This window comes from Netta rufina, assembly GCF_964035555.1.
Source record: "Netta rufina genome assembly, chromosome: Z".
NCBI lineage: Eukaryota > Metazoa > Chordata > Aves > Anseriformes > Anatidae > Netta > Netta rufina.
The window spans coordinates 24,684,347-24,755,778 of NC_140126.1; the positions used below are offsets into that span (position 1 = coordinate 24,684,347).

At 43.1% G+C, this 71,432-nt stretch overlaps 2 protein-coding genes across 3 annotated transcripts in view; both read left to right on the plus strand.

Annotated features, from left to right (window-relative positions):
• The first annotated feature begins 8,565 nt into the window (after positions 1-8,565).
• KANK1 (KN motif and ankyrin repeat domains 1) lies at positions 8,566-35,574 on the plus strand. Of its 2 annotated transcripts, XM_084305008.1 has the most exons (10): positions 8,566-11,215; positions 21,070-21,291; positions 21,853-21,961; positions 23,579-23,791; positions 25,042-25,129; positions 27,787-28,006; positions 30,473-30,615; positions 31,161-31,361; positions 33,870-33,968; positions 34,623-35,574. In XM_084305008.1, the coding sequence occupies exons 1-10, from the start codon at positions 8,992-8,994 to the stop codon at positions 34,683-34,685; spliced, it is 3,582 nt and encodes a 1,193-aa protein (XP_084161134.1). In that variant the 5' UTR covers positions 8,566-8,991; the 3' UTR covers positions 34,686-35,574. The 2 variants fall into 2 exon arrangements, with proteins under 2 accessions (XP_084161134.1, XP_084161135.1); XM_084305009.1 differs by lacking the exon at positions 21,070-21,291 and having other exon boundaries at positions 8,859-11,215.
• Positions 35,575-52,489: 16,915 nt separating this feature from the next.
• DMRT1 (doublesex and mab-3 related transcription factor 1) overlaps positions 52,490-71,432 on the plus strand; it is a gene marked incomplete at both ends in the record, with an annotated part of 60,245 nt that continues 41,302 nt past the window's right edge. Inside the window, 2 exons of the mRNA XM_084305148.1 lie at positions 52,490-52,798; positions 55,502-55,685. Coding sequence (XP_084161274.1) covers positions 52,490-52,798; positions 55,502-55,685 — 493 coding nt within the window. The remainder of the gene's footprint in view (positions 52,799-55,501; positions 55,686-71,432) is intronic.

The following is a 71,432-nucleotide window of genomic DNA, read 5'->3' on the forward strand; positions in this document are numbered from 1 at the left end:
TAGCCCTATCTATCTGTTCTCTGCTCCTCACCTTTCAGAGATCTATAGGCACAGAAAGGCAATGACATTATAAATTTAAATATTTTAGTTCTGTGATTCAGTACTCATTGCTAGTACAGCCTTTGCTTGAGCCGCAGCACGTAACACTGATGCAGCATTGCACTAAGAGATGTCTCCAGGCATAGACACAGGTCTGTCTAGCACCCAACGTTGCTGTATGCATGCCTCAGTCTTTGTCATCCTTTCTTCCAGAGTGATTTTACTTGTGACAAGGAAGTGGTATAAAGTAACATGGGGTGGTACTGTCAGAAAAGTGGGGCAGGTAATGATGCCACATTGTCAAGAATTGGCAAGGGATGTAGGGGATCTTCAGCGTTTCTCCTGTGCAGCAAAGGACAGCATGCTATTTACCTTGTATTCCTCTGCACCACCAGGTGAACCAGTCAGTTATCCTGGATTTACTGGGATGTTTTGTCAGAAAGGAGGGTTATTGTGGTCTGACACTGAGTGCTCTCCTACTGTGGAGAGTACTTTCTCAGTACTTTCTACTAGCTGTAGGGAGCATGTGAATGGTATTTACTGTTTGCCTTAACTTACATCATTTTGCTAGTGAGTCTGATTTGGAAAGCATCTTTTAAATGAACATTTTTCATTTGTCACAAATGTGCCCAGAACCAGTAACTGTGCACATAGTAGAGAGTGAATGAAATCAGTGCTTTTGGGAAAGATGAAGGGCTGTTCTCAAATAGACAAATAGTGCAAGATGAAAAATATGTACACAAAATCAGACACTTGGAAAGCACAGATTCGTACTGTTTTGGATTTGCCTTGAAAGCATCTGGTTTTCAAAACCAAGTAAATGGGATCGAGATGCACCTAGTCTCAAGCCAAGAAGGAAAGGATGACTGTTAACTCATCTCATCATTCTTATCAGGGACACTCAAGAGGCCTGCTAACTTTCCTGTGAGGAAATGAGTGTCCTTATGGGGAGAGCTTTTTTTTTGTGGCTGAGCCATCTAAATCCCTGTCAGTAGTTTGCTTTCAGTGTAAGGCAAGCTGTTTCTTCCCACAGCAGGTGGCCTGAGGTAGCATTGGAGGAGGAGGACTGGGGAAGTGCAGCAGTGCAGCACAACCAAGGATGCAGCCCGCTGCCTGTTGCTGTGTGGTGGACCAGCTGGTCACCCTCAGAGCCACCATGTACCCACAGACCAACCTGTGCCACTGCAGTTCACCCTAGTGGACACTGTTTTAAGGTAGTTTCTAACCAGAAGTGTTAATGCTGTTGACAGCAGCAGCCTCTGCCACGGTTTCTGCTCAGCTCTTCCACACGGCTGGTGGGGCAGTGTGTAAGAAGCTAGCAGCTATATCCCTTCCCCTTCCCACCCATGCCCTGCTTCCTTGCCAGCCTTAGCTTGATTTCCCCTGGGATCTGTGAGTCAGAAGCTGGGATGGGAGCAAAAACAGACTAGTCTCTTAGTTTTGAGTTTTTGTGGCGAGCAGCCTTGAGGTGATACACGTACAAGATGTCCTTGCCACAGAGCTGCCAGAATTAGAGCTGTTCCCAGAAAGTGACAGTGGGTGAAAAGGAGACTTACTATACAGCTCAAATAAGAGAGTTGTCAAGAAAATAAGGCAGATTTTGTGAATTTGGATAAGGGGCCACATTACAGTCAATCACTATTTTTTTTTAGTTTTTGGTCAGGAATAGATTTTTCACAGATAAGCTCAGTCCTTTATTCAGGGTTAATTGATTTGCATTACTTACATCCTGTATTTTATATTTTAAATGAGCTTCTGTTTGACCTGCAAATTTTTAGTTCAGGAATTCTCTAAGGAAAAGGTTTGGACATAAAAAAAAAAAATGGAGGGGGGGATACGTTTGTTTTGAAAGGTGGCTTTTGCTGTCAGGTTGCAGAAATAATTGTTGGTTATGGTTGTATGCTATCCAGATATATACTCTGTAGGTAACGCTTTTTTACCATGTGAAAGAAAACTTATATCCATGTTTTTTAAAAAGTCATGTGACCTTGAAAGGCCTGCCCTAACATCAGAAGGGCTATTCACAATATTCACAGCCTTTGCATAGGAGGCTGGTGAGAGTTCTGAGTATTTTCTATGTTATACCAAACACCCTGTTTTTCATAGCCATGAACAGTAGTCCACAACAGATAGAAAATGTGCAGCAAAGGGAGGAAAGTAAGAAAAGCCAGCCTCCTCAATGAGCTTAAGAAATCGTTTGTGGTTTGGGAATTGAATCTTGAGCCCGTGGCAGTGCAACACCCAGGCTAGAGCATCCATCTGATCACTGGTAGCAAAGTGAGAGCTGCTCATTTTTTTTACTATCATACTATGCAATCAACATTTTATTATGTTTTTATTATGATAATCTTAGTATAACGCTAAATAACTAACATTTCTCACTGGGTTGATCTAAAGTTCAGTCAAGTAAATGGAAAGACTTCAGATGATTTTTAACATATTTTGCATTGTGATTGTGATTTCTTTTGGTTTTGGTGGTTTTTGTTTGTTCGTTTGCTCTATTGCCATAATGGCCCCGCTTCTTCTAGGAACAGTATGGCATTAGGACAGCAGTTCACTTCTTAAATCATGCTCTTTTACCACTGTTCTGTGGTGACAGTGACATCATAGCCCAGTGCCCCAGTCTTTGCTTTCACAGTGCAAACAGAACACAGCAGACTTCTGTATGAACCATCTTTCTTCAACACTGCTGCTGCTAACGTTCATTGCCATTGGTGATGTCCTCAGTTCACTTCTGTGAGGCTTGCCACTATGGACACCTGAGCTGTAGTCTACACAACTGGAGAGAAAAGCGTCTTTATTAGACGGTGTTGTAGTCTCAGCATTTTTCTTTCTATTGCCCAGGAAGTTGCTACCCCAAGTTTTTGATCACAAACCCCAATCCTAAGTACTGAGTATTTAGATGTCAGACTTAAAAGTCAACACACAGTTGGTAGGGACACATAAATTGAAAGCAAACTTAAAACTGATGTTTTACCATTCTTCTGCTCCTCATTTTTCTTCAAGAATAAATTTGAAAAAAAAAAAAAAACACTTTTACAAGGGAGATCTATATCTTTAGTAAAGCGTGCAGTAAATGGAGTTTCTCTGTATGAGAAGAATCCTCCGCACCTGTAACTGTGGGGTTGGTGTCAGGGTCTGCCATCCCTCATCAAGCAGCTTCCCAGCTTGACTGTCCTTTTGGGTCACCTGCAGCCACCTCAGGTGCTCTGTGCTCCACATCTGTGGCATGCTTCACATCAACACAGTATGTTTTAGCTGAAAAGGGAAAAAGCACCTAATGCTCCTGCTGTGCCTTGGGAAACCATAGGAACAAATTCCTATCTCTATAGGTTTTACCCCATCAGTTCTTGGAATAATAATAATAAAACTGATACTTTATTGTATGTTCCCCCTCCACACATACACATACATGTACCTTTGAAAATACTAAAGAGCTAGGTTGAAATATTGGAGAGCTACTAATTTCATGACAAAAGAAACCTGTTATGCAAGGCTAATGCCTATTCTCTGAGTGTGTTTTTTGTTTTAAACTTTAATTGAAACACCAACACCTGAAAAGGAAAATGAAAGAATGTTTGTTAATTCTACAGTTTCTTTTTAAACAAATGCTCAGCCTCATGTGTCTTGGTTCTTTTCTGAAGTCAGGACTGATACTCATCTATGTCTGCTGAAGACCAGAGAGAGAAATGAATAAAAGTAGTATTGGGAGGCTGGGTGGGGGGGAGGGGGAGAGAGAGGAAAGCATCAACTCCTCTTCTTTTGCAGTAAAGAATCATAAGGTCAGAACTCTTTTTTTCCCATCTCTTTTCCTGCTCCAGATAACCTTTAGAACTGAAGCTCAGCACATAAAAATATTGCATCTATTCCATTTACAACAGCTATTGCTTCTTTCTTTTTCTTCTGCAGCATTCTTTATGAATTGGCTTATGCCATAACTCTGGAAGGAGACTGTTATTCATAATGTTATTTCAATGGAGTAGACTTCTTTAATAGCAGTCAGATCCAAGATAAAAATGCCTTAGAGCAGATATCATAACCAGATGGGGAGAGAAGGCTTTAGATGTGATGTCTGTGTTTTTTAAGGCGCCTTAGCCTTTTCAGAAATACATTTTCAGTTGCTTCTCTTTGCTCTTTCTGTATCTTCCAAGGTGGCTTTACAATAAAGCTTTCCTAGCCTGCAGAACCAAAACTCGGTGTCTGCCCTCATTTTTTATTCCCCACTCTTCTCTCTCCCCAAAAGCCTTTAAGCACATCAAATAAAGGTCCTGTTTTTTTCCAGTTCTCCTGGTCTGGGAGCAGGCATGATTAGTGTGGACTTGGGTAGGGCTGACTCAATACTTTAATATACTGATGCTCTTGTGTAGAGCATTGGATAGGATATAACTTTATGGAAGTTGGCAAGACTGGAATGTTTGGACAGAGCCAGTCCCAGCAGTGCAGGAGAGGAGAACAGGAGAGTGCATTTTTAAAATGTTGCTTGTGTCCTGTCCATGATTATCATGCAGTAGGGAGAGGAAAATTAACTCTTGCATACTTCTGGAGAAGTGCATTAATAACGACAGTAACACAATGAGGCCTCTGTGCTTTGTGAAGTATCTTACTTCACAGGTACTTGCCTAAAAGCATAATGTCTTACTGCAATTAAAGACATTTCAGAAGAAAATGGCAATGTCTGCAACATTTTCACAGACAAAAGTGTGTGTGGTGTCTTCACGTACTTTTTCAGTGTAATGCAATGATGTGATTAAAATTTGCCTGAGGTACTACAGAGACTGAGGAACAGTCCTTCTAATTACAGCAGTGCCTCTGATCAGCTGGCTGAGACAAGAAGCCTAACAAGAGCATTTGGCCTGTCCAGCATTTGCTGTTTTACTTTTATGTCTTTTGGGAGGAATGGGGTAGGAATCTCTTGCTCACCTGAGGTCTCTAAGCATAAGACAAGCTTGCCATTCCTCCTGAAGAGCACAGACAAACAGTCTTCTCTGAGATTCATCTGAGGTACTTGCTTGTATAGCGCTTGGTACTCCCCTAACAAGGTCAGAGGGTAAAAGGATCTGTGGTTCATCCAGGACCTAAGGACTGAAAGGAAAAAGGTCTGCACTCTTATCAGGTGTTTGCTCCTTTCCTTTTTATTATATATATATATTTTTTTCCTTTAAAAGCAACAAAACCACTTTTATTGCTTGAAAACAGCCAACCATTTTGCTTTGTTCCCATGCTTAACAGGCACACCCATTTTGGCCCTTTCTCTGAGACAGCAAAATGCACAAAGGCTTGGCGTGGTTCCTGCATGCTGCATCACAGTGTGTTGTTGTTGTTGTTGTCAGATTACATGCCCGACCCTTGTTTGTCTCAACGTACCGAGAAATGTCTCCAAAGATCAACTCATAATACTGGGATTGTGTTGGTGGAGTGTTCATTGTGTTGTTTTAAGGAGAAGTAATATGCAAACTCAGCTCCACAGACAGCCTCGTGCTTCTGGAGTGGCAGATATGAACTGTGTCCTCTTACTGCTGCCAGCTTAAACTGAGGACCAAGTGGATGTATTTAATTGTGAAGACACTTAACTGCCTGCAGGTGTTGTGGAGAGGTTTAGTGAGGGATTTGGTGTCGTTGTGGCTTTTTGATTATTTATTTTTGATGTTTTTTTGTTGAGCAATCTCAACACTATTCCATGAAGGGGAAAAAAACGATCTGAGATTCCAGTTCGGCTCTTATGACTTAACATGCAATTTGCATGTCTTTTTAGAGGTTTTATGAATATTTTTTCCATAGATGCATTAATTCTTAAGTCCTGGGACTTTCCAAAGAGCCTGTTTCTCCCTCCCCCATCCAACACTTATGCATTGTGCCCAGGGACAGCTTACAGGAGCTGCCTGACTTCACCGCTGTAGTGATGGGAGAATCAGGGATGTCGCTGGATAGGAAGACAAGAACTGAGACAAGCAAAGGAAAGAGACTGGGAAGAAAGAGAGAACAGGTAAAGTTAGTATGATGGAGCTTGAATTTACATGGGCTGGGTGATGTGCCTAGCACCAAGCCCAGGATGAGGGTATAACCAGATTTGGAGTTAGAATTGGTGGAACAGGTGTGTGGACATGAACGGAGAAAATGGATGAGAAGCTCAAAGTGCAGGAGAAAGGTAGAAAAAGCCCAGGAAAATACAGGCAATGGGAGAGTGGGGGCAAAGCTTAGTGTGCAGGGGGAGAGGGAAGGGTGACTAGCCTAGGGCCAGGAGCTGTGGGCTGTGGAGAGTTGTTTGTCAGTGGAGAATGTGGAGGCAGAGCCAGGATGAGAATCTGGGAACAGACCACTGAATCCAGGGAGGAAGGGCAACTTGGAGATTGCTCTGTCTCATTCCCTCCTGCCGGTGGGAGTTCTGGAGTCTTTTTCCCTGCCCAACGTTGAAGCAGTCCTGCTGTAAGGGGCCATGTGTGCTTATGTGCTTGGAGTATGTGTGCATACATGTATTTTTGCTTCCACTTCGGTATTTAGATGGCTATTTTGGGTGCATCTATAAGTAAATACCACAGCATACTGAGACTAGCTGTCCAGCAAAAACATGTGGTCCGGGTGGGTTGTTTGTGTCTGCTGGAGGCTCCATCCACATGCTGCCGCTTGCAGGATGGAGACACCGATGTGTTCAGGTCAGCCCCACTTGTGTCGCTGTCGTAGTGCCTGCCTGACTCCAGTCTCCATCCCATTCCCGACTGGGGAAGGTAGGCTTCCCCCGAGCAGCATCCTGCTTCCGTCTCCTGCTCAGGGGTGTCCCCTGCTAGCCGAAAGCATAAAAGATCTCCATGAAAAAAGTTACACTGTCTGTAGACAAAGCTTTTCTTAAGCATGCCAAGGAAACTGGAAAAACAGGAGCCTGTTTTTTTTTTTTTCCTCCCAAACCTTTTCAGCGCAACATTAAGTCACTTCCTGTAGTTGCAGCGAGCAGAGGTTGTTGGTTTCCCCCCCCCCCCCCCCTTTTTTTTTTCTCTCTCTTCTCTCCTCTCCGGAGGCTTGTATTCCTTTAAGAGGACGCGACTTCCCAAACCCAGCTATTTAAAAACAAAACCCACAGCTAAATTCGCTGTCGGACACAGCTGCCTGCAGCACGCCCTACCCTGCTCTGCCCTGCCCTGCCCGGGGGGATCGGACACGCGTGGGGCCTCTGTGGCCGCGCAGAAAAATCACGGCGACGGAGCCGGGGGCGCAGGCGGTGGCCTCAGGGTCCCGTGCACGGCACTCAGCAGCGGGGGCGCGCAGCAGCGGGGGCGCGCAGCGCAGGCACAGCGTCCTGCGCCTTTAAGCCCTTAACCCTTCCCTGCCCGCGGAGATAAGCCGGCGTGGAGCTGGGAAAGGCGCTGCTGCTCTTCCATCAAGCTCGGGCTGGGACCAGACGCCGCGGTGAGAGCACAGCCCTTAAAAGCTGCCTGGCCGTCTTTGTGCTAATGCGGGATTTCCTATTTTATTTTTATTTTTTTCCTTATGGGGTGAAGAATGAGTGAGTCGAGAGGCAGGGCTGTGGTGGACAGGGAGCTTGTTGGTGACACATGCAGCCGGGACAGCGAGGAGCCTTACCGGAGGCCTAGCCATGCGTGGCTGGAAAATTTGCAGCGTGGGGGCAGAGGCATGTAGCTAATTCAGGTAACCGGAAAGCTGGCTTTTATTATTCCTCCAGCACCGCTCCTAACTCCCAGCAGCTGTTTTTCTTTTTCTCAAGTGGGACAGGAGAAGCGGGTTGTGTAGCAGCGCCGTGTATAAATATGCCGCCCGCAGAAGCCCGGCAGACCTGGTGAAGTTGTATTTAGATTTCTGTGGGGACGGACGAGTCCTGTGTCCAGAGGGCGGGCGAGTTTTCCTGACCACAAGACAGATGCCGGTTTCTCTTACAGTGGTGGAAGTTGAGACCCTGCTGGAAACGGGTCCAGCTGCCTGTCCTGTTGCTGGGGGGGGCTCTGTGTAGACTGGAAGTGAAGGGGGCAGAGATGCTGCTGGAATTAACCTGAGCTCAGGAGAGAGTGAACAGGTATTGCTGCTCTTGCGGCAGCAGTTCTCCAAGCAATGAAACAGCTGCGGATCAGCCTAATGGCACCGGTTGCATAAGGAGGGGGTTGGAGTTCCTGTTCCGTAGCCTTTTTGAATGTACCCTCCAGACAAGTTGGGCTCCAGATGATTCATGCAGTACAGCGTAGCATGTGTGAAAACCTGATGTTACATGGGAGAACCAGGGGGATTTGTGGAGGGACCACTCTGAGCTAATAAGCTGTGCCACTTCTCTACCACTTTGTTAACAGAAGTTGTCAGCATGTGTGTACGTGTATACACTTCTCAACACTTGAAAACCTGCTGATCAACACCTAGGAAGTTAACTGAAGTTCAGTGTTGAGGGTAAATCTGCTCTGAGCTGCCATTTCGGCCACTGGTGGGCGTGCTATGAGCACCCACCCTTGTGCGCTTGTGTTTCAGCACCCAGTTTGCTCAGACATAGTTTCTTTTCCACTTGCTGATTGTGTTTCTTCTTTTCCAGAAAAAGAGGAAGTTGCTATAAATGGAGGAGATGAAAAAGAACGGAAAGACCCCTATTTTGTGGAAACGCCTTATGGTTATCAGCTAGACCTGGATTTCCTCAAGTACGTGGATGATATACAAAAGGGGAACACGATTAAGAAACTAAACATCCAAAAGAAGAGGAAAGCAATACCAGCCTCTACGGGTACTAAGAACTCTGGTGGCCATTGCAGTGGCTGGACCTCCACAGAGTCTCTCTCTTCATCAAACAGTGATGAGAACAAGCAGTCTTTTTTGGCAGCAAGGAGTCAAGTATCCTCATCTGTCACTGTGAGACCACTGGTGTCATTTGAAGCATCTCCCTCCTACTTAACCGTCCCCGAGAGTAAGCAGCTCCCTCCTCCCTCCCCACAGCTTCCTCGGCACAACCTCCATGTGACAAAAACCCTCATGGAAACGCGGAGGCGACTTGAACAGGAGAGAATGATGCAAGTCACGCCAGGAGATGTCCGCAGGCCCAGACTTTCCAGCTTCGGGGGCATGGGCTCAACGAGCTCCCTCCCCTCTTTTGTGGGGTCCGGTGGGTACAGTCATTTGTCTCAGCAGCTCCAGAATGGGTATCAGGGGAATGGAGACTACGGCGCCTGCTTCAGCTCCTCCTTGGGCAGTTCCATCCGGCACAGCCCCATGAGTTCGGGAATTTCCACCCCAGTCACCAATGTGAGCCCAGTGCATCTGCAGCACATCAGGGAACAAATGGCGGTTGCTCTCAAGCGCCTCAAGGAGCTCGAGGAGCAAGTCAAGACCATTCCTGTGCTGCAGGTCAAAATTTCAGTGTTACAGGAAGAGAAGAGGCACATGATGGCAGAACTCAAAACCCAAAGGAAACCCAGTCAAAACGAGACATACGGTTTCAGAAAACGATCTTACAGTGCGGGAAATGCAGAGCAGTGGGAACACCTGTCTCAGGGCCGAAGAGGCGGAGAACTTTACATAGACTGTGAGGATGAGATGGACAGCGGGGAGCAGAGCTCTCAGAGGATAGAGGAGTTCAGGCAGCTGACTGCTGAAATGCAGGCGCTGGAGAAAAAAATCCAGGACAGCAACTATGAGATCCCGTCTAACCTTCGGGCAAATAGAGAAAGCCTAACAAAAGAGAGCCGATCTGTTGCTGTTGGCAGTGATGAAAACATCAACGATGTGGTTATATACAACAGATCTTCAAGGCAACGCAGAGAAGTAGCTGTGGGGACAGAGAAAGAAATGAGAGAGTCTGGGGTTGGTGTGACAGAGGCCATGCTTGGCTTGTCTACAGAAGTTGAGAAAGAAATAGAGCTTCAGCAGCAGACCATCGAAGCCCTTAAGGAGAAGATTTATAGACTGGAGGTTCAGTTAAAAGAAACGACCCATGACAGGGAAATGACCAAATTAAAACAGGAGCTGCAGGCGGCTGGGTCTAGGAAAAAAGTAGACAAAGCCACGATGGCTCAGCCCCTTGTCGTCAGCAGAACAGTGGAAGCCGTGGTGCCAACGAGAGACCAAATGGTGGGAGACCACGTCAGCGTCACTGATTCGTCTGTGGGGAACCACCTGCAGATGAGCAGCATCGGCACCTCCTGCCGGCCCACGGTACGGAGCACAGCGGTGGGCCCCGAGGTGTTGATGACCCGCTGGCTCGTGAGGGAGAGAGCCGAGGTGCGGGACCAGTGCACGGGGAGGCGCGTGGAGCTGTACGACAAGCAGGTGGGCGTGGAGACAAGCGTCTGCGAGACGGGCGTCAACACAGAGGAGTCGGTGGGTGACCTGAGTCTCTGCAGGACAGCACAGGAGGTCAGAGAGACGAGGTCAGTGGGCTGTGGGGACTGCTCGGTGAATGTGATCGTCCATGCCCCGAAGGAGTGCGTGTCCCGCGAGACGCTCACAGAGGCAGTGAGCAGGGCAGAGGCTATGGTCATGGCCATGCCATCTACGGCCAGCCAGCACACCAGCACTGCCTTGGAAACGGTGAGCCGGTGCACCAGTACGGAGGCACTGGTGCTGGCGGACTGCGGCACCAACACCGTCCCTAGCAGCCACGATAAGCAGACCAACACGGTGAGTGTGGAGACACGGACTGTGGCCGTCGGGGACGGGCGGGTGAAGGACATACACGCGTCTGCCAAAACGCGCTCGGTTGGAGTGGGGACCTTGTATTCGAGTCACCCGGGCTTCGAAAAGCCCTCTGCGATCAAAACCAAAGACTGTGGCATTGGGCAGATAAACATTAACGAGAACTACCTAGTTGGGCTTAAAATGAGAAGCATTGCCTGTGGATCCCCGCCGCTTGTGGTTGTGCCGGCTGGCACCAGGAGCATCGGTGTTGGGGGTGAACCGGTGTGCGAGTCTGTGAGCGGCCTCCTGGAGAGCCCTCTTCCTCCTCCAGAGCTGAGGACAGGCTTGGACCACTATATCGAGCGCGTGCAGAAGCTGCTGCAGGAGCAGCAGATGCTGCTTGCTGAAAATTACAGTGAATTGGCTGAAGCCTTTGGAGAGCCACACTCCCAGATTGGCTCTCTCAATTCGCAGCTGATCAGCACCCTCACATCCATCAACTCTGTCATGAAATATGCCAGCACGGAGGAGCTGCGGAGTCTGGACCTTCAGAAACAGTGCGTGGAGAGAAGCACTGCATCAGGTAAGCCAAGTTCCCAACATATGTTTGTGCCACCCCTTGGTAGTGTGGTGGGTCTGTCACCTGGAAGCTTGTTACACAGTGTGGAAGCAAGTGTGTAGTTCTCTCTCATGAAATACAGAGCGTGGTGGTGGTAGTGGTGGTGGTGCTAGTGGATGAGCCCATTCGTTATTCCCTCCAGCCCACCACTGGTAACTGGAACTCAAAAGCTGGTGGTGGTTTTACCTGTCCCAGCCCAGCAGGCTCTAAAAGGCCTAATGCTGATGAGTCTGAATGATTAAGTGTGGGATATACAAGAGAGGCACCTAACAGTGTGCTGAATTTGACTGCCATCCAAGGTGCTGACTCCATTTTATAACTCTAAGGCAATCTAGGTTAATGTCTGTGGAACTGGAATGTCGTCCTTCCTTTAAATTTGGCCTGCAGTTTTCAAAAATTTAAAATGACAGATTTGATGTCTATAAGTCACATTCAATGCCTGTATCAAGTTGCCTTGTTTCCACAGACATATCCCCAGGTTTTGTACTGTTTCTTCCATTTCCTCCATTCCTTGTTCTTTCCAGTCAGAGAGAGAACTGTGGGGTGCTTTCCCCATTTCAGCAGTGTTGATTTCTTTTTAATGGGCAAATCCAGAGTGCCTCACAGAAACCACATCTTGCATCTTCTCTTTTTGTCCTAATCCCTAATTAGAGCCTCAAATTTGAAAGGCCTAAACTGTAATTACAGTTGGAGGTTTTGGTGACACTCAGGAGAGGCAAGAATTGAGATTTAAATACTCCTTCCATTTTATGTATTAACTGTAAAATCCATACAATTAATTTGAGGGATTTCTTTATTCCCTGGGGTGAAGTTGTGTATTGTTTTTTTTTTTGTTGTTGCTGTTGGGGAGTGGAGGGTCTAATAGTCAAAAAAGAAAAAACACAGCGACAGCAACAAAAACTTTTTTTTTGTAATACCCTGTTTTGAATCCAGCTACAGTACTATTACATTCATAAATGTTGGCTTACTAGACACCAGAAGGTAATGACTAACACTGATTTGGGTAGTGTCTTGTTGGTCTCACCGTACAGTAACTGAAACGAGGTTAGGGAAATGGGAAAAATGTGTGCCAATGCATCTGTATCATGGGTGCTGAACTGGAAAAAAAGTTTTAGTAAATACTGCATAATGTGAGCATAATATTATTAGCTAATGCACTGCTATCACTGCTATATAAAGTTCTTCTGGCTTATTTACTGTCTTAAAAGTTACCTATTTTTGTTAAAAGGCAGCTTGGCAAATCTGGTAATTTTCAAGGTTCACGTGTTAAATGGAACCATCCATTAAATGTACTGAAGTAAAATTTTTAGCTTCCCATAGAAAAGCAATAAGCAACATTTACGTAGCAGTAAAGAAAATGTATGATATCCTGTCTGCATACATTCAATGTTATACTATATATGCAATATTATTATCGTTCTGGTATGTATTTTATATTTTGGGCTTTTGCAAGTAATGATACTCTAATAATAAGTGTATCCACCAAGCACCAAGAGTGTCCTTAAAAACAGTGAACCAGACTTTTTACTAGCTGTAAATCCTCAATTCCTTTCCCTACTTTTACTGCACAGTATCAAATGTGCAGTCTAGAGACTCAAAAGCATTTAGACACAGGTGGAGTAATGGATCATATTTTACTAAAGATGTTCTTACTTGGATTCAGATTTCACATTCTTGACAAACTTATTTTGGAATATTTTTATTTTAATGTGTAATGCCATTATCTTTGGCGGTGGATGCTAAGTGTAAAATCTATTTATTTTTAGTCCCCTGTGAGAACTAAATGCTATGACTGCGTGCATAAATCAGGCTCTAGGTTGTAACAGTTTAGATGCATGAAGAATAAGAATAGGAAGAGATCATAAGCCTGAAATGTTTCCTGTTCTCTTTCTGTTAGTTCTGAAAATGTTCTTTTTATTACAGTTATCTGCTAGTCCTGCTGCCTGTTTCTGTGGTTTTACAAGTCACGTGTTCCTTTTTCGGTGAAAAGCATTTTGCTGAATGAAGTGTACTATCTTAAGTAATTTTCTAAGCAGTGGAACTAATAAAGCCTCTTTATGTTCATAGATTGATATCTTACAGAAGCTTTTGAGCTCTTGTTATGTCTTTCTTCACATTTAGTCTCTTGGATATAGCTTGTCGGGTGTCTTGTGTGTGAACTCAACCAGCACAGCTCACCTTTCTCCAGTCCTGTCATCTCAGCCTGGTTTCTCTGAATCTTGTATAAATACAAAAACTAAGTTTGAGTTACTGAAAGAGGCATGACCTCATAAACCTCGTTTGTTACAAAAGCAGGCTGAACACAGAGACAGAAGCTGCTGGCTCCAGATGAGCAGCAGCAAGTGTTGTAGGTAATGTTTTGTTCAAAGAGCTTCCTTAGGAAGCACCTGTTAGAGACAGGTCCATTTAGGGAAAAAACAAACAAACAAACAAAACACCTAGGCTAGCTCTGAGGTGTGTAATTTGGGTACCAGAAGCAGCATCAGGCCAGTTTGCTGTGTTAAAAAGGTTAAAAAGTCATTGATACGTACTGCTACCAATACCTGAGCTAGCACGTCAGTCAAATTCTGTCAGTTTTATAGATTTTTCTCCATCAGCCCTGTGGGATAGGGGACATGCTGCAGAGGTGTCTGCAGTTTCACAGCAGGTGCAAGCGGTGGGGAGGTAGATGAGAGAGCTGGACCTTGAGGAGGGAGGTATGGTCTGCATCCACAGCTGCCCTGCTTAGAGGCAATCCGAGCAGACCTGTGAGATTATCTGCAAACTGGGTCTATCAGCAATTAATGTATTGCTTCTTGCAAAATAAACACTTTCATTTCAGTAGCTAAGCAACTCCTATTTATATGGGTGCTGTCTTTCAGGAGTCTGAGTGGTGTCAGGGAAATGAAGTCCGCTGTCCAGACAACTCAGTTCCACTCTGCACCATGGTTTTAGCCAGCGTTGGCATGGTGTCTGTCCAGCTGGATCATACAGGTGTGGGTGACAAATCTAGATGCCTACTAGTCTTTATTCTTAATGTAGCCAGCCTACAGGACTAAAAGAGAGTCAAGTCTGTTTTGTCTCTCCATTTATTACAGAATTTTTGAGAAGTTTCAGAAAAGTACATTTCATTTCATGTGATGTATTTTGCAAAACATCACCCAGAGGCTTAATTTAACTTGGAGGCTTCTCAATTACATAGGCTTTTCACAAAGAAATCTTACAGTTGGATGTCTTTCATAGACAAGGAGTTTGCAAGATTGGCATTTAAAAACAGCTGTTCTTGTCTTGCCCTGAAAAATTACTTCAGCATGTTTGTTCTGAAAATTACTGGTTACTTTGCCTCAGTGGTCTTTGGAGTTGGTTTTGTATTCACTTTTTGGAACAGTCCTTACTGAGCACCCCAGTGAAATCACTACACTGATCATTGCAAGGCAGGAGTTAACTTCCTGAAATAAAGACTTGAGGGAGAGAGTGAATGAAGCGAGAAGCAAGCGGTGTCAGAAAGACTCATGGGGCTTAGGAAAACATGATCTGCCATCTGGTAGGAAGACCTTTCAAGGTTTTCTACTCGAAATTTCACCTGGAGCTGAGGAGGCAGGTTGAGGGACGATGGAAAAACTGGAGGATTGACTATGGTATGAGATGCCTCTAGCTGTCCAGAGCTGGTGTGTAACACCAGCGAGGTATTGTGGCCATGGTTGTCTTGCTTGCTGGTGTCATTCATAATGCAGAAACAGAAGCAAATTGGAGAAAGATGTTGTTACTTTACTTCTCTTCTGTTTGACAACATTTGTAGCCTTTTCTCTTAGAGACTGTGTAGCTTGGTGGTTGATAACCCTTATTATCGTGGCAACATGAAGCATGCTAGTGCAGTTGAAGACTGGAGGCTTGCCTGAGGCTCAGGAGCCTAGGGGTATTCCAGGTCCTGGCATGCCAGTGGGCCTAGTAAGGCTGCAGGCTGCAGCAGATTGCAGTAATTATCTACCTTTAGGCAACTGAATGAACACAGCAGCTTCAACTCTGGCACAGGTGCATGTCTTAATCACCAGGTTTAAGTTTCTGTACAGATGTGCTTGTTTGTGAAACAAACAGGGTCCATCCTTCTCTGCTGGCGAGAGGATGAATGACATACGTTATGTGTTTTTAATATTCCCCGAAAGACAGTGCGTGGTGAAAAGCAGTCATGCAGATGGTCCCCATCTGTATACCAGATGCGTACTGTTTCTTCAAGTGTGTCTGACTGGTTTCTCCAAGAGTACAGTGCCTCTTTTGCATTTTTCACATGGGAGGTGCTATCTACTGACTTGCTGGTTGCAACAGGCTCGAATGCCCATGTCATTTGAAAATGGTAATGACCTCTATATTAGGAGTTGAAGGGTTTATCTGGGTTTTGTTCTGTTTTAAATACCCATCCATTTGTATCAGAAGAGAAGCAGAGATCTGGTCAGTAATCGTCCTGTAAAGATATTATTCAAGTTAATCTCCATAAACCTCTTTAAAGAGGTTTGACATGCCATCCTTGGTCATGTGTTAACACAAGCTTATTGCTGTTATCATTATTATCATCAGGACATTTGCTGTTTTCATTCTGTAGCAGCAGTATGTGGAATGTTTAAATACGAAGGCTGCTCTCTGTCCTCATTTTTGCTGCAGTTAATAAAGAGTAGAATCTGCAAGTGGTTTATTTATTTATTTGTCTTTATTTTGAATATATAGCTGCTTTAGAAAGTGGCAAGCTCTGGTCTATAGCTCACCTGTTAGGGTGGCTGTGGTAAAACCCCAGTTCTCTGCACACGTTGTGGCACAGGAACATGATGTTCAGGTGCTGAGCTTTGTTCAGAGTTCAACTCCCATGGTAACAGGCACACCTATTCTTATTTAATGTAAGGAGATTCCCATTTTTCCAAGGAAATGCTGTAATATTTAAGCAACAACAAAGCATCAGCTGAGAAGGTAAACCCCTCATAGAAGAGGAGGGGGGAAAGAAATACTGGGATGACTCTCTTGCTGTGCCCAGTGTCATGAGATGCTTTGATCAGCCGTTCATCAGGGAAGTTAGGATAATTTTCACTTAGCTTCACATGCATTTGTGCTGGAAAAGAGAGCAAGTCATAAACAAGCTGATCAGCTGTGTCACTGATTGCATTCAGTCTTGTTGAATTAAAGGAATCAGTTTTGAATTCCAGTTTCAACATACTGGCTTCACGGGCTAGTTTGGGGATGGAAAGCAGCTTCTCAACATGAGAAAGAGAGTTGCAGTGAGAGTGATAATGAAATTGAGGTTGTTATTATAATTGGATGGGCCAGAGCTTTCCTGTTAAAAGGAACAGTTTCCCAGGAACCAAGTGTTGGTGGCAGCATTTACCTGGGCCTGGGCCTGATGTGAGTCAGGCTTCTGTCAATTTGTCATATAAAAACATTGCATGTGGCAATTTTTTGTTCTGAAATTTAACATCTACTGACTTTTAACCTGTACTAACTAAAAAATATGTTTTAAAATGAAACTGCATTTAGTCTTCTGAAGATAACACGTTTGTGTCCATAGGTGGGTGGGATAATATCAATCATTGTGAATGTTTAAACACAGCATGTTTGCTCATTGCTGCCTCTTTATTTACCTTAGAATGTTGGTGGTTTGCGGCTTTTTTTTTTTTTTTTTTTTTTTTTTTTTACCATTAGTAGACCAAATGGAAAGTGAATTAAAAATTGTATGAAAAAAATACCTTCTTAAAGAGAAAGAAAACTTGAGTGCTCTTTGGCTGTCATAATTTCGTAGTGAGCTCAGTGCTACCCTGACAAATGTATGCAGTTTGCAAGAGAAGTTTCTTTGCTGTATAATCAGGCATACTGTCTGATTTTTGGGTGGTCCTGTGCAGACCCAGGGGCTGGACTCGATGATCCTTATGGGTCCCTTCCAATTCAGGATATTCTGTGGTTCTGTGATATACTACAAACAACATTTATATACTGTCTTTAGTAGAGAGTGTATACTTTGTGTCATTGTCTTTTATCAGAGTATGGCACAAATAAACGCTTGCCCCATCAACAGTTTAAAAATAAAACTTCTGTGCAGCTATTGCATAGGCAGCAAGCTTGTGCCCTTTTTTTAGATAGGAAGTCTGTGATGTTCCTGCTAGAGTGCTAGGTTCTCATCCCACTGGTATTTAATTCCCCTGGCCTCATTTGCACTCCTCATGACTTCCAGTGGCTTAAGAGTACTGTCAAGCTACATGTTTTTTATAGTATTTTGCCATAGGTTTGCCACAGGTTTGCCTTCATTAGACTAAAAGGAATTTTTCAGAAGTTGGTAAAGGCCAGCCTTCGATTATCATGTGTTCTGCACAAATCCAGGGAAAAAGTACTGTTTCAAACTCAATCCAGTCAGTTCCCTGAGCCTGCTTACTCCATAACTTCATGGCTACTTATGTTGTGATAGATGGAAGGAGAGGTCCGCAGTTAGGAAAGGAAGTAGCATGTTAACAATAAAAACAGATTTTTTAGGTGCCAGGCAAGGCCTGTAGTAATCTGATGCTGACATGTAGTGGTTTTGCTGTCAGTTTGGCTTAAATTGATGAGGTCTTCAAAAAGAGCACAAGTGATTTAGGAGCAGAGATTTCTTCTAGAAAATTAAAAACAGGCGTTCTTGTTCCCTCAAACTGCTAGGACTAAGCCACCAAAGAGGCTTTGGCCATTTCTTTCCCTCTGAAATTGATGAGAGTAGCTTTCTGCATGTGGGTTTATGAATGGCTCAAGTCCATAAGTTTTCTTTTTTTTTATTGTTGTTTTATCGTACTTTAAATTACCCATGAATTTTAGAATGATCCTTTGCTGTATTACAAAATACACTTAGCAATTCCTGGCAGCTACCTGCTGTGGTTAACTACACTATGCCAATACTTAGAGTCTTGTGTCAAGTTTGTTATTTGCCCACAACAATAAACAAACAAAAATCAGCATGGAAAGTGTACCTGGATGGCTGTCTGGAGGTGGGAATAGCTAAGTGATGAATCTGTTGGCAGCTGGGGAGGGTTCTGTGCAAGCAGTTCACATCTTCGCTCCACAGTTTCCTTGGGAATATGGTGGGGAAGATGAGGGGCAGCTGTATGGCTTTGCTGCCTCACTGAGCCCCTTGAAGGCTGAATGAGTGCGGGCATGCTTGAGATCTGTGTGAGGTGAAATGAAGAGCCTATTTTAAGGTTGGAGTGGACTGGTGGTAATCTTGGTGAGGGATTCATTTCTGCCCTGGAGGAGCTTGTAGCACGTCCAGCCCTGACAGCAGCCCTACAGCCTTACTGAGGAAGAGGGGACTTGGCTCGTTACACTTTCCAATTTGAGCAGCAGTTGATTTAACCCTTGAGGCATTGACGGTCATGCTGGGGAGTACAGTTGCTTCCTTAATCCCTTTTCCCAGTGATTTCACCAGGCTGCTGCTGTCCAAGCATCTTTTTAACATCGTAGGCCATTTTGCAGAGGGGAACACCTGAGAGCCAATTTTAAATGCCAGTCAATGTCTTACAGTGTGAATGCTCTGCTGGGCCCAAAGCTGTCTTTTCCTGGGCCTTGGGTGCTGTAGACACAAGTGCCAGCATCTAACATCAGTGGTGGGAGAAAGGGTGTGTTGGCCAGTTTTTCTAATGTGGAGTTGTTTTTGTATGCTTGTCCTCAAACCTGTGTGACAATCTCTTCTGTCAGGTGCAGGAGGCCGAGCAGGGCTCCTTTCTTCTTCATTTAAACTCCAGATAACATCCTGAGTTTACTTTGTTCAGATATCATTCCATCACTGGCAGGTTTAGCTAGGTGAGAGACTGTGACACTGTCTGCTTACTGTCCTTCCCCTTTCTCTGTGTCCCAGCCCACATCTTCCTCCTTCCCCAGCATTGTCCCAGGGCAGGAGAAGGCAGACACCTGGGGAAGTCCCAGCTCCACCTGAAGCAGTGTGGCCTTGGAATGATGCTCCCTCAGGACCAGCACTGTATTTGTAACCTACCTGGTATGGCTGGCTGAGACGGTGGCAATTGGAAGCAGTTACTCAGTTTGGTAATCTTTAATTACAACTGTCACTGCTCCAAACAAATGTAGAGAGAGAGGTGATTTCCTTGTTTTTCAGCTAAGGGAGTTTAAAAATCTTTGTTTTTTGGCTCCGTGTTCCACGCTTTGGCAGCTCTCTCTCCCATGACTGGCTGATAAGTGGTGATGCTAACAGCCAGGAGGAGACCGGATCTAAATTAATCACCTCTATAAAGTGAGGAGGGGCCGGAGGAGTGAAGTTAGGGCTTGGCCATATGGTGTGCTTTTTATTTGTGTAGGGATGGACACTTCAGCATTGGTATGCAGCAGCATCGCTGGAGGGGCTGCTCCTGCATGTGGGGCACTGAGGTTGCTTCCACAGGACATTAGCTTTTCGGTGTCAGGTCCATGGGCCAGCCTGTAGTGAGATGTTTGCCAATACCCTGTCATGTTTCTTTATCATCAGACAGCTTCCCTGTCTCTGCTAGCAGGGTGAAGGCTGACTCGTGCTTTACGCAGTGCTTTACCAGCGCTGGTCATTGCTGTGCGCTGGCAGCAGTGGAGGTGCATCAGAGGTCAGTTTCCTGTAGATTGGAGAAGGTATAAGCGGTAGTGGAAGTGGGCAATAGATCTGGTTAGAGGAGAAGGTGCCTTAGAAATGTGTGTTGGCTGAGATCACAGAGATGTGGATGGGAATGGGAGCAGAGGAGGAAGGTGTGGGGAAACCACAACATGCAGAAGAATCAACTACATTATGTCTTGGTGCAGTCTAGCAAGATCAATGGAGATGTCAGATACGCTTCTAAAAGCAAATACTTGGAATTTGCATTACTATAGCATGTTAGCATCCTGTGTTTTGCCACTCATTTATTTGAATGAAGAGGCTGTGGCTTTAATTCTTGATAAATACAAAGAGAAACAGTCACTTCTGCCTCCTTTTTCCTCGAAATACCAGGAAGATTACTTAAGGAAGAATGTATATGTAAACAAACAAACAAAAAAGTGCATTTCACAAACAGAAGTATTTGTGCAGCTTTGCAGAACAGTGATAATAGCACAGCTGGAGAAACTCCAGTGGAATCTATAAAAAGGTCTGTGCGCAATTAGCACTGCCTTTTAAACACTAAGGGGGGGGGGGGGGCGGAAATGAGGAGATGCCAGGAAATAAGGGAAAAAAAAAGCGTTACCCAAATAGCTGGGATTTGATTTAAATGCAACTACTAGGTCAGTACAGTCCTGTCCAAAAGCAAAAACAATTCAGTGGGTGGGAGTTTATTGCAGTTGTCTCAGTAATTGAGTAAAGTATATAACTTCAGAATTAGTGGCATGCTGGCAAAAAGGAAAGTTTCCTGAAAAGTTTTGCTTTCATGGAAAAAGCCATTTCTTGTTTAAAAGAAAATGAAAATAAAAAGGGTAAAGATCTTCCAAGAAGAACCTGCAAAATCCTGCTTGTCAGGAAGGTCAGCAAAGAGCAGCTCAGTAGGTTTCTCCTTGGTCAGGTTGGTAAGAGCTGTGCCCTCTGCATGTACTGAAAGAGAAGGAAAAGGAAGGGGATATTCCTTCCATACCTTTTGAAGCCAATATCTTTATAGTTTTTCCTTGTACTTTATGCTTTCATGGAAAGAAAAACTTGCAGCTATTTTTTTAAGTTTCTGAAAGTGATCACACCCTTTTCCTGCTGGGTTCTTTTAACAGAGTATTAAAAAGCACAGGTGTTACCCCTTTTTTCCTTTTTTTTTTTTGTGTATTCTGTTTTGTTTTCTGGTGACCATAGCATTGCCCTACAGGTTTTGGTCTGACTCCTCCATGATGACTACTGTCTTCTCCAGCAGGTGCTACTTTGGAATACATCCCTCATGGCCAACTTGCAAATGCCCACTTAACTTCAAATTTGCGAGCGCTGAAATTGGAGCAGGACATTGTGCCTGCTCAGGAGGAGAGGAAGACTCCCCTGGTGGAAGCTGCTCGGGGAAGGAAGTCCTTTTCTCCTCAGGACAAAACTCTAGCTGCAATTAATCTGACAGATGACCAGCTTGCCTCAGGCCTCTATGGTAATAACAGGCTCACATTCATTTTTCATCATGCTGATGGAGTCTGAATATGAAACACAGTTAAAGCAGGTCTTCAGGGTTCCCAAAACTGAGAAGGAATTAAAAATTGCAACTATGGAGAAAGTGGTGTTGAAACTCTCTGTCTAATACATTACTTCTGGCAGGGAGCTGCTGTCATTTGACATGAAGAATTAAGATTTTTTTGACAAAGCAGAATAACCCATTTCAATATTGGAAATAAAACATTGGATATATGTCACAGACAGCAAAGCAAAAATATATATTTTCCTAATGTTTTCTAAAACATCAAAGATTGTCAGCATGTTGGAGGATGGGAAAGTTAGGCTATATAAGCCTTCTGTTTCCAGAGTTGTTTTTGGAGGTGTTCTATATTTTCAGTGTGCATGTAACACTGTGACTATATATAAAAGATAACAAAGACAGCTTCAGCTGATAAATTAAGCAGAAAGCTGTTTGTTTTGAAAAACTGTCTAAAGCTGCTGCAGCCAAGGCTGGCTACAGATCTGTACTGATACATATGCTTTGCCTGTCTTTCAACAGTATGTAGTAACAATGAAAACACACTCAAATCTATCATGAAGAAAAGGGATGGAAAAAAGGATTTGAGCAACACCAAGAAGAACCTGCAGTTTGTCGGCATTAATGGCGGGTAAGAGGCCTGTCTTAAAAAAGTCTGTCTGGTCAGGTCTTGTAGTGCTGTCACAGTGGGAAAGAAAGGAAGAACATCTGAGTTTGTGCATAGCCTGTCCTTGGTGCTGAGGTGCATCCACTGAGCTTAAGGGTAGGAGGGCAGAATTAAACACTTCAGCTCATCTTAATGCTCCACAGACCCTTTGTGTATCTGTGTTTGTTGTCTCAAGTGGAAGCTACAAGTCACGCTTGGAGTCAGTCTGAAGTACCTGTACCTTAGGTGACTGCCAAATTTAACAGGGTAAAATAAAGCAGATAAACTCCAAGAACCATGGGAATGTTTCTCAGTAAGTAAAACCTCAATATGTCTTTGGCAGCTGACAAGAGCAGTATTGTGCTGCTAAACAATGCACCAAGGGATGGCATTGCTTAAGAATTAACTTTTCTGGCTTTGGGCTAGATAAATACAGAATCTTGGTAAAAACCATAAGGAAAAAAAATCTTCTTCTAGAACATTACTTAATCTTTGCAGAATGTAGCAAATAACTTTGAAATGGTTTCACCAAATTGTTTTTATATAGCTTTACAAGCCCTTTCTTCAAATTATTTTTCCCTTAGTAAAAATGCTTTGTACAGTATATAGCCTAAATATTGCAATCACTTGATTTCTTACCTATCAACTGAAAGTATTATTACTTCCAGCAGAGGAGTGTTGTCACTCATGAATCAGTGTTGTACATTAGAAGGAAGCCTTAGTACATTAATTCATGAGATGTTGAAGTTGGTGAGTTAAAGCAATTAATTAGAATCAGAATTATAATTACCCCACGCACTAACTATTCACCTAAAATATCAACTGATTTGGATCCTCACAGGAAAAAAAAGACGACAAAATTGTGGCTGTTGTCTTTATATAGCTCCCTTCCTTTCACCTGCCTAGCAAGGCAACAATGCAGTTTGCTCTTTACAAAAGTAATTTAATCTGGGAGATAAGGTCAGGTCCGATATGGTGTTGAAACTTAAAGTTTTTGTTTGTCATTACACATTGTGCACATAATAATCACAATGACAGAATGAAGGGATTTGTGAAGAGACCTCAACTGACAATGACAATTTAATTAGTTGTCACTTAGATTAAAAAAAAAACAAACACAATATTAATAAATACATATTTTAAAAATACAATATTAATAAAAAAGAATTAGAAATTTGTTTTTGAAACTTTCAAGTAAGAAAAAAGCATTATGACAAAAACGATTTTCTTACACTTTCTCAGTACACCATAGCTAACCACAGATGGTGAAGTGCTGTGGGTTTCTGCTGTCCCACTGTGGTGGGACATATGAGCTTTTGAATTGGGGTGACTTACACTGCCTGTACTTTATGTGGATTCCTACCTTCCTAAGTGGTTTTTGCACTGAGAGTCTACTAGACTAAGCTTTGGGACCAGTTGTTGGACTACCTACCAGCATTGAAAACAAAAAGCAAACAAGCAAACAAAATGTCTGAGCTGTCTTGGCATTTCATAAAGAATTATTAAGTGCTTTTAGTTCTCTTAAGCAGAACACAGAAGAGTAACAAAGTCCACTTTGGAGTTACTGACTCCAACTGAACCAATGCTTCGTCCCCCCCACAGGTACGAAACGACATCCAGTGACGACTCCAGCTCGGAGGAGAGCTCCTCCTCGGATTCAGAGGAGGAGAGCGAGGGCCACGCATACCCCCACGGCCATGGTGCAGAGGAGGAGGAGGATCCTGCTCTCGGAGCCCCAGAGACTGGGGCCGTGGGGGCAGAGAAGGACAGGCCCCCACTGGAGTGCGAAGCTGAGGAGGTGGAAATCAGAGAGAGGTAGGGTGGCCCTGCATGTTTTTCCTGATTTGTGCTTGGTTGGTGAATGGGCAGAAGGAAGCACACAGACCACAGTGAAATACCCGGTGAAGGGATATGTTAACAATACTAGGCTTGCCACGTGTTTCCAAGTGTGCTAGCTTGGAAGGTTTTGTAAGTGGAATAATACTAGCATAGGGCAAAGACAAAACCAACCTGTCATGTTTCACTGGAGATATAGCATAGCATCAAACTTATCTCTTGTTATCTGCTAAATAACAGAGATGTGGAAATTCATAATTAGAGGCTATTCATAGACCTTGGAGCTCTGAGTATTAAAGTGCTCTGAGCTTTACTTAGATGGCACTTAAGATGGCCTGATATTTTACAGGTGGCATGAAGAGATAGGCATTGTCTCAAAGGAGTTGTGTAATTTATATTTACCTTAGCAAGGGGTGATGGTGAAGAGGGGCAGGGATGGTTTAGGTAGGCTTGTGTATGTGAGGAGCACAATCTTTGCAAGCTGGTTGCCATGTTGGAGACCTACAAGGAGAAGAGGCAGCGTGCCTGGCCAGATGGGACTGAACATTGCCCATGCAAATGGCTAGCTGGAGCATCTCATTTCCCTGGAAGCACCAGGTGTGAAACCCTGAAGGGTTAAAATGCCACCCCAACACACCAGCATGTTAGCCTCTCAGCTTTTTAGAAGAATTCTTCTGGAAAATTGACGTTATTCTCTCTGTGCGTTCTAGGTAGAGACCTTTTGCTGTGGAGGCATAGCCTGGAATGCCGTGTAGCTGCCTTACTTTCAGCTGTTCGCTGAGTTTTGAAATTTGTGGTGGACAGGGGGCAAAAGGGAGACCGGGGAAACAGTAAACTTCCAAAGTGGACAGGAGGGGTGAATGTTAAAATGCAAGAAGGCAGGGTGGCACCACCTATGCTATTTCCCACCTTTTCATTCATTAGAGCCATTGGTATTTCCACTTTTTAACTGAGTAATGAAAGCACAGAGCATACGGCATGTCTGGTAGTGGTAGGTGAGAATTTCCACTAAAAGGGCTGGGAAGCCCTGAATACAAAAGGGAAGCATCACCAGCCTGCTGTTCCTCCTGTGCTCATCCCATTTATACCTGGGAAGTGCACTTTTGTTCCATGCTCAGCTTGCCCAGAAATGCCCACTGCCATGCAACTATTGAAAAGTTTAAATGTTTTGCTATTAAAACATCAAGGGAAAGATTTGAATATGCCACATGTCCTGCTGTCTTCCTCAGATATGAACTAAGTGAGAAGATGCTTTCTGCTTGTCACCTGCTGAAAAACAACATTGATGACCCCAAGGCATTGACCAACAAAGATGTGGTAAGCACCGCAGTGCAAAATTCTCTTTGAGCAAAACAGGAAAATTTTAGGGAGGGATAACTTCTTGTTTTACAGGGCTGGAATTGCAGTGGCTGGGTAGAAGAGGGTATCATCTTTCCTGGAAGAGTCACAAAATGCTTTTTCTATCAGGAGACGTTTGTCTAGAGAATGTGTTTGTGCTCTTTGTGCTAGGGTGTTGTCGTTCCAAGGCACAGACTTAAAAATAGTAATGTGAAAGCACAGTTTCAACACATCCATGCATTCCCATGTTATTTCTGTATGCGTTGCTTTAGCCCTGCTGTGGCTGGAACTCAGTTGTCACGCTGGGAGGCTGCACGGGGTGAGGATGCTGTTTCTTCCCATTACAAAAGCCCAGGGTCTGCTGAGGACCTGAAAGAACTCAGCCTCCTACTAAAGGCAGGGATGCATGTTCCTTTCTGTCTCACACGGCTGTATTTGCTGCTTATAGGAATTGCCTGTGCCATTTTCTGAGGACAAACTGAAAGCAAACACTGGTCACTACTTAGTGATACAAAACTGCATTTTATGTTTGTTAGAGTGCTGTGATGTAAAATGCAGGAATCCAGTACTAGTCTCCTCTGTAATGGTGCACCTGCAGCTTTGCAGAGAAACTAGCATTGTGTGTGTATAGTTCTGACATCTATAGGCCCAGGAACGTTTTGAAAGGCTGGTTAATACAGGTGTGAAGGGTAATTTATAGTCCTGTGTCAATCCTTCAGGAGTAGTTTAGGCATTTGAAGAACAAGTGTTTCAGGCCCTGTTGGAGTTGAAAGTGTCAAAAATGGCATGATCAGGTGATAATCTCTGTCTTGGAAGTGTGATTTGAATTTACACTTTACTTTCTTATGCTTAAAGTGTTTGCCAGCACAAGCAGTGCGTTGTAGCTGGAAATGTCAGACTGATCAGCTCTGGTTCTCTGCCTAGCTGCTGATAAAGAAATCTTGTCCAAAAAGGGAAAACTTTAGTGCAGTTAGGAACCCATTTAAATTTCCCCAGCCTTTTCCAACACCCTCAGCTCTTGCAGCTACTGTTTATGCCAGAAGGAGCTGCAGACTGCTCCCATTGGGATGTCATGGATTACTTGAATGAAAGTGTACCTTTTTATAATATGTGTGGTACTGTGACTGTAAAGAATAAATTCCTCATGATATTTTGCACTCAAAAATTTATAAAATCAAAAAATATTCATAGTATGTCACTTCATCACCACTTTTGTGTTTTACTCTGTGTTCACACTATGTTTGGTCTTTATTTCAAGTGGATGGGACCTTTAAGTTTTTATAATGGGAGTACTTATGTAGATGCATGTAAAATATTCTCCCTTTACTGGACGTGGTCCCCCTCTAGAGCTGCTGGTACAGAACCTCTCTGCTTTCTGTAGAGGCTAGAGAAGTCTGCTGAGTATCTTCTCTGCAGAATTGTCCTTGAACTCACTGGTCACTGTGCAGGTGGGGGTTTATGAGGAGAGAAGATGGACATGAAAGTCCTTCCATGAATTCCAATTTCTGAGAAACTGTCTCACAAAATGGGAACTGGCAGTCACTGCAGGAGCCCCTTTGGCTCACCCCGAGGCCTGCTTTACCTAGGTTCCCAGCAGACAGTTGTCTGGACTACAAGCATCCTACCCCTCCACCCTCAGCCCATACCATTGGGAAAGTTTATCCTGAATGTCAAACGCGCATCTCTTGTTGCAGCTTAAATCCATTACTACTTCACCCATACATCCTGGAGGTGAAAAACTGATTCTTTTCTCATTGTAACAGCCTTTAGCACTGTAAAAACATTACTGTGTTCCTTTTTCCGAGTGTTCTTTCAGCAAAGCATCTGCAGTCCTTCCTGACTCTACTGTAGATCAGATTTCCTTGTCCTCTAATCATTCTTGATGCTCACCTTTGAAACCATTTTGACTGAATATTTCATGTCATTCAGTATTCAGACAGGACATGGTAGTCCAGAAGTTGCCATCACAGTGTTTGCCAGAGAGAAGGGACTGTATCGCATGCTGTGCAAACTATAAAATTATTTATTCACACCAGAACAGTGTTTACCTGTTACATGGTAGTGTAACGTTGTTTGCTCAGGTTCAGCCTGTGACCCTCTGCAAGGCCCAGTTATTCTCCTGCAGAACTGCTGTCCAGCCAGTTCTCCTGTATTTGGTGCATTTGATAACATATTTGACATAATACTCAACACAGGGCCTAATTGTCTTAGTGTGCTGTTGTTCTGGTCCCTGAGAAATGTGTGTTCCTATTGCTCTTGGTCTTGGGTTCATCACTGATTTATAAACTTGGTTAAGTATTTTATGGAAAGGGTTACTCCCAAGCCTCATCTCTGATGACCAGTATTTGAATTTGATACCCATTAATTCTGGGTGTTACCCCATCCTAAAATGCAGCACCTTCATTGATGTAAAATTCCTGAAAACAAGGTGAATTGAGAGGAGGTGAACAATTAACTTACCTTAAAGAGCGATTTAGTCAGAGGGGAAGCTTTAGCCCATGAATCTTGTTTGTGAGCTGAATACTCTTCCCATGTTGACTAAAAAAGGCCTGGCCTCCTGCATCACTGACTTGTGGGATGGCAAGTCCTTTAAATAGAATGCCCATATGTAAATTTTTCTGTCTTGGTTTTGGCAGAGGTTTTGTTTAAATACCATCCAGCACGAGTGGTTTCGTGTCTCAAGTCAGAAGTCAGCTGTTCCTGAAATGGTTGGAGACTACATAACAGCTTTTGAAGAGATTTCTCCTGCTGTCCTCAGACATGTCATCAACATGGCAGATGGAAATGGAAACACAGCCCTGCACTACAGCGTCTCTCATTCTAACTTTGAAATTGTAAAGCTTCTTCTGGATGCAAGTAGGTTGACTGTTTTTCCAGCAGCAAAAGTTAACATGTTATCTCACTTTGATAGTCTAGAATCCCTGTTTCTACTGCTAGCTTTGGAAGTGGTAGCTTTTGCAGAACTTAATAAAACAAGTAACTAAATTATATACAGTGCTGATCGGGGTTTGGAACAGTTTCATGGATCCCTGACTCAGACTGTAGCCCACCTTCAACAGCACCAGCCTCCAGAAGATTTCTCTGGTAGCCGTGTGGCTGCTCTTTATCAAAAAGTAGAGTGCAGGTGGGAAAAGATGCATTCAGGCATAAACACCCATGTTAAACACTCAGATTAGTCTAGCCTTATCTCACTAGAGCAGCACAGAGCTGTTTCTGGTCACCATTGTGGCCTGTCTACTGCTCTCCTGAGAAGCTGGAATGCTGTGGCAGTCTGCCATTTAGGAGCATTTCCCTAATAGATTGAGCAGTGTGACCATGCCTCGTTTAGTTTTTTGTGTTGTTGCTTCCTCCTTTCAATCCCCCTGCAACCCACATGGTAGTGGCAGAGAGGGGAATTCATTGCATCTGCTCCCCACATGTGCTAAACCAGAAGGCAGTGAACAGAAGGTGAACATTGGAGCTGGTCCCAAGCAGGATGTGATTTGTTTAAGCCCAGTTTTGCTCCCTGATTGAAGTTTCTTTCTGAAAACTAGTTATAAAACCTGTCACAGTTGGTTGTGCAGCTCAGCTAGGTCAGCAACATGGCTGGAATGAAATGCATTGCTTGTAAGCCAGCAACGTTTATAAATCCAAAAGCACAACACCAGATAAACAAGGACCTTCATGATACAGATCTCCAGATCTCAGCTTTAATAATCCAGCACGTCTGTCACACATGCGAAGACCTCCTCAGCAGGAAAGCAAACACTTTGAAATCTCTGGGCCTGTTTGAAGGCAGCCAGATGGGAAGAGTGACTCAGGGCAGGAGAATGTGGGGAATGTCAGGAGGACAGTGCAATGCAGCAGGCTACAGGGCAGGAGGAAACTGCTCCTCTGCTTCCTGGGATCTCTAAACACAAGCACACTGATGTGTTACTGGGAGTCAGGACTGATACAGTTTACAGCAATCACGTGTGTTATTATGAAAATGGAAGTTCTTAACAGTAAAATCCAACAAACATGGCTGGTACCAGGTGATAGTGAGGTGAAGTCTAAATGGTGACTACAGTCAACTTTGCAGCGTGAGTATATCGCAGGTAGTTTCTTGGCCCAAGAGCATGGTGTCCATGTGTTTGGAGGGAAAAGAGGTGAGACAGGAGACTACATCACCAGGCAGCATTACCGACAGGGTAAATAGGAAAATACATTTTCGTCTTTCATTGGTCATATAGAAAATGAGCTGAAATGGGACCTCAGGAAATATATCTCTGCTGTAGTAGTCTAATCAGGGAAGGAGAACATCACTTCCATTACTCATGAAGTAATGTGTGTAGTAGCAGAGTGTCAAATTATGTGGCTTCAATGGCTTCCCAGGAGCCAATAAAAGTAAGTTGTTCAACTGGTTATGAGGTAGGACAGGTGATGGTTATGGAACATGGAAACATATGTACATTTTTGCACCTGAAAATGTATTTTTTCTGCAACATTTTCTCTTGAGAGTAAATATGAAGAAATTCCAGAAACATTTTTGCTTGTTCAGATACCTGCAGTGCAATTTAATACTAAGTCTAGAGATATTGTTTATGTAAGTCTTTGCTTTCCAATACAATGAGCACACTCAAAGCCCTGCTTTCTGGTAAACTAATAAGCCTGGCTGGATGTCTGCAGAAATTCAGATTGGAGATTAGATGTGAATGAGAAGAAGGAATCTGTCAGCTCCTGGCACTAGTCAAGGTATTTGCGTGTATTTGTTCCCAGAGTACCTTTTTTCACAGTCAGATACTTCGTAGAGCTGGAAACAGTCTTTAATTTTAAAGTCTTTTCTACAGCTCCAAAACATCTTGGAGTACACTTGCAGATCCCCAAAATAACACCAGTTACAGGAAAGCATTTGTACTGAGGAGAAATGTCTTTTCCATCGACCGCGTTGCTGGGACATTTTTGTTTTGCAGTGGGGAACACCTTGGGAGAGGAGCTCAAAGACTCTCCCGATTGTGTTCCCAGGATTTGGACCCGTTACCCATTTTGGGTCATGTCAAATTTCAGACCACTTGCTTGTATAACAGAAAACCAAAGTTCTAAATGATGACATACAAAATGTCATTGTGTTCAGCCTTGCATTATACGCATAGTAGAAAGGGATCCTTTTCTTTCTCAGGCTCAAGTGCACCCCTGTTTATTTTATTGAATTGCTTCCATTATGAGAGTAATTGCTTTTTTTTTTTTTTTTTTTTTTTTTTTTTTTTAAATGGGCTGTTCTACTAACAGTTTATTCAGTTCATTTGCACAATTGCTGCTTTTTGGGTTCCTGCTTTCCAAAGAAATTATCTCATCCCTCTGCAGATGTCTGTAACGTAAATCATCAGAACAAGGCCGGCTATACCCCCATTATGCTCGCCGCTCTTGCAGCTGTGGAAGCTGAGAAGGACATGAGGATAGTGGAGGAACTGTTCAGCTGTGGGGATGTGAATGCGAAAGCCAGCCAGGTCAGCCAAGTGGTTCACAACATACCATTCCTGCTCCTGTGGCTTTTTTTACCTTTCCTTTCGTGTTCTCTTCCCGACTCCATTGGTACTGCTTTTGCAGTCATTTGCTCTCACACCATGGTCTCTTGATATTTATATTTTTAATTACTGTGTACGTAATGGATCCATGAAAGAACACTTGAGCATCAGGTCTACATGTCTCCTATTTTTTAAAAAAAAAGTATGATATGAAAGAATCATTACTGGATTTTGGGAGGCATTTACAAATTCTGCAACATTTAGTTCCTTCCAAGGAACTCCAGATGTCTGGAAACTGGTATGATGTCTTTCATTAATGTAATAAATAGCTATGCAAATGTGGGATACATGATGCGTAAAAAGTATTCAAATAATGGCAAGCAGAGACTTGATGGTCCTATATAAAGTAATGTTTCTTTTGCCCCCAGAAAAGGCACAATGCCAACAACAACAACAAAAAAGTGTGCGCGCTTTGCCACTGATTGTCTGTGTGATGATTTATTTTGTTTCCTCTTCTTTTTGTGCAGGCTGGTCAGACCGCACTGATGCTAGCTGTGAGTCATGGGCGGATAGACATGGTTAAAGCTCTGCTGGCCTGTGGTGCAGACGTCAACATCCAGGACGATGAGGGCTCTACAGCTCTGATGTGTGCTAGTGAACACGGACATGTAGAAATAGTCAAACTTCTGTTGGCTCAGCCTGGGTGTAATGGCACCCTGGAGGACAACGTGAGTTGCCTTTCCAGATAGCTTCTCCACTCCAGAATGTTTTTCTAATTTAGTTTTTGGACTCATTGGAGAGCTGCTGAAATCTACTGACATGAATCTCTAACTCACAATGCCAAAGTACCAAATGCATGAATCCTGTTTTGTGGTAGCAGCTGCTGAGATTATGTGCCTTGCTGCCTTTGCTTGTATAACAGACCTACCCAGCAGCAATTTTTGTAGTTAGCTGTATGGGTGTGCAGTGATCAGAAGAGAAACCATTTGAGAGTTCATGGTAAAACATCCTTCTTTCCCTTCCTGTTTCCCAAGAGTCTTCCAGTTTTCAGTTAGGACCTTATCTGGTGAGTTAGTGGCCTTGCTCTATCACTTTTCTGTGTCATGGCAAGCATCAGCCCTACAGTTCTCAGAGGATGTTCGCTCAATAGGTACACCACGACTTTCAGGAGTACAGGTTGGGTCTGCCAGTCATTATGCCACATTGTTCTGACAATAAACAGATGCAGGGTGTGGCCTCAGTGCCAAGTGAGATGCTGACATATTTATTGTTTGCAGAGATCACTGCAGCCTACACTGTCATCAGACAGAGATTTTGGTCTGTAGAGTTCTCAAGCTGGAAAATGTTGACTTGGCTTGTTAACAATGTCACTTTTTGGGTACATTTGAGTTCTTCATGTTGCTTTCACCTCCTGAACACTGAAATGGAGCCTGGCTTTGGGATGTGGGAGGGTTTGTGTGTTTATTGGTTGAAACTGTTGTAGAGAGGCAGAGGCAACATTTCTGTTGACTCGCCTGCTGCAGGAGCCTCTCTCTGCCTCTTGCCAGCACTGCGTAATGCCTGCCTGAGGGGAGATGTAGGAAGGGTGCGGTATAACAAACCCTTTTTAGGGCAACCCAGGTTACTGCAGCCTGGATGCTGTTAGCACTATTAATTGTGTCAATAAGTCTTTATGGAGACATCATATTTAACCGTTCTGGTAGGTAGTTTATAATGTTTCCCAAGCAAAGCTTGTCTGCCACTTACTCATTTTGCAATGGGTCTGTGCTAAGAGAGTCCAAGGTTCTTAGCATTCCCCAAGCTGTACTGAACGCAACTGACACTTCTCCAGACAGCATGGTCAGTAGTGAGCTGAGCTTTGTACTGCTGATGTGTGCCACCCTGGTAGTGGTTCATGTCTCTCTTTAAGAACCTTGTTCATGGTGTTGACTGTGGAGTATTTGGCTTGCAGTTTGTTGTGTTTTATTTTCTATCTCCCTGTCTGCACAGGGCAATTAGATTTCTTTATAGTTGCTCCCTGTATTCTCCTAAGAAGACTTTCCACTTGGATGCTGTTCATTGTTTCCCATGCTGGAGAAAGGGTTTGGAGTTCCCTTAAATTGGCTGTGACCTCTCTAATACCAGTGATACAGCAGTGCCTGAAAACCATGCTCCACTCAGAGAGCAAAGAAGCAATCCCATTAAGAGGACTTCTCAAATGGGGCCAAAAGCCAGGCGGTGGACCAGCAAGCCACTGTGATATTTGTGCTGAGGTTGTAGCCGCCTGCCTTGTAAGTTAAACGCCAACAGAGAGCAGTGCGTTGTAGCTACACGGTGCCTCAATTTCAGGAAGGGGAGGAAGCAAGGAAAGCAGAGTTGGGGATGTGGCAGGTTTCCTGCAGGAGCGCGCTCTGACAGCTCAGAGGTTCACATCACGAATTGTCAGGCATCCCTTCCTCACCCAGGGCTAAAGGGAAAACAGGAGGTTAAAATTTTGGGTTTGAATTTGTTAACGCCAGTTGTAAATAGATTGAAATAATGTGAAATAAATTGGATACATTTATTTCAATAAATAACTGAATTAAATTCAAATAATTGAATGAAACCGGTTTCAATAAATTCAGAAAAAAGACTCATTGCTTTCAGCAAAAGCACTCTTTGCTTCTAGCAGCCTCAACAGCTATGGTTTCTGAAAGAAATAGTATCTCCTGAGAAACTGAGGTGACTATTGGACTGGGAAAGCCCATTTATTGGTAATCAGACTGCCATCAAGGAGCATTTAGAGCTATGAATGGAAGTGTTCTTAGTTTTAATGGGAGTTATAACACAATAATGATCCTCATAACAACAGTTATAATACTTGAAGAGCGTTTAACCCTCCTTTACCTTCTCTTCCACTCCTCACTGACACAGTAGTTTCTCTCAGACCAATCTTCTGAAATCACTGGTCTTTCACAGCTCTGCATGTAACGTGTGATAATGGCGTGCTCATTCTTGCTCAGCAATAATCTAGTCTTCTCATTGAGAGAAATTATGAGGCCTCAGACAACTGGACTGCCTCATAAAACAGCAGCACAAGGCTTGTTGTCACTTAATTATAATAAAAGAAATTGAACAAGACTCTAAATTAACCCAACTGTCTGAGCAGCAGGACCTCCACTTCAGTAACTTCCCTTCTCTGTGAGCTGATGAGGCATTAAGAGACCCGTGAGAGGACACAAGCACTAATTCTCTTATTTCTTCTTTTTCTCTCTCAGGATGGCAGCACAGCACTTTCAATAGCCCTGGAAGCTGGACACAAGGACATAGCAGTTCTCCTTTACGCCCACGTCAACTTTTCCAAAACACAGTCCCCGGTTAGTACGCAACCTCCTAGATATTTTGAACACAGTTTACATTTTAACTTGCGTCAATCCAAGTTAAAACTTGAACGTTTTAGTAAAACATGAACAAAAAGTGAAACCCGTTGACAGATGTACAGCAAATGAAATTTCAAGTTTATTTGTGGGATAATTTTATGCTGGTAAGTGAAACATACATTTTAAAATACAGACTGGCTGCAGTAGCCTGATCCCAGGCTGAAGGATACCTCCTCCTCCTCCCTTGTTGCTGGGGGTGAAGATAGCTTGCTGGCAGGGTTCACACAATATGGCTAGCATGCAGAGGTATTCTTGCATCATTGTAATGCTAATTATTGACCTGGTCACGAAAACAGAGTTGTTTCTGGAGTTACAACTGTCCTAGATATTGAGGTAAATATCCATCTGTTCCTGTGTAGATGAATCAGCCTCCTGATAAACTGCTGATAAATGCTTCACTGTCTAAACAACGCTCTCTTAATCGGTAGGTTGTATGATAGTTTGTACCGCACTTCCCAAAATAAGGAGGGAAAAAAGATTAATTTTTCACTTAAATGGAAGGGATTAAACAGAGAGCTTGTGAGTGCTGTGTTCTCATTTGGCAGACTAAAATAATTTCCCTTTGATTAATTGTTCTTTCCTCTTCTCTAGGGCACTCCTAGGCTTAGCAGAAAGACATCGCCTGGTCCTACCCACAGAGCAACATTTGAATAGTGGTGCATGAATATCTGTAAAAATCTTAATGCCATCTTCAAGCTGCTAAATGTTACTGTTTTATTGAGACAGATACTGAATGTAATTGTCTTGTGCCTGAACTCACCAGCAAAGTGAAAGCAGAGATCTAGTGCTAAAGATAGAAAACTACAAACTTGAAGCAAGCATATAGTGAGATAGCACTCAGCTGAGAGCCTTAGCCAGAACTGTTCTTTTGCTCACCTACACTTCTTTCCATACACTGGCATAAATCATGTTTTTCTTTGCTATAGGTTGTCCTTCCCTATGTCGTATACTGCCTAAAAGGTCTAAAGCTATCCTTGCAGGGGTCCCAGTAGCTTGTTTTTAATCGTTCTAAAATATTTATATTTACTGTGCCTAGACTTTATCACAGTAACATTCTGATAAATTTCATTCCAACACGATTTTGGTGTTTTTAATCATTTTGAAATTCAGAAGTTGCAGTTGCTTAAATAGTGAGCTCCGTGGAGCTTGAGCTGGTGGGTAACTGGGTTAGATACTGGGGATAGGTCCTCTCATGAGGTCAGAAGTTCACTAAGTAAGTTGTTGCTAATTGGGGATAATGTATAACTTTTTATATGAAAGATAATAGTATCTATAAAATTAACTCGCACAGTATTTTCAACATTTTATATTCCTTAATAATTAAAAACTACATGAAGAATTACATGTCATGTTACCATATTTTTATTAACTGTGTCAGTGTATAAGCTCCATACATGTTTATTGGAGAGTAAAATTAGAGGTACCAGCTGTATATTCCCCGTGAGTGGAATTGAGTGTAGTTCTCGGTGCATATTTATGGAATGCTATTACCTTGTCACATTCACTTTAGTCATGTGTATTTAAATGTTTGAAGTGCCTTAGACTCTTGCCATATTTTCAGAATAAAATTTCATTATGCTGTTTTACTCCTCTCCTGTTTTACGTGTGATTTGTCATCATCCAGAAATGCTGCAAGCTACACCTGCAGCAGCGAAACAGGACAGATGGGTAAGTCAAGGCAGGAGGACTGGATCGTTCAACCCTTGGGGGCTGCTCATGCAAACAGCATTGTGGCCTGCATTAACTTCTTCCTGCAGACTGGAAGGAAAAGCTTTGCCCAGGATGGTCTGCCTTCACTGATCTTGAGCTTGTGTTGAAGGCTGGACCCTTTGCTGAACTGGGAGAGAGCTGGCCTCCCTCTCCTGTCTGGGGGAGGCATCACGGGGAGACCCCGAAGGACTGTGCTCAAGTGGTTTGACCTAGCTCTCTGCCAGTTGCCAGCTGCAATGAAAGCCTTTGAGCTTTGTCTTCCAGGGGTAAATGCCTCAGCATAGCAATCCCAAACAAGACCCTTCACTTACGCCCTTTGCTTTGTCAGCTACACTCAGCTGGGGACAGTTAATGCATACTTCACTACGTGTCCATTGTCACCAAGGGAGGAGCCTCGAACCAGCTGCCACAGATCCACAGTGCAGCACTGTCTGCCTGAGAATTGGCCACACATACGAAGTATGTGACATCAGCACAGGCTTCCTAACAAATTTAATGTTCACATAGGAGCTGGGTGGGCTTCTGGTTCAACCCTCCCCTGCTAAAACACACTGCTGGAAGAGCTGGTCCCCTTGGACATACCCAGTTTCCCTACCAAAAACCCCACAACATCATTTGGAGTCAGTGAAGCCTGTGCCTGGGGAAGCAGCACCACTCCACTGACAATTCCCCCAGTGTGTGCTTCAGTGCTGGGAGAGGGAGCTCACGTGCAGCAGCTGCAGCAATAGAAGACATGGGCTGGTTAGACTGGGAAGCTTTTGTGGCTTTCCAACACCCCTACAGCTACATCTTCCCCAACAAGCTCTCAGGAGAACAGACTCGGATGCTCTCACTGCTGTCTGAGGCCAGGTTGGGTCAATGAGGCACAAGTGTCTTTTGTTTTGTTTTTAGAACTGTTATCTGCCAGCTCTTGCCACTATTTGGACTTCAGTTTGCTTTCCAAGAGTTAATTTGTTCTTGTCCTTATGAGTCACATCATGCCGTGATGGTGTTACATCAAGCTGATGAAGTGGGGAAAAAAAAAAAAAAAAGATGGCTGCCTTAATCTCTCTCCAGAACTTGTTCATTTGTTCTAATTAATATATTTTTAATTTCACAGAAAGTCCTTTTTTTCATTATATATATATTTTTTTTTAGGCATACTTGCCTGTATCTAATGGATTAAAATCTTGTTTAATAGAGAAACATTGTGTCACCAGGTCAGAATTTGGACCAGGGACAGGTTTCTACTTTCTGTTACACCAGGAGAGTAACTTTTATTTTGCGCTGATTTTACCAGCAACCACTTAGTTGTGCTTCCTTAAGGAAATAAGTAGACATACCTTTAACGTCGACTTATATCTCATATATAGCTGTTTTAAAGCCTGTAGATTACGCTCCAAAGTCTGACTTTGTTAGAAGAGTATGTTGAGCCACCTGACAAAGTCCTCCCTTATACAAATACAAAATGCAAAAAATACAAAAAAATACAAAGTCTCTGTATCGCTGCTGCAAATACCTTTCACAGTAGCACATCCAACACGTCTTTGCCACCAAAACAGTTTTTCAAACAGTGATTTTCGGTGCTGTACTACTACACTGCTACAGTGGCTCATTTGCATACCTTAACGTTTGTATATATTGTAGCCTGAGGCTAAAAAGGATTTGAAATTGTTAATTTTGATTTCCAATTAGTGGGCCATGATTCTTGTGATCTGGATTGGTGCAAGTCCATGTCTCTTCCACCACAGCTCAGTGTGGGAGTCTTGGGCATGCAATCACCCTAGAAGGGTTTAAAATAACTGATTCCATGATTTGAGTGTGAAATGTCAGAGAGTCACCAAACATAACTTTATATGTCTTTTTACCTGAAGATAAGTGTAAGAACAACTGGGTGGACTATTCAGTGGTAAGGAGTCAGCTAGAAGGTTGCACCCAGAGAGTGGTGGCCAATGGATCTATGTCCAAGTGAAGGCTGGTGGCGAGTGGTGTACCTCAGGGGTCTGTCCTGGGTGGGGCTGGTCCTGCTTAATAGCTTTATTAATGACAGACAGTGGGATTGAGTGCACCCATTTTGGGGGTGGTCCCGTGTAAACCCTGGAGTTGGACTTAATGGTCTTTGTAGATCCCTTCCAACTCAGGATATTCTATGAGTCTATTAGTATTTTGCCAAAGTCAGGGAATGCCTTCTGTCATCTGACCTGAAATTCTGTGAGGGGAGATATAGTGGACTGAGCAATATAAGCAGTTTAAATAAACAAATAAATAACAATAATTACTTAGCATTGTGTTCTCTTTGATGGCTCTCCTGTCTCTAAGAGGTTAACACCTGAAGCAGCTAACACTGTGAGAGTCAGGGCTTTCCCCAGGAAATAGTTAGAAGGATCCTAAAAACATTTAGACCCACCAATGCACTCTGCAAGCCAAGTTGAATTCCACCTGCTAATGCTGGACAGGTGCTGCGATGAAGGGTTTTACCATGCATACCAGCTCTGACTTGAATTCCCCCTACACGCTCTCCCAGGCATTTGTTTTCCAATTCAGATCAGATGATGATTGACTCTGAGTATACCCAAGAATGATATTGTCGTCACCTTTGAACTCCAACTGTCAGTGAATATATAAAAGCTCTGGCACTTTTTCAAGGCCATAAAGAACTTCACTGTCTTTTTTCCAGTTATACTGTTACACATTAAGTCAGGCTGAGTACTGCTTGCAATCACCCTAGCAGATAAGAAGTGACGGTTACCAGAACTGAGTTTTACTGTGATGGAAATTAGCCTACGCACTGTTGATCTAAACGCAATGACTAAAGAAGGCATTTTTGCAGGACATACTTTTGGAGTTTTTATCTTCTTGATGCAACTGGAAGAATTGAAGTTATTCCAGAAATAGCTTTATGTCTGTTTCTCCTGGTGCTTTTGGCTGAGAAGTCTGGCTGCTTGGAGTCCAGTTCAGCCATGGTGTGAGTAATGCAAGCCTTGGCATCAGTCCCTGACACGCAGGACTGGCTCTGTTTGCTGGGATGGAAGAGGCCCAAAGGCTACAGATGTCCTCATACCTTTGAAAGGCAGCAGCAGATCTGGCCAGCTCAGTGCTCACACAATTCAGCTGTGAGCAGCTCTCTTCAGTGGGTTCTTTGGCTGTATGCAGGTCTGTCAACTTTATCTTTGCCTGCATCCAGATTCACCAACAGGAAGCTTAAAGACAAACTTGCCCTGGCAAAAAGGAGAATCATCAAAACAGAGGCTGTGTCCCCAGTGTGTAGGGCTAATGCAGATGCTTTGGTCTGCCCCTGAGAGGCAGCAAGAACCAGAGAAAGGAGGTCAAGGAGCGGTGTCAGAAAATATGCACAGAGGGTTTTGTATTAAACATTCTTAGAAATGATTATAAAGAGATTAGAGGAAAGGGGATCCCAGATTCAGGTTTGTTTTGTAATCCGGTTTGGAATTGCGAAAGTGTTTGACCTCACTACCGACAGCCTAATGCAATGCATGGTGAAGTCAATGAAAAAGTCTCCGCTGATTTCAGTCAAATTTGGCTGCTGTGGCTCTCTGCATACATATGCTGAACTGAAGTGTCCCTTCAGAGTTCAGATAACTGGTTGCTGCCCATTTCTGCCAGCTGCTGCACCTTCTGTTTGGTTGGTGTATCATCCAACATACCAGTACCTCGTTGCTTCTCAATAAGTACAGCAGAGAGTGCTCTCAAGCAGCCACAGAATTGCATGCTATCAGCAAGAATATTTGGGAACCCCTGAATGAGATATTTTGAAGTTATATAATGAAAACTGAATAGCTTTTTTTTTTTTTTTTTTTTTTTTTTTTTTTGGTAAAGATGATTGTAGCAATTTGTTAAAAGTGTTTGTGAAACAGTGTGTCTGTTTTCCTGCCAAGTTTTTAGGCAATGGGAATAAAGCACGTGAGTAAATCATGCTGGAAGCAGTACTGCCTTACAGCTGTATGCATACATTGGTCAACACATCACATGGTTCTTTGTTATAGGTGATTAATGAATTCAATGCCTCAAAAACTCTGCTGTAAGTGTTCTGCTTCCTTAATGATGTGCTCTTCCAGCTTTTCACATTAGAAGAAAAAGATAAGCCTTTTTCCCCCACACACACTCCCACTCCATGTATGATCCATCCTGACACATGTTCATGAATGACCATCAGGAAAACTTGGAGCTTTCAGGCTGTTGCTACCTGTGAGCACCTGCAGCCTTTCAAAGGATGGCAGCAGGCATGGCAGCAAGCTTGATGAGTTTTATTTTTCTGTATTATTTTATCCACCTGCTCCCTTGCCCCGTTCTGCTGCCCTGGTTGAGTGATATTCTTTCCCCTTGGCCACTTCTCGCTGGGAACAAGTACTGTGCATTTTCTGTTTGGTTAGCCAACACAGCCAGCGCCACCAAAGATAAATTGCCTTTTAAATAATTCTTGCTATATAAAACTACCCTTCAGAGACCTCTGCAGTGGAGATCTGTAAATAAAGGCACCGTTATATTCTTAACTGAGGATTATTACACACATTCAGCCATAAATAGAAAAAGTCAATCTCCATGTCTTCTAAACATAACTACAATTATTTCCAGGATTATTGCTTAGATAACACAAGGGGTAACATTTTTTTCAAAGCAGTGCACAGGGTTTTGTATGAGCTGTAAATGCTGATCTGAATGGAATTAGCACAGAGACACTTCTAGGAGATGTACTGGCATTTTTTTCTTCAGCTTTTCACTTAATGGCTTTAGCCATAGATGCAGAAAAACCCTTGCTGCATTTCCCATAGAACTTTGGCTAGGCAGAGTTAGTATAAGTGTAGCTCATGTTCCCTCAGTAACATTGTCATTCCTCATTCAGCCACATTAATTTCCCTGAGATGAACATAAGCCATTTCATTTGCATACCAAGGCAAAGAGGCAGACTACAAAAGATCCTTTTCGACTCCTTAGTCTTTGTATCCCACTGCTCTTTAAGGCATGAAAAGCCACCTGCTCTCCGTGATGGTCAAACTGTGATTCCCTTTGCATTGCTGCTGGACATTTTCTGGGCCAGATAAGCAAATTTTCTCTAGTCCTCGGGGTGAGTGAGACTTGAAGGCCTGCCAGTTACAACCCTGTGGCACTGGGGAAGTGTGAGCAGGCAGAAGCTGGCCCAGGAAATGGATTCCCCACACAGTGCAGTCATTCTTGCAAATTTGTCATGAGAATTTTCCAGTCTAACCACATATATCTGCTCAGAGTCTCTTTATTGTGGTGGTTTAATCTGCAGGAGGTGGTTTAGTAGCAGGAGGAACAAGAAGCCTGTTAACATTTTCCACAGTGGATGTTGATCTGGGAGATATTAGAAATATATCTCTCAACGTAATAAATAATGTTTATTTATCTCATAATAAAATGAGATTTGGTTCAGGAAAATCAGACTGAAACAGCTGAGGAAACATAATGCATGTTTGTAGGAGTGGAAGAAAGTTAGAAAGCAGTAACATGGAAAGAGAACTTGTCTGAGAGTACATTAAAGAAGAGCTGTCAGTGTAACGAGAGCAAAAGCGGTCCGTGCATTATTTTTCAGTTCTCTTCAGGTGGAGCAGAGGGGCACCTGACCCTGAAGGTACGGCGCAGCTTGGCAACATTTCCAGTCACTGTGTCCCAAAGGACACGGCTCCAAAGGCTGTTGCCATCAGTCTGACCAAAAACAGCTGTTAACAAGTTGTAAGTTGAACTTGAGGAAGAAATTTCAAAGGATACTTACATTTTGTTAAGAGATGAGTCCTGAATATAAGGAATGTAAAACACCCCCTGGTATGTGACTGTGGAAATAGTGAGCAGTACAGATGATTTCCAAAGGGGCAAAGAGATAAAACTAAGGGTGAGAAAGCTCTTCAGGTTAGCTATGCAAACATCAGGTTTTAGTTCTTGTAAAGCCTCAGTGAGTTTTTCAATCAATGTGAGCTTGTTGCCACCTCTGTCTATGTGTCATAGGATAATTGTACATTCCAGCCTTCATACAACAATACGAGTTTTGGCAAAATTGGGTCAACAATAGCAGACAGAGCAGACACACACAGATAATGTGAAAATGGGCACGTATGTTTGCACATTTCTGAAAACAGACTACCGATAAGAATGTGCGTCCTGCCTTCAATCCGTGTGAACGAAATCATCCGCTGCCCTTCCATAGTGCCCCTTGTGTCCCCTGGAGAGCCCAGCCGTGCCACCAGGACCAGCAGTGTCTGGCTGTCCCTCGAGGCCGCCTCTCGAGTGAGCTCTCCATGGAGCAGGGAGACCTCTACAGACAGGATAAATCCAACACTGCTGGCATGTGTTCGTAGGAAAATAACAAGTTACTGGCCTTTTTTTTTTTTTTTTTTTTTCCAAAAGAAGGAAAAGAAGAGGGAGTCACAGGTTGGTATAAGGACAGTTTAATAAAAGGGAGGGGGAAAATAAATTTTAAAAAAGCACATTGGGAAGAAAAAAAAAATTCTCTGCTTCCCATTAATGAGCAATGTTCGGTTGCATCCCAGGAAGGAGGGCCTCAATACATGTAGCAGTTGTTTGGGAGGACAGACATCTTCATAAAGACAGCCTTCCCTGCCCCACTCCCTCCCCTTTCCCACCTTTTATTGCTGAATGTGACACCACAAGGTAAGGAGTGTCCGCTGGTGGGTTTAGGTCAGCTGCCCCGGGGATGTCCCCTCCCCACCCCTTGCCTATGCCCTGCTGGCTCTGGGGGGTTTGGAAGGTGTCTAAGAGACACAAGGCTGGTGCCATGGCTGCTCCAGATACAGGTGCAGGCAGAGCAGCTGCAGGGAAAGTTAACTCCATCCCAGCCAAACCCTGTGCAACAGAGGATCTTTTTACTGTTCGGTCATTGTTGCAAGGGACACACAATTGTAATCGAGACCATCTCCTGACATTGCACAGGACCCCCCCCCCAAAAAAAAAAATCTGACCACATGTCAGAGAGCATTGTCCAAACACTCCTTGAACTTGGGCAGGCTCAGTGCCGTGACCACTGCCCAGGGGGAGCCATGGGGAGCCTGTCCCAGTGCCCAACCACCCTCTGGGTACAGAACCTTTCCCTAACCCCCAGCCTGACCCTCCCCTGTCCCAGCTCCATGCCGTCCCCTCGGGTCCTGTCGCTGTCCCCAGAGAGCAGAGCTCAGCGCCTGCCCCTCCGCTCCCCTCCTGAGGGAGCTGCAGGCCGCCATGAGGCCTCCCCTCAGCCTGCTGTGCTCGGGGCTGAGCAAACCAAGGGGCCTCAGCTGCTCCTCATTCTTCTTGTCCTCTAGACCCTTCACCACCTTTGTTGCCCTCTCTAATAGTTTTATGTCCTTCTTATACTGTGGCACCCCAAACTGGGCACAGTGCTCGCGGTGAGGCCGCCCAGCGCAGAGCAGAGCAGGACAATCCCTTCCCCCACCAGCTGGCAGTGCTGGGCCTGATGCACCCCAGGGTAGGGTTGCCCCTCCTGGCTGCCAGGGCACACTGCTGGCTCCTGTTCAGCTTGCTGTTGACCAGAAACCCCAGACCCCCTTCTGTGGGGCTGATCTCCAGCCTCTTGTCCCTCAGTCAACACGTATATCCAAGGTTTCCTTATCCCAGGTGCAGAAGCTGGCAGTTATTTTTGTTAAACTCCATGTGTTTGGTGGTTGCCTAGGCCTCTAGTCTGTCAAGATCTCGCTGCAAGGCCTCTCTACCCTTGAGGGAGTCAACAGCTCCTCTCAATTTACTGTCATCCACAAACTTACTTAGAATACCTTTAAGCTCTGCATCCGTGTAATTTAGGAAAACATAAAGTCTTGGTCTTATTTTTTTTTTTCTAGCTTAACTTTGAGTTGATTGCTTGCTGCTTTCTGCTGGAGTTTTGTACTTACAAAGAGGCCCAGCAATATTCTCCTGAGATCTGGGATCAGGAGCTAGAAAAATGCTGTGGCCTCTGTCCCAGCGTTCCCTTTGGAAGGAGTGACTATCACTGCAAAACAACTGCTAACAGAAAAGTAAGCTCCACAGAAAGACACCATGCCATGTAACCCTGCACTAAACTGCAAAACCCCTAAAGCTCCTCTATCAACTCAGGATGGAAGAATTTTGGGAGCCTGACATTACCTTCCAGAAAATTGTTAGTAGTGGCTTTTTTTTTTTTTTCCCAACTGGTCTACACAAAATGAGGAGGGCTATCCAGGAGACAGGCTCTGTGATCTACCTCTGCTCTAGGAATTAAAATATCCCTCTCATTAAAGGATTATTTTCTGAGGACTCTAATGCCATACCAGCTAGTGAGAGAGACACATTTCTGGTGCCTGGGTGTGCCGTTTCCAGCTGAAGTGTGATAACGACACAAACACATGAGCTTGTCCCTCACCAACCCTTGCCAGCAGCTAGATCAAAAGAGCCACTTGCCATAATTTACAACTGATGAGGATCACAGTCAAAACTTTCTTCCATTTGAATAAAAATTTTTGTATTATTCTCTTATGTCTGCAAGAAAAGGTTCTTCAAAGATGGGTATAAAACAGGAAAATAGACTGTCTACCTTAGGCCTGTCTAAGGAATGCTGTAGTCCACTGCTGGTAAGCATTTCTGAAGGGCAAGACGACAAGCTGCATTGGACATGCTGTTCCAGAACTGAACTATGTGAACTCAGGAACTAGCTATCCTGAAGAATTTTACTCAAAATGGAACACAAACTGCAGATCTGCAAGAAAAACATGTGACTCACTTCCATCTCTGCCTCCTATACTTTTTTCCAGCATTGTAAGTAAACTAACAAGTCCCTCATCATAATGTGGCTGTTTTCCCCCCTGCTTTGATTAAATTAAAACACAACCAAGTGTGTGAAAGTTGTTCCTCCAGTTCCCTGCCAGAAGGAGGCTTGTGTTAACCAGCATTCTGAGGCCAGGCCACTCCTGAATTCGGTTGTTGGAACTCACAGTCTCCCTCTATCACCATCACCTGCATTGACCCACCTATAAACTATGATTACCTTAGCAACCTCATTTGACTTGATCTTGGACGTCACTATTTTCAGTGTCTTTCATTAGTGCTCATTAAATTGGTCAAGTGGTGCCCCTTAGATCTTAACGTTAGTAATATTTAGTGATCTTTTAGAGACCTTTGAATGCAAAGAAAAGGTAAATGCAACATATTCATTGAAACAACATTGCCAGACTCCATTACAACTCTTAACAAATAGGATGTCATGATTGGAACAGGCAAGTCATTTTTTATTTTTTTTTTTAATAATTTTCATTTATCTAAAATTCATCTAAAGGTTTGTTTTGTTTTGTTTTAAATGAAAGAAGTGGTCTCATTGGAGCACATAAGAGTAAACAGCTACTGGAAGTTGGTTAAGTTGGTTAAGGTATGTGTTCTTTACCCAGTGAACCAGAACATCATGAAGCTGATGTGAACATCCAGGCAGTTACTTACAATACATACCATTCAGCTGTTACAATATGGGGATCCTATAGACAGCAGTTATGGTCTGTAGTGTTCATGGATACTTGTGCAATTTTACAGGCATACCCTACCTACATTCAAGTACCCGATAAACTATCTTTGCAGATAGTTCATTATTATGAACTCTGAGAAGCAGATTTTCAGTATTGAAAAGGCAATCTCCAGGCTTTTGTTTCTCAAAAATGGGTAAGAGAAAATAATAGCTTAAACTACCATGCAGCAAAGCTACTTTACTTTACTATGTGTTACCTGTTACAATTTCAAACTCTGAAGGTATTTAAGTAGCTTAAATAGTTTTTATTCAGGCACCATGAATCATTACATGAACTTTGCCAGCATCGCAGAGCTGGGCCCTGAATGGTTTTATTCTGGCATCTGCAAGAGATTGTTTGCATAGGGATGACAGAAAATGAAAATGTCTGATTAATTAGATTCCACACAATGTTCCCATCACCTGACAAGGCAGCTCCATGTCTAGACAAAGCCAGCCTAATTAAAATTAATAGCCTGGCAGTCAAAATCATTTGTAACAATGTGTTAGCTTCCTAGCACCTTCAAGCCAATAGAACTGGAGAAACTCAATTACTCCTAATTAGCCAATGTGCATATAAGATGTACAGAGATCATCAACCCTGACACTGCTGACTGACATACAAGTAATAGAAGAAAAGTGTTACCTAAGGAAGCCAACTATCTAAGCATTCTGATTATCTTTATCTTGATAGCACTGTGCAAAGCTGTCAGTGATGGGTGTAGGTCTTCCAGGGCCCGGATCTCCTGGATCCCTCTTCTATAATGGATTCTCAGCATGAAGGAGGGTAAGCCCTTGAGGATGAGGAGATCTAATGGTCTGCTGGCAGCATTTGTAGACCACCTCTGAAGTGCCTGACTGTTCTGGAGGCTCCAGGGCACCGACAAGAGAGGGAAGAAGCTGCAGGGGAGGAAAGTCAGGCTGACAGGCCAAAGGAAATCCTTTTTCTGAGCCAGGAGGTTAGCAGCTCACTTCAAGTAGTTTCACAGCATGACCAATTAGGTAACAGTCATTTGACTTTGATTAAAATATACAGAAGAGCTCTGCTCTGGTAGGAGGCAATTCTGACACCTCCAGGCCCCCTCGTAGTGCAACTTTGCACAGTGGATTTGAAGACTGCATGCAGGAAGCAGGAGGACATGAGGAAAGAGTGGCACAAAACTGCTCATAGACATGTGTGTGACACCAACTGATTTTGTTGGCCAGTCCCACAGAAGGAAATGTGCTCCCATGAGAGCAGCATGTTACGTGAAAAAGATATTCTCCACTTATTTAGGTTTAAAGAAAAAAGGAGAAAATAAATTCACAGAAAGCTGTTATAACAATACATTTGCTTTTGTTAAGCATGGCAAAAACTGGCCCTTCAGGCTCCTTTGAAAAATAGTTAAATCCCTCAGAAACCTGGGACTCCATCAGTTTTAGGTTATTTAAGATAAAGAATGTATAATAATAATATCTTGCACAATTAAAAAAATGTAGGTAATAAAGCAAGTGCTTTATAATTTGAAATGATCTATTTGTTCCTTTAAATACCAATGGACTTGCTCAATGAAGTGGGAATTTAACTGTATCCATTAAAAGATTAAAGACCATAAATAAAAAAGTAGCAATTAATTGTGTTGCCTATTTTAAGAGGCTGGAGCTGATTTTGTCACACTCTGGCAGTCTATCAAACTCAGCTCCATTACAGATGTCTTAGAGCTGAATTGATGATGATATTCAAAACTAAGGGCATTCCCTGCAGTAGTCGTACCCTGATGAAAAGAGCTCAAACATATAGATGGCTTATGTGATTCTATCATTCTTACAGTGTGAATTACAAATGTTAGAAATGTCAGCTTAATGAGTCATGCAAGAGTCTTCAATGTTCTAAGTCACTGGATCCAATTAATTTTTAAGTGTGCTGAAAATGAACAATGAAGACTGAGAAGAAGCAATCCAGTGGTTTCCCTATACTCACTTTTTTACTTCTATTTTAAAAGTCGCACGTAATAATGTTTCCAAATAGCTACCCAAAGTCAGTTATTAACCACAATTGAAATTTCCAAGGAGCTGACAGCATATTCTCTTCAGCCTTTAAATCTGCAATGAAATGATTCTGACTTCTGTGAAGAAATATGAAAACACAGAATGCAGGTGTTCAATGAAAGGAATTACCATTTTTTTTCCCTTTTCTTTATCCCTGTTACTAGAAGAACTAGTTGCAGAATAGGTATGACAAATGTGCATTGGTCCATGACGTCGTGCATGACATATGTCCATTAGCTTCATTGTGCTTGGAAATTCCTTTGTTTTTGTACCGTGCTTGGCATGATGTAATGGAGTGAGTTTTGTTTCCAGTGAGTTGTGTTTTTATTGAGCGCTGTGGGCCAACATCATTGGCTGGGCTTGCCACAATGAAGGTGAAGGGCCATCTGTTGTTTCAGACAGGCTCTCATCTGTTGTTCTCATCTGTTTGGGGTAGGTTTGATGCTGTTCCTTGTCCCCTGCCAATGTCTCTTCTTGTACCTTTTGGAGAAGGATCTCCTAGGTGGGTCTGGATTTATGCTAAGAAAAGAGAATATGAACTGAGCGTGCTGAAGAGGTCACACACAACAACAACCTGCCAACAACCATCGGTCTCTCCCAGCAGAGCTGGGAACAGCAGCTTTTCAGACTGAAGCAGCAAGATGTCCCTGTACTCACTGATTAAAGGCTGTGTGTGGACCCTCTCCTCAGGGGCTCTCCTAGTAGCACATTGGGGCTCCAGGTACCTGAAAGCTCTATGCCCTAGAAACACAAAAGCAACATCTAACTTGCATTAACCATGGAAAAACTAATCACTGGGTGCACAAATAAGCAATCGTGAGGTACTGCAGGTACACAGAAGCATTTTTCAGGACCAAGGAAGAATGAAGTGCTCAGAAGCTTATGTCTGAATGAAGACAGTTTAATTTAAAAGATTTTTAGCACAAGCTACCAGTGGATCATCAGATTTCAGAGATCTTGAGCAATGCTGCTGGTGCCATAGAGTGCTGGTGCACTCTATTACACTATCACAGAAAAGTGCCTAAGCTGACAACACTTGAGCTGATTTTAAACCCATTAGATATGGGGCATTTCAATGCAAGATATCGGTCTGGATCAGCCTGTTCTCAGAAGAAACCTTTACCTTTTTGTAGTAACCTGTATGAAGAAATTATCAAAGCATGAGTACAGAAAGAGACAAAAATAAATAAATAAATAGCTATATGCTGCCAGAAAGTATCAAGAAAATTATCTGCCTGGAATACATAACTTTACCTATAGGATTGTGTTTTATGAGCCAGAGGGAAAAAATTCAGCTTTTATGTAAGTTAATGGAGGTTTAAAATAAGGAATGAGTGAAATAAAAAGATCTGCACAAGTATACACATAAAACTGCAAAAAGTGAATGGCTTATTTATGCCACCTACTGGATTTTTCCTGAAGTAAAGAACTATGTGAAGTAAACTTTGGATAGTTGTCACAATCCTGCTGGGCTCTGTCACTCCAGCTGATGCTTGCTTCCCTTCACAGAGGGAGCTACATGCACAGGCAGACCAGCCGACCACTCACACAAGTAAATGACACACGTGGACTGTCGGAGCTCCAGGACTGCAGATGGGGATAGTGGTACACCTATTTATTCTGCTAACAGGATGGCTGTGCAGCAGAGCCAAGCCATCCACAGCCCTCCAGCTCTGGATGAAAGCTAGGAGTCAGCACTAGGTGCCAGCTAGCAAGGAGTCTCACGGCTGCTGCCAGTGCCTCGAGGGAACATGCAGGCACCATCTCACTCCCTTGCTTGACTCCCTCTGGCTGTCCCTTGGTATTTCGTTCTAAATGTCCAGAAAGTGTACAGACACACTGATGTTTTCATTGGCAGTGTGAATGCTTTATCTTCTGTCCCTTACCACCTCTGCTGCTGAAGTGCTGTCGGGCAGCCATAACTCCCCCATGGTATGGTCTGCAAAATGGCCATGAAGAGTCGAAAAGATCTGCTGCAAAGAAAGGGCAAAACTGCTCCGGCTTGACCCACTGTCAGGTTAAAAAAAAAAAAAAAAAAAAAAAAAAAAAAGAGAGAGAGAATGAGACCCAGCAGATGCAGGCAATTCATATGCCTGGGATATGGAGAATAACACGGAGGATTGAAGTCACGTGAAGAGAGGTGTGGGTAACTGGGACACTAAATGATGTTGAGTCATTTTGCTTCTGGTGGTGTTCAGCCCTTGCTCAACAGGCTGCTGCAAGGGGGTGACCACAGGGTCTTTGAGTACAATGCCCATGGTGCTTAGGCACAAAGCCAGGGGTCTAAGATAGGGGCATGGAGAAAAGGGGAGAGCTACACTCCTTCATGGCTAATACATTAACTATTGCTTTATTTTTTTTCCCAGTTATTTAAATAATTAATAATTAAGTTTCTTCATTCAGTGCAGAATTCCAGACTATGAATTATATATACATATTATACATATATATATATATATTCAGAATAGCATTAGAAAGAGGAACTCTTGGTTTAGCCACAGAACAGAGGAGCAATGCAATCTCATCCCAGTTTCCTTCACACTCAGAGAGTCCTTTTTGGAAGCTAAGACAATGGTCAGCTTTTATTGGGGAAACATGCCCTGCAAGATACTGAATGGCACTCAGCTCTGCTGACTTTGGTGAAACTAATTTGCTTTGCAGGCAATGGTGTCAGATTTGAGTCCTCTGAATTTGTTGCCTTTCTACTGAGATGGTCAGTCACACCAAATGTAGTGGTGGTGACCTGGCTTGTTCACATCTGTCCCTCCAGACAATGATTTTGTTAGCAAATAGAACTTTTTCTAGGTGCAAAGGATATCAAAAGACATTCATTGGCAATGCTTGAAGACTTCAGCATTTTTGCATTTTTGTCTAAGCTTAAGGATAGCTATCAGCTATCCAGAACACAAAGCAAAAATGTCATTTGATTTTTCTTATGATTTTTCACCAGAAACATTTATTACAATTTCTTACTTCCAAAAATGCCAGGAAATAGCAGTGATATTTAATCACCAATATCATTGTTGGATTCAAATTAGAAGCACCCAGACTTACATTAAATAAATGAATATGGTTTCATGAAGACTTGCAGGGAGATTGTTCTGATATGTGTTTGAACTGTTAACAACCATCTCCTATTCCTGCATGAGTCCAATGGACAGCCAACACAGTAATGGGTTTACATACTCACCAAACACCCATTTAAAAAAAAAAAAGGGGGGGGGCAAACCAGATTACGCACTAAAATCATACTCAAAGTGTGGCTTGAGCTAACTAAAACAAAGGAATTCATAGTTAAAGGACTGGCTGTGTACTTGTATTCAGCAGGCACCTTGCTATTTCAGTGGCATTCATCCAGAACACAAAATACCAGATTAGTACTACTAACAACTTCAATATTTTGTTCCTTACCAATAGGTTTCGTAACATGATGGATAACAGGGATCTGTGCAGTTGTCCTGAAAAGCAGGAGTATGAAATACTACTTACGTGAAAGACAGCTAAAATAATATTCATCTTGGAACTGTTGCTTTATTTGCATCTTGTGATTCACCTTTGAGCGTGGCTGTCCCGCTTAGTTCTTAGTGAAAAGTCATGTATAAGCAGCTGGTGACCACTATTATTTCTCCTTTGTCCGTCTTTGCCTCCTTTACATGCTGTGCTTCTCTTTTCTCATTTTTTCACTCCTTTCAGCTTTTCTCTTCCTCCTCCCATCATTTTTGATGTGTTTTATCTTCTCGTTTTCATACCTTGGTTTTGTTAGTCTTCCTTGTTATGATGATTTAGCCTCCTTTCCATCTCCTTTTCCACTTGAAGTTTCAATTGACTTCAAGACAATTTGCATCTGAGCACCTGGAAACATCCCTGTCAGGGCTCAACCACCTGCAGGAGTTCCACTTTCAAGACTGACTTGCTCATTGTCAACAACTTTGGAGCCTAATCAATGCCCCTACAGGCTAAGAAGATCTCAGCTGGTTTTATGCAGGGATGAATTTCACTTTTCAGCATAGGAAGCTAAGAATGCCTGTTTGCATTTCTCACTTACTTAAACATTAGTGATACACACCATCTGTTGCATTGTGAAATTATATAATTTTTGCTGTTGTAAAGGTTGTGTCCACCTTCCCTTTTTGCAGGAAAATGTGCAGTTGCTGACGTCAGGAGAGGCAGTCCTGGCAGAGTGATGTGAGTCGGGTGACATTAACACCCTCCTGCCAACACTTCCCAGATGCTGCTTCTGCTGCTGGTTGAGGACAGAACCAAGTCCTGGTTGAGGACAGAACCAAGCCCTAGTTGAGGACTATTTGGCTGCTCAAGACTGGGAGTATTTTAATGTGTCTGGAAAGCTCCACAAATATCTCCTATGTTGCGCTGTGAAGTTATAAATATATATATATATATTCTTTAAAATCTATTTAGCAAATGGTAATTCAAAGTACTGAGCAAGAATGAATGGAGGCTTTCTTTGGCTGGGGTTGGCATTGGTTATTTACTGGGAGGGAGGCTCAGCCTGAGCGGAATTAGCAGGGAGATAGCTGATGTAGAAGAGGGAGAAGCTTTCCTTGGCTTCATCCAGCAGAAATAAATTTCTACCTGCTGTAACTTATTACTATCTGATATGCTGAGTCATGAAGCTGGGGTTATAGAAATCTTTATGCAATCTTTATAAATCAGCCTCACATAATCTCAGGCGCCTTCTGCTTCATCTCTGTTGAGTCACTCATCTGACAGTTGTCATTCATCTTAGATTGAGATGTAATTTAATAGTTTCATTTCGGCATGAAGATAGCGTCACCTGAAGCCGAGCCCGGAAAGATTTAAAGGTGTAACAGAGGAAATATTAATACTGTAAATAATATCTGTAGAGCCGCCGGGGTCTGTAAATCACGCACGGAGAAGGGGAGCCCATGCAAAGGAGGAAAGGAAAAAAGCATCTTCCCGGGCAAAGCTCTGCCCGCCTGCACCCGCTCCGCAGCTCCTGCAGCCCGTGTCCCCCACAAGCACCCAGCCCAGCGCCCTGCACCTGCGGCCGGGGGGCGGCAGAGGGGAGCGGGCCGGGCCGGGCCGTGCCCCCGGCGGAGAGGGCTCGGCCCCGGGGGGGCGGAGGGGGCCGCGGCGGGAGGGGCGAGGCCGGGCCGCGAGGGGTGGCGGGGCGGAGCGGGACGGGACGGGACGGGACGGGACGGGACGGGACGGGACGGGAGGGCACCGACGGGACGGGACGGGACGCGACGCGCACGCCGCCGCCATGCCCAATGACTCCCCCGCCTTCGGCGAGCCCCCGGAGGCCCCCGGCCCCGCGGACAAGGCGGGCGGCTTCGCCCAAATGGCGGCCGCCCCGGCACCGGGGGTCGCCTCCTCCTCCTCCTCCTCCTCCTCCTCGGCGGCGGCGGCGGCGGCGGGGAAGAAGCTGCCGCGGCTGCCCAAGTGCGCCCGCTGCCGCAACCACGGGTACTCGTCGCCGCTGAAGGGGCACAAGCGGTTCTGCATGTGGCGGGACTGCCAGTGCAAGAAGTGCAGCCTGATCGCCGAGCGGCAGCGGGTCATGGCAGCGCAGGTGAGGCGCGGGGCGGCCGGGGTGGGGGGGCTGGGGGGGGCTCGGCGGAGCCCGACCCCCAGGGCTGGGGGCATGATGCGGGGCGAAGCTGGGCTCCGTCACGTAACGCCTTTAAAAAAATAAATTAATTAAACTTTTTTTTTTTTTTTTTTTTTTTTTTTTTCTTCACATGGAAACACGTGCAGGAGTTAGGCGGCTGGCAGCGGACTTCTGAGCGCGTCTGAATATGTACTGATTTTAAAACACGAACTCACCAAAACTTAAACACGCTTGCACCCTTCAGGCTTTTACATGACGTTACGTTATTTGTTTTGTCCGTCGAACAGCTTGTTTTTAACTAAACGATTATCCATCCATCTAGCAGCTAGTGGCAGTGTTTTCCACTCCCAGTTTCAGATCCGGTATGTCCATTTGACCTTACATTAGGTGGCTTTTGATGAGTTCGTTTCCAAGAAAACATACTTTTCTTTCTTTCCTTAAAATGCTTATACACAGCTGTTTAAAAACTTTATTAATACTTCATGGAGAGGCTCTGTATATGCAGGGCTGCCTACAGCTTATAACCTTAAATCTAAATTGCAAATCATTGCCATGCCGAGGTAAACCAAACTACATCCATTTCTGCACAGAGGTAACTTCATTCATTGGAGATTCCCTCTGAAGTCACAGCTCTGCCTGATAACGTTTAACGAGGCTCTGTTAGTCCCTGTGAGCCTTGTGTTGAAAACTTCATTAATGAGGAGTTCTGGGAGTGATACGGCTAATGTGCTTGAGCCCTGTGAGTGAGATTGCACATCCCGGTTCACGCAAATAAAGCCCTTCAGACGGATTAATTGGAAGGTGCTAGGACTAACTGGTACAATTAAAGGCAGAGATGCCAGACGCGTGGACCCGCTTCGCAGGTAATGTGCTCTCAGAACTTCACAGTCCCACAGAAAATGAGTGTCCCAATGCCAGACTAAAACTCCTAGTAGCCCTCCTTGAAATCCTCCCCCGTTTTTTAAAAATAATTTTATTTAATTATTTCATGCAGTTAGATTAAATTTCCTTTGAATCCATGGGGAGTTTTGGTTCATTTAAGTAATTCCTCCCAGCTAATACTACAGCGGTCCAGAAATAGTGGATTATGCCAAAGTTGCATGTGCTATCTCTGCCAGGTGTGAACCATGGGATAATAAACATGGGTCCCTTTTTGGAGCCCCTCAGGGAAGAGAAAGCAGTTTTTTGTTTTTTTTTTTTTTTTCTTTCTTTCTTTCTTCTTTTTTTTTTTTTTTTCCCCTGTGAAGCTGTCCCCTTCTGTGCAGGTAGTTCTGCCGCCCAGTAGTTCCTTTCACACCGTGAATTCCTCTCTGCAGCTGGCTCTTGCAGAGGGGGCTGTCTCTTCCCTGCCTAGTATTTGAAAGTGGTTTCGAAAGCCTCCCTCACTGAACCTTATCTGTGTAGGAGCTGCACATTGAAAGTCTGTCTTTACCCCTTTTGATATATTTCTGCAGTAAGCCACTTTGTGCTGGTGGAATTTTGCAGGTCAAGGCTGTTGGTTTGTGAAGTCAAACCAAAAAAAAAGGGACTAAGTCCCATAGTGTTTGCACGTCTATACGCTCTGTTTTGAACATATGTTTTTAACAAGCTGTCATTAATTTCTCTGATAGTATTACATACCCATATTAGGAAAATGTGGCTGTTGAACATGGCCAGGAAACAGAGGCACATCCCGGAGAATTACCCAGGAGAATTTCCTGCAGAAGAAGCCCATGATCATGGTCTGCAATCTAGTACAGATTTCCGTGGTTCAGATGCAGATGCAAAGCAGTTGCTATGTGGCAAGTTGCAGGGTGGATAGCTACAAAGCTGTGCTGCCTGGCAATGTCTCAGGACTTGGCATAGGTGGATGGCTGTGCAAAACCGACCTGCCTGTTCAGGTGAGGCAGAAAGGGTGTGCTTTACCCTCTGAATCTTCAGTAGGCATTGCATGTGGCTTGTTTGCACCTGTGTCCAGAGTTTGCATTGCCTGTGGGCTTTGCTAGTGCAGACTAGGCTCTGGAGCTGCATCAGTGTTGGGAAAGGAGCGGGGAGCTGCTGCTGCACCAGACATGGCCAGCTGCATGCAATGTGTGTGACACTTGCTGAAATGCTTGCAGGGTGGTTCCCTGCCTTCTGTGTGCCTCTGCCAGAAAGCTCTCTGTGTGTACTGACTGTACCATGTATTGAAATTCCCTCGATTTCCAACCAAGAGCAAGCAAGGCAGCCCAGCAGGCTTGGACAGAGCAACAGATTGCAAGTATAAACACTCATAAAGAGTTACCTTATTAAGATGAAGAGGCACAGCAAGCCTGAAAGGTGATTTCTTATCCCCAGGAGCTGTTTATCAGCAGAGAGGAATGGGTCTATGCATTTGTCAATATGCTTCACCCAAGAGCAACTGTATTGCATGAATGCAGTCAGCCTTAATGTGACCTCATTGGAAGAAGATGGCACCGGCATTTCATGGGTTTGTTCACATATGCTTGGATGGAAAAGTGGTTGCTTTTAAATAGCTCAACAATCTCTTTTATATCTTCCTATACCCACTGGCTGGATTATGCCATCAACACTTCAGAGAGTACCAAGAAACAAAAACAGCCTTGAGTTTGAGTCTTGCCTGTTGCCATTACAAATTGTGCTCAAGTCAGAGAACATGCCCTACATCTGTCTTCTTGTTCCCAGGTTGCACTGAGAAGGCAGCAAGCTCAGGAAGAGGAACTGGGAATCAGCCACCCAGTACCCCTGCCCAGTGTCCCAGAGCAGTTCATTAAGAAGAATGGTGGTGGGAGCTCTTGTCTCTTGCTGGAAAGCAGCAGCCCTACACACTCCACGAGTACAGCAACAGCAGCAACTAGCACACCATCAGGTAAAGTGCTGGGAGAGATCAGCTCGCTGCTTGGGGCAGGAGCTGGCATTATTTACACCTGCCTGCTGTTTCACCTCATTCCCCTGTCTACAGTCACAGTGGAGTGGAGTCCCCTCTCCAACAACTCTGTTGTGCTGTTGGTATGGTTAGTAAAAGGGAGGAACCCAGCATCAATCTTTCATATTTTATTTTGTTATTTTTACTTGAAAATCAAAATAAATTGGAATAAGACTAGCACTCTGTTGAATTTCCATGTATGTATACCTGCAAGTAGTGATTTACAGGGAGCTTTTCCCCTTTCTCCCCAAATACTTTTCCTTCCTTGCTTCTGCCATGGTCCTGGCAACTACTTGTTGACTGGCTCTTTATCTTCTTCAAAACTGAAGCTAGGTGTGTAGGTAGTGTCATTAGCTCTGACATCAGAGAGTTGCGTCCTGTCTTGATGTGGTGGTACATCAGTTCTGTGTGGCTGGGTGCAGAGCTTATACCTGATAGATAGAGCAGTTAAAATGAAGCTGACATCTTTGACTTCTGTTGTGTAGACAGGAAAAGGAAGAAAGAAAGAGAAAAAAAAAACATGAAAAAGAAATTTAATTATTTTTTTATCATTTGTACTGATGCCAATAACACAGGTAAATACACATCTGGCTTAAAGAAATGCATGTGAAGTGGACAGTGCCTTGCATTAACTAATAAAAGGACAACACATAGGTGTGTCTGTCATGCAACTCTGTCTTGAAAGCCATTAAAAGCCTTGTCAGATGGATTTGTTGCATCCGTTGCAGACAGGCAGTTTCAGGCCAGTTTCAGGAATTTCTCTGTGAAGCTTTTAGAAGAACTCGTTGATAAAACAATAAATAACTTTTTATTTGCTTTTTTGTTTTCATTATTGCAGTCATGTTACTGTCACCTTTGAATCAACGCAGTCACTGCTTTCGTCTTTGGGTTACTGCATGCTTTATCTATAGTGATGGAAAAAACTGACTAAAGATTAAAGTAGTATATTCAGTAATGTATAGAGATGCCGTGTAACTCAGAACAAGAAAATCCTTGCTTGTTCTGAAGGGCCAAAAAATTAAATTGTCTTACTGTCAACAGAATTTGCATAAGCTTTGATCTTAGCGTTTTCTAAATGTCTGTAGTTATTTACTTTATAAGTTCTACTTTAATGTTTTTTATTAAATTGAATTAAATTATGATTCTTTAATGAAAAGTATTAATTAGACAAGCTTTAGACAACCGCATGCTGGTATAAACACTTGAAAACGTGAAAATCGCTAACTTTAAAATCATTTGAGTTCACTTTTCTCTTTTAGTTTAAGTAATTGTAAATGTTTTGCTGTCATTATTTTCTTACTGTAGATATTTGTTAGCAATCCAAATACATTGTTTCTCAACCATTGTACTGAATAACTGTGTGTAGGTCACAACGTTTAAAATACACAGCTTCATCTCCAGAGAGAAGATTTGATTCCAGGCACGAAGCAAGGCAGGGTCAGCTTTGTTTGCCAGAAATGAATGAATGTGGGAGCGAATACGAAGTTGGGTTCATAATTTTGCTTCTAGGCACCCAAGCAGAAATTGAAAACTGTGCTTAGCCTTTAAGCATCTGCAGTCTGTAAAGTTCTGGCCCAACTAATTTTGGTGGGTTCACCTGAATTTTGTGTAACTACTCATGCATATGAGTTTAATGGCACTAGTGGATGTGTGTGCAGGCTCTGAGGCTGCTTGATGACAGAAGCTGCTGTGTGTTCAACTAGAGCAGCTTTATTGGGTGTCAGAATGCAGACTTTAGAACTTGAAAATTGAATTTTTATGGTGAGGAGTACCACTTGAATTGTGGTGTGCATTTTCTTCCTAACAGTCACAGAGATATATAAATATCTGTGTGTATATTCTGGCCTTTGCTTTCTGTAGAATATAAAGGTCTTCTGAAAGTAGATAAGAAGCTGCAAGGTATGATGTGTCATGAAGCTCTTGTTTTAGGTATCAGGCTGCTTCAGGACCAGGTACTTGAAGGGTTCTTTCATTGCTGTTTTACAGTTTTACAGATACCTTGCACTGCAAGCAAAATGAGAAATCCTGCTTGAGCTGAAGTGGGAAGAAGGACATTGTGGGTTATTAGGATTTAGGAGACTGTGGTACAAAGAAAATGGGAAGTGACTCAGTCATAGCAGGTGTCATACTTCGAGCAGGTGTCAAAGTGTCTCAGTTTGGTAGGCCGAGGTGCAGACTTTGTGAGAATTTACAGAATAATTAATGCAGGCAGAGAGAGTCAAACTCCTACTTGCAGCAGAAATCAGTAGCTCCCCGTGAACCCTAGAGAAGCTGAGAGCCACATTCTTGTACAACACACGTTAGACTGTGCAAGAGATCATTTTGACAGTGGTAATTCTCTTCCTTGGGTAAGTTTTTGGCTTCACCAAAGCCGTTTTTCTTTTGAAGTCTCTCACGCAGGGCATTGTTTGCCACTGGAGGAATAATGTGTGAAGGAGTCACACAAATCAGACACAGTGCCAGGGAGAGAGTCTTTCCTCACTGTATCTATTTTATCGGAAAATCAGAAATATTATGGCACCTGCAGAGTCCCGAGACTGTTTTTCAGATCCCTTTGTGACATGCTATTTTTGAAGAAGGAAAGAATGAATTATCATGGTCAAAGTGTAGGGGTTTATCCATTTACCTTCCCAGGCTTGGAAACCGTATTTGCTTTGGTGGGAGCATATGTTCCCTGAGAAAAAAGTGATCTGGGGGGCTGTAGGGTAGTTGGAAGGGAGCGGAGTGTGCTCACAGCGCATTATCTGAACTTCTGCAAACAAATTTTGTAGTTTCTGTGTATTTTCCCTATTAAAAAAAAAAAAAAAAAGAAAAAAAAAAAGCTGTTCCCTAAAAAAAAAAAAAAAAGTGACCATTTTATTATACACAGCAGTGAAAAGTCATAATAATAGGGCATCTAAAGCAATTGTCTTTCCTTCTGTAGAGCAGGTACATTTTGTTGGATTAACTAGCGTGTGAAGCCTCAGGAAAAGGCTGTGGGGAGGTACTTAAAATGTGCCTTTGAGACATTTCAGTGCAGTGTTTTTAAGCCTGGATCCTTCTCAGTTCCATGCCAGCTTGGTATCGTTGCAATTCTAGTATTTAGAAATCACTGAAAAATAATACAAAGCATGGTCGTGAAAGAACTGTGAGTGAGAGCTGTTCACACCAAGGGAAGGAGACACACAGCATTTCGGCCTTCCTCCATTTTGTTTGGTTGCAGACGCTTGGCCTTCTGCAGGCAGGACGGAATGGCTGCAAGATAGGTCATGGAAAGTTCTGGAAAGTGCGACTTCTTCCTGGTTATACTCATGTTGGCCCATGTTATAAGCATCCAAAATAGACAGAATTACTGCGTGCTCTTACACACCGGCTCTTTCTGTGTTCTGCGAGGTCTGTTTGCTGTTGGATTTGCCAGAAGCATTAATAAAGGCATTATTTATGTGCCTTCATAGTATCACTGGCTGGCAAGTTAAACATATCATTGTCAGTCTTTGTGAGTAAGAAGCTTACAGGTGGTATTTCCCTTTGTAACATTTATTATGCATTATGGAAACAAAATAGTGTTCTTCTTACCTTTCTCTAAGTAGGTTCTCCCTTCAATTTGAAACTCTTTGGATGACAGAGTTTTACCTGGTAATAAAAAAGGATTGTAGAGAGGCAGTTGTAACTCCAGGCTGAATGAATGAGGAATGAAGTGCCCCAGATGCCTTTGAAAACGCTGGTTTGCCTTCTTTTCTCTTCCTTTGCTTTTTTGTTACCTTTCCAGTATATTTATGCCTAAATGGCTGTTCTGTTTTGGATTGACATTTTCTGTGTTGTTGCACTTAAAACATTGCTGCCAAGAGCTCACAGACGTTGTGCTGCATAAGTAATGAAGTTAAAAAATGAGCTATTACAATTGGAAGATACGATAGTCTGATTTAAAAACAAAAACAATAAACAGAAATTTTATTTTTGAAAGAAAATCCTTTTATGTCTTAACAGTATAGTGCCACATGCAGTCAGACTTTCAGTTTTGTCCAAAAGTCTCTTCTAGGCAACTGAAGGACAACATTAGGAAGGTGCCGTGAACATTTCATGATGAAGAGTGTTCGAGCAGTGGAACAAGTTTCCCAGAGGGGTTGAAAAGTCTCTTCATCCTTGGAGAGACTCGAAACTCAGGTGCTTGGTGCCTGAGCAGCACAATCTAGCTGTGAAGGTGCCTCTACTTTGAGCAGAGTTTGAGTGAGCTGGCCTCCAGAGGACCTTCCAACCTAAATAATTATATGAATCTACAAAATGTCTACTTTTTCATAGTGGCATTAAGTCTACGTGTTGAAATTTGTCTTGTCAATACTGTTCAGTATTTGTAGGCCTTCAGCTGAAATCCTGACTGTTTTGACCTGAAAACACTTGATGACTAAATCTACATCAGATTGCAACAGAAAATGTTAATTTAGTCAGTGCTAAGACAGTGGCTGCATGACCTCAGAGTTTTTGGTGGATCTGCAGTGGTCAGTGCTCCGTCATCCTGCTCTTGTCATTGCCTCCTTATTACTTTCAAACTATCATTTTCTCCTGCTGTGCCTACTACCAGTACTTCAGCAGTTTCAGTTGCTGTTTGCCTTCTGGTCTTGCCAACTTCCTATCCTTCCCAAGAGCCAAGAAGCCCCATCCTGGTGTTTTTACCTACCTCCTCCTACAGGCAATGAATCTCTGTTCACATAAAAGATTATAGTTGAACGTGATGTGTCTCTGCTAGACTGTTAAGAGCTGGTATATTTTACCCTTGTTCCTCATGGTTGGAATTTGATGATCTTGATAGGTCTTTTCTAGCCTGAGTGATTATGTGATTCTAATGTACACAAAAAAAAAAAAAAGAAAAAAAAAGAAAAAAAAAGAAAAAAAAAGTTAGCATCCTTTACCTGTGAATAACATCTTTCTATCCATAACTGTCTGCTTTTATCCAGTATGTTACACTTAAGACGAGAGAAGAAGAATCATGTTTGCATGGGACTCCTGTAAGAATTTATGAACTTAGCTGTTTAGCATTGGCGTTATTTCTGCAGCACAAGTTGGACTTCTTGTTGGGAAGCAGCTGCTGGAGATCGTCTTCTGCCTGTAAAGTGGTTTTCCTACTGGCATGACTGGACCAAGTAAATATTCAGTCAGTGTTTCTCTTTGAACAGTATTTCCACGGTTTAGGATAGAAATAGGTCTGCATCTCTCCACTGCTTTGGTTTAGCTGTACTTGGGAACACTGCAAAAGAGTTTTGAGCATCTCATTATAAAAGGACATAGATAAATCTGAAAGGATAGAGGGAAGGGTGACAGAAATGATGTATGGCTTGTAGAAAAGGAGACTAAGGGTGGATATAACAGTCTATAAATATTTGAGAGGTAATAATATGGAGGAGGGGGAGGGATTATTTACAGTGCTTGAGACAGCATAACAAGGAGCAACGGCTTGAAACTAAAAAAGACAAAATTAAATTAGACAGTAGACACTTTTTCTCCTAACTAGAAGTGCAATTAGCAACAGAGTGACCTGCATAAGGACAAGGGGGTAAGTGAAGCATAATCACAAGAGGTGTTTAAGAGTGTGTTAGCCTGCGTTCTCAAGTGATTAATACGGAGGTAAACTCTGATCAATGCGCAGGTTAAACTAGATGATGGAAATCTCCTGCAGCTTTGTCATCTCCTGTGTGATTCATTGCCTATGGCCATTGTTTGACTGTGTTAAATAAATCATAATGTTACAGGGTTCTGCATCCCTGATTAGATGTTTCCAGTTAATTCTTCAGTCCTGGAACCTGCAGCTTGCTAAGCTTGCAGTTTCCCTTTTCAAGCAATATTCTTTCATTGTCTTTACAGCTTCTTGTGTATGTGCCTGTCTTTTTCTGAGCTAATGTCTGAAGTGCCACACATGCTTATTAAACGAGGCACAGACTGGTGAAGTACTGAGTTTCTGCTGTATTTGGGAAAGAAGTGAAACTAGTGGTGATTTTCAGAGTTGAGTCTGCAAAAGAAGAGGTTTTATTTTTCCTTTCGGGCTTTTTTGATCGTGTTTGAATTGCTGTGGAATTGTAAAGATAAAGAGCAGCATGAAAAGATTCTGAGAACCTCGGAAAAAATAGTTTTGTTGTTGTTTTTTTTTGTGCTGGCGGGTGTCATGAGGCTTGTCCACGGCTGTCTCCACCAGAGGCAGCGTCTGGGGAGAGCTTCCTGCAGTGTGGGGGGAGCAGGGCAGGCTCAGGACCAACTGCGAGCTACCTGCTTGCTTTGGGAGGGAAGGATTGCTTGGCACCAAAGCTCCTGTAACAGCAGAGGTGAAAACATGCAGGCAGCTCAGAACACACTTCTATCCCCCTTTCTTTTTCCAGAAAAGTTTTGTTTGTTTGTTTTTTACCCAAAGAATCATGAGTAGATTTTTTTTTTTGTTAATTTTTCAAAATTTTTCATCATAGGGCTTTCTGAGCATGCAACATTTTTCTCTCTGGCTTTTCTCACACATGGCTCAGGTTTCCAAGTGTACTTCTATGCACTGGAGCTCTGTAGACCCTCAGCTCGTGGCAGCAGCTCCTGCATGCTGAATTGATTTCGGTAGCAACTGTGCAAATTGGCCGAGGACCCTTGGTGCTGTGGGTTTCTCATCCTGATGAAGGCCAGAGGTTGGTTGGAATCCCTTATTGTTCTTTGTGCCTTGGAGGTTCTCCCTCCATCATGCTGGTATTTGAATATGTGCATTCACATTTAGAGAGTTATCTGTGCCGGCTTGTGCTTTCCATTTGTCATTATGCACACCAAGATAAGGATTGAAGCAGGAGCAGTAGATGTACTGAGAATTTTCTATCTGTGGGCACATTATTATGCTATCTGCAGCTAACCTCTTGTTCCTTTCTGTGTCCTTGAAACAGTTATTATGGTTTATCTGAATGTGTGGGGCTTTCTTTCTGTTTTGAGAAAAGATATAAGTGGGGAGTGAAGGCATACTGCACGCTTCCTTAACTGAGCATTGGCGTGATTCCTCTCTTTTTTTTTTTTTTACATGCTTTCTTGTACCTTGAAGACTGCTTTCTTTTGCTTTATTTATAAACTTGCTTCCATATTAATGTTTCTGGTTCATGTCCCATTTTTAGTAGATTTGTCATTTAACGACTTGGGGACAAAAAGGCAGTTTTGAAGATTGCTTTTGTAGAAATACTTTTTCAAATGCTTCTTGTAGTTACATTTTTTTTCCCTGAACTTTCGTAAACTTTCTCCTACATTTTAGTACCTGCTGGTTTTAGACAGAGTTATGAATAATTCAGTGGGTTAAGTACAAATGTTACTACTTCAGTTCTCTGCTCTGTTTTCTTGAAGAGCTTGTTAAAAGTTATTTGAGCACAGAGCTTCTTTTCCTTTGCAATGACATTGGATGCCTATTTATTTTATTTATTTTTTTAATATCCTTTATTTTTTTATCCTTTATTTATTATTTTATCCATTTTTAATATCCTTTCTCTAGGATACAATACAATACCACTTGTACTGCTCACAGCTTAGGCCACCATTTGCTGACAGGAATGCCTATAGTTATGGCTGATGTACCATGCTATACTGTACTGCACTGGTACTGATGTTTCATAACCTTCACTGGTAGAAGCCATGTTAGTTCCAGTCGCTGTGTGTTTTGTTTTGTCGTCTGTGCATGAACAAAAGTCTTTAGTGGTGAATTTGCATTTGCATGGAAGCAGGTTTTGTGAGCATAAATGGTATTGAATCTATGGAGTGATCATCTACAAGAGTGATGTGTGCAGATGTGATTTTTGCTCACTGTGCTAGGCCTGATGGGTGTCTGTCATGATTCTTTGCCACTCCTGGAGATTAGCTTTTCTACTACACCGCAGAATACAGAGTGAAAAAAAAAAAAAACAACAACACTTTTTTTTTTTCTAGTTGGTCTTTTTTAGAAACCTTTTGGGTTTCTGTCATCGTATGGCTTATAATCAAGCACAGACTCTAGCTAACTCCAACCATCATCCTACTCCCTTTATTATTTTTAGTGTAAGCCGTAATGATTTTATCCCAGTCGTATTTCCTCCAAGGTCTCCTATCTCAGATGCTTGTAAAACCTTCCCTCCCTTCTAGCGTTCTCTTTGATCTCCTGTTAATGACTTAAATCCTTTTACATTTAATCCACACTGAGTTTCTTTCTCCTCTCAATTTGCTTCTTTGGACCTGCAGGTGTCTGGGCTGTTTTTTTAATGACTGTCTAGAATTCTGATTTCTTCCCTAATTTTCTTTCTCTTTTAATTCCCTTCTTCTGTTTTCTGAAGTCATGTCTAAATTTTGCTCCTGTTGTGGACTAAAGTAATGTCTTGCATGTCTGATATGCAGTGAGTTAAATGCTTGTATCTCAAGAGGAGCAATAGCACACATACGTGCACGCATAGAAGTCATACTACCAGTGGTTATTCTGAATATTGAGCATGGTGCTTGCTTTTCATGCTGATGATTTTCTGAAGCACTAATTTTGTTGGTCCTGATTTCATTAGCTGTCATTCATGCTAATATTTCTAGATTTATAAATTGTCCTGCTGTCTCAGTTTAACAAGAACAAACATATGCTGTTTTTAGATGTTTCAGTAGCATTGAAAAGGGTTCTTTCATCTTCACAGATTCAGAACAAGATTCAAAGATTTTGAATGCTTATTTTTTATTTTCTTTTCTTTTTTTTTCTTTTTTTTTTTTTTTTTTTTACAAACAAAGATTTGAGTACAGTCACTATAGCTGTCTTAAAAAAAAAAACAAACAAAAATGCAAATTAGGAAAGATCAAGCATTGTTCCCCAGCTCTCCTAAAAAGATAGCTGCTCTGCTCTAGTCAGTGGCAGAAGATTTTGGAAGTGTAATTTGCTGCTACAGACGTCTTACTGAGGGCCTGAAGCCTGCATTAAGTGTGGAAATAAAAATTATTTTCTGTAGGTTTTATTTCTTCAGTCATATTAGGAGGATTTTTAAGTTGTGTGCTAAACGCTTGCAGCAGATCATTTTTATTAAGTGTACACTAAACGTGAACAAAATGTGCCTTCCCCAGTTCTGCTGAAATTGGTGGTATTTCAGCTCCTCTTAGCTGAAGTTAGATTGGGTTTTTGTGTGTCACCAGGAAATTTGCTATGCCAAGCTGCAATCTTCTAGCTGGGATTCCCTTCCACCCTCCCCAAATCATGTTTTCCTTTGAAAAAAATGTTGCGTATGTGGATTCTAAAACACACTAAGAATGTTAAAATTGGGAGGTTTAAAAGTTATGTTAGGAACACACACTGAATTAAAGGTGATCGGAGCCATTATGGGACAGTAATTCTATGTGTGGAAGAGAGGAGGACATGTTTAATAATTTATGGTGATCTTTGCTGTGGAGAGATGGTGACACTCTGCTTTCATTCCCAGCAGTAAGTGAAGTCAGCAGGATTGGGTAACCTGCATGCAATGTTTTCTTAAAAGGAAGAAAACTTGATGAGGATGTCTCTGATCTATTAATACAGATTTCCAATGGACTTTTAGCACAGGGGAAATTCCTAAGGCCTAGAAGTTAGCTGATCTCATACCAGTTTTAAGAAGAGTGTGGTAGGATAAGTGGCTACAAATCCATTAAACTGACATTAGTTTTCGCAAAAACAATGGGATGGACCACAGTGGACTAAAATTTGTGGGAGAGGCGGAAACTCAGACATTAAAGGTTGCTTATTGAACGTGAATTAACAAAACTTCGTGTGCTAAAAAGTCCATCAAGTTAGTAACCTTCTATCATTACAGAATTGCTTGACAAAGTGAAATACCAATGCAGTCGAATTCTGTAAAGCATTTGATTTTGTATCCCCTGATACCTTGATTAAGAAACTGAATTGACAGAAGATAAATTGGGGGGTGGGGAAGCAAGGAGGGCTGGTAAGCAGCATGGAAGACAGAGCACCAGTGCAGGAGAGTGGAACATCAGTGGCTCCTGGTGGGAAATGATGGGCGAGGACAGATGTGTGATGGAAAGGAGGGTTAGCTTCTTCTGTGCCTGAAGCTGGTGAGGTGGCTGTGGGACTGGTGGGACTCCTTGCTGGTCATTAAATAGGCAGCCTATGCCAGGCCCAGGAGCTAATTACAATTGGAGTCTAGGAGAGGGGACAAGTGAGATACCTTGTTTGTGTGGCCTCTAGTTTCTTCTTATAACTATTAATGGATATAGCAATGGTCTGAACTTGCACACCTATGCTTGAGCTTGGCAGGGCTCAGGGAGGAGTCACAGGCATGATTAAAAGACCAGAAAACATTCCCTGGAGTGAGAGACAGTAGTTTACTTTGCCCTTTAGTGACCCTCTTGTTTAAGGTTTAATTAATCCCCACTGTGATTGTTCTGAACACTTTATGCCTTTGATTAAACTTGACCAGCTCAACTTAGGGTTTTCTCTGTCTTTTCACTAGATGTTTTTTGACTTTCTCAACAAAAGCAGTATGCAGATGCAGCATCTTGTGAAAAGATGGCATGTCAGAGTGCAAGCAAGACGACAACATATAACCTTAGTTCTGAAAGCTCCCAGATTTTTTTGAAGTGTGCTGTAATTTTTATCCTGTAGTGCTTCTCCCTGGCTAATGCCATTCATGGTGAGAGGCACCATCCCATTTAGGACTGGTGTAGACCTGTAGAGGTAGAACTGGAAAAGCTGACCCTTAGGCAGCGTTTGCTCGAGTCGTGATTCCCAGAGTTACTCTTAGGAGGGGTAAAAAAGTGATATCCATTCCTGCAGTGTGCAGATGAGTATTCTTTTGGCAGTCGAGCAAACCTTGAGAAACAGGAGCGTTCAGCCGCTGACGTCTTCACGGATAAAGCCTAGGCCTGCAGACAGTGCTCCCATTATGCCCATGCCTCTGATAAGGCGTACCAAACCTGCAGCCGGGTACCAGACCTGCACCGAGGCGGACAGCCACTGCTTGTTTTGTCCGGGGGTGGTGGGAGGCAGGGGCTGGCAGGGGAGAAGTGTTGTGATAAGGAGGGAGAGGAGGGACCGGGAAAGCTCTGTCCCTCTGCGTGGATCTCCAAGGGGAGGGACAGGAGCATGGGAAGGGCTCAGAGTTGTTGCATCACATTTTTTAAATTAAATTTATTTATTTATTAATGTGCATTTCAGTGTTAAGAACAGCATTTTTTCTGTTGGGCAGCTGTGTTTCCCAGCTATGGTCAGAGAGGCACCGAAAGACTGGTGTGGCAATAAGCTGCTCCAGCTGTGATTTACTCTCTTGAGCCTGGAGACACAGCTGCTTTTAGCCCACACGTCTGATATGGATGATAACAGACTTTTTGACCTCTCCCTCTGGTAGATGTAGCTCAGAGCACAGCTGGGCATCCAGGTCTGTTTGGGTAGGTCACTCAGCAAAAAGGAAAAAATGGTCCCACTCTTCTTGTCCTTCTATCGACCTTGAACACTGCATGTCTTCCTTGTGCCACTCTTACAGTTTGCACCCTCCTGGTGCTTGAGCACTGTCTCAGAGCGGTCAGGCAAAGGTCTGGAAACTGCAGAGAAACACAAAGAAGAGTTTAGTCCTTAGAGCAGAGGCTCAGCTAGCTGTCTCTTAGGGTCTGAGTTCAGGGATGTTTTTGGAAGTTCCTGGTGCCTGCTTTTTCACTATACTTTTAGGGAGAAGCCTTGATAGGAAGGGCATAATTCTGCATGCCTTGTACTAAAATAATTTACATTGTGCAGTTTTAGGCCAAAGTACAGATGTGACCCTTAAGGTTTACTTTTCTTTATTGTGAAGGCAGAAAAGTATTTCAGATTATTTTGTATTTAGGAAGTTTCTTTTATCATACAATTCAAAAGCCTCCAAATTATTTCTATTAAAACTCACTAAATGATAATTTCTTGAATATCCCTTTCAGATAGGGAAGTGGGTTGAGAATCTGACACATTCAATTGCCAGAGAGAGGATGAGGGACAGAGGGAGCTGGCTTGCCTGAGCTGTGTTTGTCTGTGAGGGTTGGACATCGTCCTTACAAAGAAGAGTGACAGTGCCTTGATTCACAGGGACTGTCATCAGAGGCATACTGTGATGCAAGGCTGCATCTGGTCCCTAGCTGGGAGCTCTGAGACCAGTGGAGATGAAGTCCTGGTCCTTAATGAATGTATGCCAGTATCCACAAAGAACAATGCTTTTAGATCTGGTCTTGCACCAGATTTGTCTCTAATGCTCAGGGCCCTGTACTGCATTGACAGAAACTGTGAATTAGGAAGAGGGGTTGTTTAAATCCCGTTCCACTTGCTGCACTGGCAGTAAATGGGCTTATGTGTGAAGGAATGGGGATCAGCAGAAGCCTCCGCAGTAGCATCAGTCTTTGGGGAGAGGTATAAGAAACAAAAGGTGGCACTGAAGAGCAGCACAACTGGTGCCTTCCCTGGAGCCTGATATTCAGGCTTAGCCATTTGTTGCTGTTGTGCTCCTCAAATTCAACCAGGGAGACTCCAGCCTCTTCCTATTCTGTTCATTCTCTTTCTTCCTAAAGAGGTTCCCCTTCCTCCCCCTCTTCTTCTTGTAGCTACAGCGGGGAGTGGGGAATAGGGAAGGTGTTAGTGTGTAATGTCTTGTATGGTATCATTATACAAGGTACATACAATAAATCACACATTACATGCTTAGACAATTTACTGCTGGCTTTTGTATGTGCTGTGACAAGTGCTCAAAAGGTCAAAAAAGCTTCCTTAACAAATTTGATAAGATAATGCAGTGAGCTGTAACAGCATAAAGTCCTGGGGGCCATAGACCAGAATAGAAGAAATAATTATGCATGGTAATGGGTAATTACAGATAATGGCCTTTTTTGGGGGTGGCAGAAAATACACAGCCCCACAGCCTTGCCTGGAATGAACATTGTCTAGCACATTAACTTTATAGCAAGCTAAAAGTTCAACACTGGAACCAGAGATAATCCGCAACTTCTAATGGAAAGAGAAGAGAAATACTCCTCTGAAAGGCAGACCGAGTGTGTGGGTTTTGTTCCTGGGGAGGCAGAGCGTCTCCGGAGAAAGTATGTAACGATGCCAGCTTTCTTTGACATCTGAAACAGCTCTGTCATGATTGTCTGGTGGGAGAAACATATTGTTCCAGCGCTTCTGATTATTATGTTGGGGAGTGATTTCACACCAGCCTCATTCAAGGCTACTGTCCGACCTCAAAGCCAGCTATGAATTGAACTAAGGCATTGCAACACTTAATATTGCCAAGCTAGTTAATAGGACTGTAAGGATGCTTTTATGCACTACACAAGGGAAAATTATCAGATGCAAATACAAGACTCTTTTGAGGTCTGAAGGCAAGTGTTTTCTGGCTGAATAATTAATTTTTAATGTTTCAACACCATAGCTGGCTTCTGTAGCAGAGGCTGTCTTGCAGATAGATGCAAACGCTGCCATGGTGAGAACAATTGTTTTGAACTGAAAACTACAGCAAATGTAAAGTACCAAAAGCTGCAACTCTGCTCACTGGAAACACTCCCTGCCTTCCTTCTTCTTGAGTATGTGTTACTTGAGTAGTCAATTTTATTTTTCATTTTTAGCAGCATGTCTATGTAAGTGTAGAGGCTTTGCAGGGGGATAAATAAGAACTATTACCATACATGTATGAACGTACATACCTATGAACATCATAGATGTATGAAAAGAACAATGACCATGCATGTATAAAACAACTCTTGTCAATAAATGCAGGCAGTGAAATTCTTTTGATTACCATACCGTGTATACACAAACCTTTTTCTGAATCAGATGTAGACTTACCAACCATTACGGCCACATCAGTGAATTGAACTGGGCTACAGCATGCTCTCAGACATTGAAACTGGGCTGTATGTGGTCTCCTTATTTTTAAAACGATTCCTGGCATGAGTCTGCCCCAAGCTGATTAATTCTATTCCCTGGATTCTGGAGTGTGGTCCAGTAACCATTCCCAATAGGCAACATGATGCTGCCACCCTGTTTTAGAGGCAATGAAAGTTAACTAGTATGGACTTGCTTTACATTTGACCTCAGCATCAGTGACTTGCCCAAATATGTTTAAATTACTTACATCAGTGTATAACAAGATGTATAACTAGCCCTTAACAGTACTGGTAGGAGTAGAAAATACTCCATGCTTATGTTCAGGATGAGTGAATGGAACAGACAACTTCAGTGTTTGCATTTCTTGGTTTGCATGTTTAAAAACACGTTCGCATCTTTGAGATAGAGATGATAGGAATTCCTGTAAGCTCCTTGTCATCTCTTCTCTCTCCTCCTAAAAAGTAAAAAGGGAAAGAATTATCTATATACAGGCTTCTGTGCTCATTTTGCCATGCATATCTGCAATTCGTGTAAATTGCCATAGCTTTTTTGAAGTAAATGGTCTGAGACTGACTTACATTAGCTGAGGACTGGACCACTGTTTTTCACCTTGCTCTGCTAAGTCAAGGCAGGAGCCTCTCACAGGTTATTGAATATATAAGACCCTTATGTGTAACTGACCCCAAGAACTCACCTTCCTTAAAAGAAAATCCCAGCCGTCCTGAAATGAATTACTGGTTAACTACTATTAATATGCCATAGAGCTGGAGAGTCGCCTACAACACTACAAGATCAATAACAATATTTATCATGCATCCTATCGATCTTCTATGAAAGAGTGGGTCGTATTTCACACTGTGTACATAGTGCAAAAAAAGTAGCATCAGTTCTCCACAGGAATTAGTAGAAAAGAGCTTGGAAAGGCACAACGGCATGAAGCGATATTGTTGTCTCATTGCCAGAGGACTGCTCACAGAAGGAAGGCCTTGGACAGCCCTGCGTTGTAGGCTCAATGTCCCAAAAACTAAGTGAGGATTTTAACAATCCCGCATTTGTTTTACTCTTCCATTTCTGCTCCTTCAGAAAATTGTGCCTCAGAAGTTCGGGGCAAGGTTATACGTGCTGTTGTTACCCCAGAGCCCTTCCCAGCTGTTTAGTGGAGCTGGTAAAGGCAGTCAAGAGCTGTGTTGTTTTAAAAGGGCAGATGGAGGGGCAAGAGTGGGAGTCTGGCGGCACAGCAGCAGTTGCCTTGTTGAGAGCTTAATTCCTGTTCAAAATTGCTCCCCTTAGAGCAATGAACCTCGGGGCTGCCCCTCATGTGCAGGTGTTGTAATGCGGCAGGCTCTGAAGCAGGGGAGGACCCTCTCCTTGCCTGCAGAGCTATTCAGCTGTGTTGAATTACATTTGGAGAAAAAAAAAAGAAAAAAAAACACAACTGAAAGCTGCCTTCTTGACCTTGGTATCCTCTCCTTGCAGGCAGAAAATACAGCCAAAGACTAACAGCCCCCCTGTAGTAGGATACCTTGCTCCGTGAGCAGTCGGAGGTGAGGCCTGTGGGAAGGCTCACCATATTGCCAGGAATTACCATACCAAAGACCCTCTGAAGGAACCCCATGCCACAGAACTGCAGTTGCAGCCATTGCTTAAAGTTGATCTGCCCTATTCTGCAACTGTAGTGGTGTTTAAGGATGGTGTAGCCCAGAAATAGTGTGCTTGCCCATCAGCTGGCTTGCAGACTTTGGCTGGGTATAAGCAGCACAAATACAGCAAAAAAAACTGCTGGATTACAGTTAAGATGAAATCTTCTAGGGGCAGGTCTCTGAGTGCCTTGCTTTACTCCAAGGACAATTTGGCAGTGCTCTTTGGCTATTAATTCTGCTCCTGTCGGC

What these genes read in the sequence shown, in the direction of transcription:
- KANK1 (XM_084305008.1), top strand. Translation starts at nt 8,992, where the DNA reads ATGGAAACGCGGAGGCGACTTGAACAGGAGAGAATGATGCAAGTCACG. An exon ending in TGAATGCGAAAGCCAGCCAG is followed by an intron (nt 30,616 to 31,160) that starts GTCAGCCAAGTG and finishes CTTTTTGTGCAG; the next exon opens with GCTGGTCAGACCGCACTGAT. An exon ending in ATGGCACCCTGGAGGACAAC is followed by an intron (nt 31,362 to 33,869) that starts GTGAGTTGCCTT and finishes TTTCTCTCTCAG; the next exon opens with GATGGCAGCACAGCACTTTC.